The sequence below is a fragment of the Lissotriton vulgaris genome, unplaced genomic scaffold, assembly GCF_964263255.1.
Source record: "Lissotriton vulgaris unplaced genomic scaffold, aLisVul1.2 SCAFFOLD_224, whole genome shotgun sequence".
Lineage (NCBI taxonomy): Eukaryota > Metazoa > Chordata > Amphibia > Caudata > Salamandridae > Lissotriton > Lissotriton vulgaris.
This window is the reverse complement of record NW_028250362.1, coordinates 438,202-510,290: the sequence shown is the minus strand read 5'-3', so window position 1 is coordinate 510,290 and position 72,089 is coordinate 438,202.

Below are 72,089 nucleotides of genomic sequence, written 5' to 3'. Positions count from 1 at the left end.
CAGCAACACATGCAAAGGAGCTGTGACACACAACACAATGCCATGCATTTCATGCACAGTGAAACTTCAGCCCAAAACCCAGTATGCTGGCCTCCTTAATTTGTCAGCCTTAAGATCGATCAGCATACCTACCACGCAGAACAGAACAAACAATGCACAATAAGCCAAAGAAAACATAAAACACACAATATTTACATGCGTATAACATAAAATAATACACAATAATACATATACCAAACACAAAAGCCACAAAAAGGAAAACACTATAATAGTTACTCAAAGGACTATATCTTTCTCATGCATGTCATGCATCATGCGGTGTCAGTGCACATGTAATCTGTCTAACACAAAGTTGCATCAATACTCACCATAACACAGAGATAATAATATTTCCCATTGCACTGAAACGAAACAAATCAAAACACAAAAGAAAAAAACAACAACACACAAAATATTGGACAGAAAGGCAACCACTTAGTAAAAATACCTTATATAAATACTTACTTTAAAACCTATGCTTGGAGCTCATTCACACCCTAACATCGTTTCCATGTGAAGAGAACCCCAAGTTCTCTTCTAAAAAAAAAAAACCCTGTTCGCTGTTTTAGACAGGACGAGCCCCCAACCTCCAGCCAAAAGAACAAAACATGTAGCAGCATTGAAAATCACATGACTATCTTATAATAACATGTAAGGCAGCATCAAAAAGAGAAAACGATATACATTTACTTTCACAGCTTTCAATTGTCATGAACCAGGAAGTTCCATACCATGAGTAAAACTTTTATTCTTGTTATTAAAGGTACCAAATCTTTTTCTGCACAGACATCTTACCCTGTTTAAATGGGCCTTTTTTATAACCAATGCACTTTCTCATCTTTAAACAAAAAAAAGGCATCTTACTTCTGGGTAAAATCACAGCTCTAACTGTGTTATGTTAACATTTTGACATTTGCACAAACACACTCTGCACCTCTACTCAGCGGGTGGGGCACTGGGCCCACTGCAATGGTGTCCCATGGACAAACTGCATACAAAGACCTTTATACAAATCCAATATATACACGCATATATACATTCCCACCAGACCACTCTTATGAGCAACACAATCAATATTAGATACCTACCGTCGCATGATCAGTTCTCTCCACTAGGGATCCACTAGCAAAAACACTAATCAGTATGCCAATCAGAGACCCCCCAACTCAATATTTATTTAAATAGAAAACCTGTATACTATGACATGGACCAACAGTGAAACAAAATATCTAGTAAATTAATTTTTCTCAAAACAATCCTTCTTTTCTCAGACTAGACCATTTTAAATTGTAAGTCTCTATGTCCAAATGGAATAACCTGTTGAAAATTATTCATAAGTTTGTTCCTGATACTAAATCACATGTGTTCTGAACAACTATTTTATACTTTAGTCTAAACCAGCATTTTGCACTAATTATTATGCAGACTCGCTCCAAATTCACAATTCACATGGCTCCAACTGTGTATCTCTGCCTGTCCGTGCCAATAGCTGGGCCTCCTAGCCCCCCCCCATAATCTTCTGTCTGTGCTCTGCGAACCCATTGGAATGCTGTTATCACACAAGGTCACCGCTGCTCTGCTCGTCTAAATCTTCCACAATAGCCCTGCTCACATTCTCTTTTTTTCTATTTAAACCTTCCAGAACAGAATAGAATTCACACACTGTCATACTAAACCTTCCCAGCCCAGAGTCCCACAATCACTTTTATTTTATTGTGGACTGAAACACATCCACTCAACATGTCATTTTAAAACTAGCTAAACAACTCCCCCTCTCCACCCCCTTTTTTGAAGGCCTCTTTTGCCGTTCAGAAAATGCATCTCACACTTACCATCTTCCAAGAGCTAAGAATTCTGGGCTCCCTGAACCCCCCCAGCATTCATCACCGAGGCCAAATCTGCTTCGCAGTCTGTGCTCGTCGCTCAGGCGCTGACAAAGCCAAGAAGCCTTTCCTAACTTTTTCGACATGCCCTATTTTAAAAAATACATTTCTCTTTCTTTTTTTTTACTTCCTTCTAACTTTACACACTTTTTACATTCTTATTAATATACATTCTAATTACTGGTAATCAAATCCTTATTCTTTTCTTCATCTTCTACTGTTCACAAATTAAGGGGATGAAAGAAACCAAATTCTTTTCCATAGAGCACAGCCCTGCATGCACTTTTAAACTACATGAGAAACACACTGATAGCCAGGCACAACCATCTCAGGTAGCTCACAAGGACCAGACAATCTAACTCATGCAAAAAGATGCACTCACTTCATTCAAACAAACATTTACACAAACAAAAGGCAACCCACAGACTGCTCTCAAACCAAACCAATTATAACCAAATCAAACATATTACATGAAATACATACCCAATCCTCTTAATCACTGCTCACATTGCCCCCCTGAGCCATTACAAGCACATTTAAATGGGAACACCCTGCACATTCCAAATGTACACATTTTGTCTTCCTTTAAAACTAAACTGTTGATCTGTCCATATTCTGGGCTATCATAAGTCCTCTCATCTGTCTTTGCTGAGCCTCTCTCTGCCACAACCTTAGGGAATTAAACATGCTCTGACAGCTGTACATAGCAAACAGTCTCTCCTGTAAGTAATCTATCTTAACTGCATCAAAAATATTAAACAAAATCAGGATAAATCCATATTCACATACATCTCAGAATTAAAAAAAGCCTTTTACAGGAGCGGGTTGGCTCTCGGCCAATCTGACATCAGTTGAACTGCAGCAACACCTAAAACATTGCAACTTACTGAAACGCTGCATCTTGCACCCTAATCAAACACCACCAAACTCACTCAATCAGATACCGCCAAGGAACCCACACATACCCGGACACAAAAGACCAAGCAACTATCTCCACACACAACCACTTACATTCGCCCACGCACATACATCCTATGCATTAAGTCCCTGCCAAACACGTGTTACCATAATGGGACAAGGCCCGTCGACCAAGTCCTGGAGAACCTGGACCCTACCGCAGACCGAACTGTACACAAACTGTTCTGAGGATGGAGAACACATCCGCCACCCGGGTGGCACTACAGATCGCTGCGCACTTTACCACAGGGGACCCAGGACCCACTCCCGCCGAACCGCCACCCTAGGAGTTCGGGTGAGTTCCGGAGCCTACCCGCAATGAGCCACGCCTCCACCACAGTACCACCCGGTCGGATGACCACAAACAAATGTCCTCCCAACCTCCATTAAGTCTGTCAGAGCACCACTCGCACTCTGAGTTCCTTGGAGCACACTAGCCCCAGGAGCGCACCGGCTCCTTTACCACAGGAGACACACCGGTCTCTTAACCACTGGGGACACACTAGTCCCTGGAGCACCCTAGCTCCTTCAATAACCAGTCGGACCACTCACCTCCTGTTCGCGGAACCCGACATCCACTGCTCTCCACCGCCGGCTGCTGGGACCAACACGGTCAGCTCCAAAGTTCCGCCTTCTGGACCACGGCGCAGGATCATGAACCGGGACCTCTCCTGATCAGCAGGGTGGGGCAGCGCTGCGAGAACCAAGCTCGGCATCAAAGTGGGTACCCAGACCCACCGTGCCGACCAGAGTGTCCCCGGCCTTCTGCTACCCACCTACGAGTGAGAAAGATCCTTATCGCGGAGTCCCTGTTCGGGCGCCATCTGATAAGAGTGGCTCAAATCCACCTGAGCGACTTACCTCACTCATCTATCATTAAACAATATAATAAGCCAGCCTGGCAGTGGAGAAGAATTAGACACATACTAGCAGCCCGTCCCGACGTTGTCCGGGTATGAATTGCTGCCGGCCAGTAGTATATTGTTTCGTAGGATTTCATTTCGATAGCATTTCTTATCTTTGACAGGCCTGTATAATGCTCCGATTCACAGTGCACTGCTGATGCACTTAAGAGTGCGCGTTCAGAGGTGTGTGAACTCGAGTTTCCCTACTTTATTTTCTTTGTAATATTATATAGCGCGAACTCGACAACATGGCATGAGCACAATTTACATTACAGAAGAACACATTGATTTGTGGTAGGCACGGGGAGACAAAGCGATTTGCCTGGAATCACAGGATGTTGAGCTGATGCCGAGATTCTAACGTAGCTCCCCATCTCTAAAGTTCCCAATTCTAGAACTTGTGGTGGGAGGTATGTCTAAAAGTGTATGTCGGTGCTGGGCATCAATGAGAGAGACCTGTGCATTTTTCCAATTGGTGGTGAAAAAATGAGTATGTTGCTGGAGATGTGGGCCGCCGTGCCACCAATGTACTTACGGGGGAGGGTAAACACCCATTATTCCGCAAATTTCTTTCCGCATACCATCACTCTGCATACTTTCATTACGAAAGTACCATGACTCCGCAATGCCATTATAACGCATGGCATTACATTTTATATGCTTTTACCACGCATACATTTACAACGAAATTCGTTGTAAGTGCATGAATGGTAAAAGCATGTTTTTTAAAAATGTTTGGATAAGGCAAGTATGGGTGTAGGTGTATATGTTTTGGGGTACTGAGGTATATGTTTTGGGATGTTTCGGTATTTTAATGGTTCAGATATAGTTTTGGGTTATGGGGTACAGAGGTATTTTTAGCGTTCAGGGCTAGGTTTGGGTTTTGTGGTATAGGGGTATTTTTAGCGTTCAGGGGAAGGTTTGGGTTTTGGGGTACAGGGTTATTTTAAGGGTATAGGGCTAGGTTTGGGTTTTGGGGTACAGGGGTATTTTTAGGGTTCTGTGGTATGTTTGGGTTTTGAGGTACAGGGGTATTTATAGGGTTCAGGGCTAGGTTTTGGTTTTGGGGTACAGGGGTATTTTTAGGGTTTAGGGATAGGTTTGGGTTTTGGGGTGCAGGGTATATTTATAGGGTTAAGATGGGTTAGTGTTTAGGGGTGTTGGGGTATTTTATAGAGTAAGGGTGGGTTATGATTATGGGGTGCAGGTGTATTTAAAGTAGGGGTGGGCAGAATTGGCGCGAACTTGGTACAATAAATCCGCAATATTTCGTTCCGTCAGATTTCCAATTATTAAAACAGAAACCTCATATATTCAAGGTAAAATAACAAGTATTTCAACATGCTAAAATACATATAGTCATTTCACAAAAGTGAAATTAGCTTCCAGCAAGCAGTGAGAGAGGTGATGATTTTGAGTTCAAGCCCCTGCAAACCATTATGGGACGAGATTAGCAGTGGGAAATGAATATTATAGTATCCAAATAATTCTACAAGGAGCTGCAGTTTACCTCATCGTCCCCAGGTGTCCCTGATGAGGCAAATGCAATAGCATTTAAAATATTATACATCAAGCTGCAGTTCACCTCGCCATCCCTAGATTTCCCTGATGAGGCAAATGCAATAGCATTTAAAATATTATACATCAAGCTGCAGTTCACCTCATGGTCCCTAGATGTCCCTGATGAGACAAATGCAATAGCATTTAAAATATTACACATCAAGCTGCCGTTCACCTCATGTCCCTAGATGTCCCTGATGATGCAAATGCAATAGCATTTAAAATATTATATATCAAGCTGCAGTTCACCTCGACGTCCCTAGATGTCCCTGATGAGGCAAATTAAATAGCATTTAAAATATTATACATCAAGCTGCAGTTCACCTCGTCGTCCCAAGATGTCCCTGATGAGTAAAATTCAAAAACATTGAAACCCTTTCATGAATGCTAAAAATTATGCTAAGCTTATCCCATAATGCTTTGCAGGGCCTTTTAGTTGTATTTTTGCCCATACCTGTGCTTGGGGTGGTTCTAAGAGAATGGGACCTCCACTGAATTACTATTTAAAGGGAGCAGGAATGTATAGAACCTGGAAAGAAAAAACAACACTTGTGACGGAATGCCCCCAGCGATTGTCACGCCCCCAGCAGACACCCACAGCACAATGCAGACAAGCCCACAAGGGACTACTTTGCTGGCACGGTTCTTTTACATTTTAAATGTATATGCTGGGCGTCTGCATAGCCTATGTCCTTCTGCTGCAACTGCCCTTTCCAACGCTGTATTCGGTGTTGTGATTGGTGCTGTGATTCCTGAGTTTACCTGGCCAAAAGGTGCAAGTTCTCTCTTTATAATAGTAGTATAGATCAAGCTGCAGTTCACCTCGCCGTCCCTAGATGACCCTGATGAGGCAAATGCAATAGCATTTAAAATATTATACATCAAGCTGCAGTTCACCTCGTCGTCCCAAGATGTCCCTGATGAGTAAAATTCAAAACCATTGAAACCCTTTCATGAATGCTAAAAATTATGCTAAGCTTATCCCATAATGCTTTGCAGGGCCTTGTAGTTGTATTTTTGCCCATAACTGTGCTTGGGGTGGTTCTAAGAGAATGGGACCACCACTGAATTACTATTTAAGGGGAGCAGGAATGTATAGAACCTGGGAAGAAAAAACAACACTCGTGACGGAATGCCCCCAGCGATTGTCACGCCCCACACACACCCCCAGCACAATGCAAACACGCCCACAAGGGACTACTTTGCTGGCACGGTTCTTTTACATTTTAAATGTATATGGTGGGCGTCTGCATAGCCTATGTCCTTCTGCTGCAACTGCCCTTTCCAACGCTGTTTTGGGTGTTGTGATTGGTGCTGTGGTTCCCGAGTTTACCTGGCCAAAAGGTGCAAGTTCTCTCTTTATAATAGTAGTAAAGATTTATTGGCCATAATATTCATCTGCAGATGGGCCCTGTCAGGTCTACACCCCAGGGAGTGCATCGAGAGGACTGACCCCTCTCATCACAGCAATACATTATCACATAGCATGGCAGAGTAAAACCACGCCCAGACTGGAAAAGTACTGGTCTCAGCAGAGGGAGAACAATGAACTCATACATGAGGCATCTGCACCTGCGAAGGCAACACTGTTATCACCCCTCAAGGCCACAGAGCCGAAGCTCTGACGAAAGAAATGCTGAAACAGGGACTTTCTGCTCATAAGGGAGGGGGGAAAGCTGTAGCATGAGACATTGGAGCTGCAGAGCAAATGTAAGCATTAGAAATCTGTCTGTCATAGACAAGCGTCTCTCTCTTATAGGAAAGTACAAAAAAATTTCAATAACGGGAAACTAACAGATAGAAGGCAATGTACTACAGCAAGCCTTCTAACTTAGAAGGCAAAAAATAAGACAAAAGCTTAACCATTACAGAAACAATTCTATCCAAATGAAGCTTGCATATTACAAAAATAGCTCAGTGGGTTGCAGCACATGAATAATAGCCTGTAACGGCATATTGGTTTAGACACATTAGGCTAACATATTCACAACATCATTAGCAGGAAAATTACAATCTATCACCTATCTACAAAGTGTTGGCCAGTGTTGATTTTTCATGGTGGTCCGTGGACTTAAAATATGTTCTTTAAATGTATCTGGCCTGAATAATGTAAATAAAAGAAAGAGGGTAGCAACGGAAAATCGTTATATTCAACCTGATATGTTATGTCTCCAAGAGACACACTTGTCCTGGGGTAATAGGCACTTAGTAGCCGATTTAGGATACTCACTTATTTCTGCTTCACAGCAAACTTCGATGACTTGGGGGGTTATGATACTGACTAAATCACATTATTGCATAGCTGGCCGAAGTTTAAACGATAAATGGGGACAAGGGGCCATAACAGAACTAAAGCTACGTAGCTTTCAATTCACTCTCTGTTTAATTTATGGATCTAATACGGGTGAAGCAGAGGTTTTAGAGGGGTTGAATATAGAATTGGCATCCTGGACATTACCGCTGATGATATGTGGCGATATTAATATTAATTTGACACCACAAGAGATAATGGGAGGACCTGGAAATTATAAAGGACGTAAGCCTAGGGCTTTCAAAGTTCTTCATAATCTTTTAACAGATCATGGACTGGTTGATGTGTGGAGTAATCTTTATCCTGCTAGCCCGGGTTACACTTTTTAATCTTTCCCTCACAAAAAATGGCCGGCCTTGATTACTTTTTTACTCTCCCTTCTTTATTAAGCGGAGCAAATATGCAGCTATTCCCCAGAATATCATCCGATCATGCGCCAATATTAATTGAAATAGCTGATATAGGGATGGAACAAACAAGGAGAGGCTTTACCTTTGATCGAAAATTATGCTTGGATGATCAATTTAAAAGTCACATGTCAAACTGGATATTGGAATTTTTTACATTTAATTTACATTCTACCTCAGTTGATAATGTATGGGAGTCATTTAAAGCTTGCTTCAGAGGGGAAGTTCTGGGCTATGGTATTTTTCATCAGGAAAAAATAAGGGCAGAAATGCAAGATCTTTATACTGCACTAGTTAGTGCAGAAGAGAACTTAATGAAAGAAATTCCAAAAACAATCAATCAAGGGAAAATCTTGGATTTTGAGGATAAAGTGGCTCGTTGTTGGGCCAAAATATTGGGGGTCTGGAATTCTGAGATAGCCAGGAAATATTTGATATACAAGAAACAATGTCATGAATACGGGGAGGCAACAGGGAGATGTCTTGCTTTACGGCTACGGATGCAGGAAACCAAAAGACTCTAAGTAGGGTTAAAAGATAATATATCATGCACCAGAGCAGATATCAGATATCTTTCATCAATATTATACAGAAATATATACAGAACAGAAAAGGGATGTAGAAGGAGCTTTAATATCGCAGCAGGAGAATGTTACTCAATTAGGGGCCAGTGAGAAGGTATGGCTAGACAGTCCGTTTACAATGGTAGAGTTGGAAAATGCGGTAAAAAGCTTAGCGAATGGGAAGGCTACTGGGCCTGACCTTATACCGGGAAAAGTGTACAAATGATTTTTTCCTCAACTAAAAGAGGCAATGCTGGAAACTTTCAGAGCAGCACAGCTTGGGGGTGCACCCAAATCATGGGACGAAGCTGTCATAGTGGTTTTTAACACAAAGGGTAAACCGCCTGAACTGCCTGGCTCTTATCGCCCCATTTCTTTGCTCAATTGTGACAGCAAAATTTACTCCAAAATTTTAGCTAATCGAATATCAAAGGTTATCACTCCACTAGACTCAATAAACCAGCATGGATTCATACCCTATAGAGGCACGGTCACACATATTAATAAAGTCATAACTCTATTCGATATCGCTCAAACAGAATAACGCAAATTAGCACTGATATTATTAGAGGCTGAGAAAGCGTTTGACCGTGTGGAGTGGCATTATTTATGGGAGGTTATGAGGCGAGTAGGGTTCGGAGAAATTTTTTTGAAGCAATCCAGGTACTGTAAACGGTTGTATGACGAACCATCGCGCGCAATCGCATCGCGGCACTTTACATCGCGGCCACGACATCGCATCGGCCGTTACACCGGCCATTCTTTCGTCGCAAGCATTTGCCCCGCAAATGCGGCAATTCCATTGGATCGCGTGTCACATCGCCGATTTAACATCGCGCGACATGACAACGCGATGTGTTAGCCTACAGTTAAAAAAAACATTCGGCCAATGGGTTTGTGGGGGTCTGGGGGTATATATAGTATTGCCCACCGCGTCTGCAGCCATTTGTGCCTGTGACCCTGTCGACATACTTTGGAATAAGTAAGTTTTCTGGCCTCTGTTTAAATCGTTCCCCCCTTTTTTTTGCCTTTCCCTTGTTTCTAGTGCCCTCTGCCCCCCGTGTTTTTCGTGTCCTTCTGCTGTCTGTTCCCCTCGTTACAAATAAAAAACGCCGCCTACAGCTGAAGGTACTGCATCAAGTCATGGCATCTCCATACACACACCAAGCAACAAAGCCAAAGGTGGCAGGTCCGGTTTGGTGCATTGGGCTCTCATTCAGATGATATTTTTTGAATGATTGTTAAAAAAAATGTGAAACGAAAGCACCGATGTTAAAATAGACGGCTTACCGAAAGAACTGTACTACATTGGTATAAAACTAAATTAAAAAACAATTTTGCTGGAGTGAATAGCTTTAAAACACAAACCCCATGCATGTGTCAACGAAAGACGTAGAACCATAAACCCTCCGACTCCACTGGTCAAACTGCGTGACAAGGCCGATAAAGAACTTGTGTCATCATCTAGGGCTGCCAGCTTCCTTACTGAAACACTTTCAGTTCATAAGGGCTCTAAAAGGCTCAGACATCACAAACGTAGAGTGTAAGCAGGTGCTGGCACGTCAAAAACACCATCTCAGAGTCCTAATATGTGGGCGACATTAAAGAAACCAAAGCAATTCAGTCACGATTTAATGTATCTCGACTACACGACAAGGGGAAGATAGAGGACGAAATGTATGTGAAAAATAAAAAGCCTAGGGGAAGTTCATAGAGTGAGCAGGAGTACCTATAGACAGCAAATGGCACGCGCACACACACACGCATACACCAAATGTGAGCGATTTCAGCATCAACACGTGTCAAATAATCGAGAAAAGTGAGTCTTTTTATAGAGAACAAAAGTACAAGTACATAGTGAAAACAAGCAATAATATGAGTAAATAGCGTGTTAGATCAATTGAATCAAACAATGGTAATGGATAAAATAACATTGACAAGAATGTGGTAAAGTTAATGAGAAGTGTTTGTATTTAAATGAAAAATAGTACAATTATTAGCAAAAAATAATAAATAACAGAATGATAGAAGAGAAAGTAGAGAGAAGGAAGAGATAAAATGTGTTTATTAATTGTCAAAGCCAATTGTCAGTGTTTACATGCAATACATCGTTAGAAACAATGTTTATTTAAGGTGCTTATGACAGTGTTCACATGTTATTTTAAAAAACAATGTTTATTTGTTTATTTAAGCATCATTAAAAAACAATGTTTATTAATTGTCAAAGCCATGGGACCCGGAGTCACTGCTCCTGCTGCACCGTTGAAAGCCGATCCCCTAAAACCAGGCATCCTACAAACGTTACCCATCCATCCACCCACCTATGTCACCACCAACCCATGCATCCATGCATCCCATCCACCCACCCATCCATCCATCCATCCACCCACCCACCGACCCACCCATCCATCCATCCACCGACCCATCCATCCACCCACCCATGTCACCACCAACCCATGCATCAATCCATCCATCCATCCACCCATCCCACCCACCCATCCACCCATCCATCTGTCCATTCATCCATCCATCCACCCAATCCACCACCATCCATCCACCCATCCCACCCACCCATCCACCCACCCATCCACCCACCCATCCATCCATCCATCCACCCACCCATCCATCCACCCATCCCACCCACCCATCCACCCACCCAGCCATCCATCCACCCACCCATCCATCCACCCACCCATGTCACCACCAACCCATGCATCCATCCATCCATCCATCCATCCACCCATCCCACCCACCCATCACCCCCTTCCATCCATCCATCCATCCATCCACCCAATCCACCACCATCCATCCATCCACCCATCCCACCCACCCACCCATCCATCCATCCACCACCACCAACCCATGCATCCATCCATCCATCCAGGCACCCACCCATCCATCCATCGATCCACCCATCCCACCCACCCATCCATCCATCCATCCAGACACCCACCCATCCATCCACCCACCAGATATATTGATATGAGGGGATGTATCACACCTTGACCCAAACCGCAGCTTCAAAAAATGACCAGGAATGTGCGTGATAAATAAACTTCCCATCAAATTTTATTGTAAAAGATAAGTATATTAAAAAAAAAACAAGTATATAATCTTGGTGTGAGTGCAGGATTGCAGTCGCGAACCGTGTCTGTCAGCACCAAAGTCAGTCTATGTTTGGGTTAGACCACATGTTGTTGCAGTGACTGACGTTGATGTTTTGCTTACTTGCAATATGTAGTGTGTAGTGTTTTTTCAGCATGTGAATTACCGTCAATTTGCAGTTGATCATTGTCAGGGAAGTATATGCTGTGCGCCTAACATGCAGCCTATTATTCCTCTTTCCATAATCTCCGGGTGGCGGATTGTGCGTTGGAGTGCAGGTGCTTTAACAAATACAATTCACTTTTAGCTCTGCATGACGTAATGAATGTTTACTATGCAAAGAAATATAACATTCCTTGAAATAAACGTACCTAACGGGAGCATTTGTAAGGATTATTTGTGTAGCATTAGATGTAACGTTTGTAGGATGCCTGGTTTTAGGGGATCGGCTTTCAACGGTGCAGCAGGAGCAGTGACTCCGGGTCCCATGGCTTTGACAATTAATAAACATTGTTTTTTAATGATGCTTAAATAAACAAATAAACATTGTTTTTTAAAATAACATGTAAACACTGTCATAAGCACCTTAAATAAACATTGTTTCTAACGATGTATTGCATGTAAACACTGACAATTCGATGTCATCGCTAACGATGTATTAGGTAATGCGATGTACTTGCATGCGTCCTGATGACATGCGAGGTAATGACGGGCAGGATGTAATTGCCGCGTTGCAATGTCAGTGCGATGCGATGTAACCGATGTAAGGGGTGCTTCCCACTGTAAACGTCACCAAAAGCTAGAGTAGCCGCTATGGGCAGGAAATCTGATAATATAAATATTACAAGAGGCACTAGGCAGGGGTATTAATCAAAAGAGAATGGACACTTGTATCTGCAAAAACCATTAGTTTTTATCGAAAACCCTCATAGACATCCTGGAGTTGTTATAGCGGTATATCTTTTCATCCGCCCCATCAGGAGTCTTGGCATAGTCATAGGGTCAACGATTGACGTGCAGTATGCCTGCCTCACCCGAGGCTACTTCTGGTGTGTGCAGAAGTGTCCAGAAATGAAAAACAAAATATTTAAAAAATAATGACTTAGCCTAGAGGACTTGATTTTTAATCTGAAGAATGACTAGTCATTAGTGTTAAAAAGGATTTGGATATAGAGGTAGTTGGGTTACTAAACTACCATATCACTTTTGACAGCAGTCGACATGTTTCAGCTCTTCCGGCCCACAGAGGGTCAATGGAGCTTTCGTCAGGACATAAACAACAAACAACTAAACATATATAACTCATACACCCTTTGTGTGTATGGTAAGGATAACACAACGGAAATTCCGATCTGTGAAAGAAACCAATACAGTCATTGTGACAACAGTGCATTAACAGGGTTAAGGCAGACATATATAGAGAATAGCATTACTAAATGCAGAAACGGGAGTAAACCAAATTATGGCTTAGCTCTCGTGGAGAGAGTACATAGGAGAAAACTCATGGGTTGTGGAAGCTGAGGGTAGACACTTCCAGGCTTTACTTTTAGCGATCTATGGCATAGCTATATTCACAAGACTTTTGTTATGGGTGAGGGATTTGGCGCCGAATTAAAAAAGGCAGAGGTGATTTTGTGACGATTCAGGCTTAAAGGTGACGCGGCATGGTAACAGTGCATATCGCCGATTATGAGTCTATGCTTGACTAGAGAAACGTTATATAAGAAAAATGACTCGCATGTACAGTGAAACGCGGGTGTTGGGAGGCCATGGGTTTTACAAAAGGGGTTTACAACATATGTGGTTTGTGCTACCAACTTCATGCACACCCCAACGAAAACCCGTAAGGTACCGGGTGTTTTCAGAGGTTTGGTATCCAACAGGGAATCAGAGTCGCGTCTGGATTTACTCTATATTCGGGATAATGTACATTCATTCAGGTTAGTATAGGTCGTCATCTTACCTCATTTCTTCGGGAGAACTCAAAGAACGCCATTCTTACCCATGCGGCATCAGTCTGTGAGCCTTGTGCTGACTCTGCCCCTGGCTGTGGGCGGGTCATGAATTACTGGTCTTTTATATAGACCAACGACACAAAGAAAGGACCAGTTGTTATTGTTTTTGTGGCCGCTAACAAGGATTGGCCTATTGGGATTACGGGACCTGTTCACAAAAATCTATATTCATCTGAGAATTTGAGATAACGGGTATTTATAAGTCCAGATGGAGATCATTTTAGTTCAGTTGATTCCACGGAATGTGGTCATTCATTCCTATTTCATCAGTCTTTAAGCGGTCCACCCATCTTTGTTCTTTATTAAAAAGAACTTGTTCTGCGTTTTGATCCTTGATTTCAAGCATTTCTAGGACCGTCCACTTCAGCTCATCACATGTATGTCCAGCTTCTATGAAGTGGGTGCACAGTTTTGTTGTATTCTTTTTTAATCTGACATTGCTCCGGTGTTCCCCTATGCGGAGTTTGACTTTCCGGCAAGTCATGCCCACATACTGCTTTTGGCAAGGGCAGGTGATCAGATAAATCACGTGTGAGGAGTTGCAGTTGGTATGGCTTCTTTGAGTCCATTTTAGATTGTCATTTAACTGTAAGGTCTTGGTACTCGACGTGAACTTGCATACTCCACACATGCCACATGGATAATGTCCAGTAACTGGCATCATATGTACATCTCTGATCGTAGACTTTAAGGGTGTTTTCCTGGGTCTGGTGTGTACAAGGAAGTCTTTTAAGTTCTTGGTTCTTTTATTGGCAAAGCGCGGCTTTGGCCAGTTCAATGTTCCAGAGGTCAATATTTGCCAGTTTTTCTTTATTAGTTTTTGCACCTCATAGGTCGCTGGGCAAAACGTGGTCACGCAGGTGACGAGATCCTTGATAGGTTCTTTTTGTATGCTTTGTAGTAAGCAGTCTCTGGGTTGGTTAGAGGCTCTTTTTTTGCATTTTGATATTACTGATGCAGTGTAGTTCCTCTTTTTGAGTTTTTTGCTCAATTCGTCTGCTTGTTTCTTGTAATCCTCCTTTTTGCTACAATTCCGTTTATGCCTCAGGAATTGGCTATATGGGAGATTATCTCGCAGCGGACGGGGATGGTAACTATGATAGGACAACAAACAATTTTTAGCTGTTGGCTTAGTAAATGTTTTAGTCTCCAGTTTTCCGTTTTCCACAAATATGGTGAGGTCCAAGAAATCGATTGTCTCCTTGTGTGCTGTGGAGGTGAATTTGAGCCAGCGGTCTCTGCTGTTTAGCCATTCCAGAAAAGTTTGGAGGTCAATTTTAGTATCCCAGATGAGGAAAACATCATCTATATAACGTTTCCAGTATTTTATGCTGGAAACGTATGGGTTGGTATCGTGTAGGATGCTTTCTTCTTCAAGGCGGCTCACGTAGAGTCCCGCCACCGAAGGCGCAAACGCACTTCCCATGGAGGTGCCATGGCATTGAAGAAACAATTGGCCATTGTACTCGAAATAATTTTCTTGCAGTGCTAGTCTGCAGCATTCGAGTATGAAGTGACGTGGAGTTTTGTATTTCCAGTCAAGCTTGAAGAGCAAGTCCTCCAGCATTTTCAAAGTGTCTTCTTGGGGTAGGCTGGTGTAAAGGGATTCCATATCCAGCCCTACCAATAGCATGTTGTTTTGGTCAAAAGTGACCTCCCCAATCTGGTTCAGTAGGTCTCTAGTATCTTTAAGATAAGTTGGTGTCTTTTGTACCAGCGGTTTTAGGAACTCGTCTGCAAATTTCGATAGGGGCTCGAGTAACGAGACGATTCCCGAGACTATCGGGCGTCCAGGTGGAGGTGTTTTGTTCTTATGGGTTTTGGGTAACGAGTAGAAAAAAGGTATTTTGGGTGTTTTTGGTGTCAAGAATTCCGCCTCTTTTTTCGAGATCCATCTGTTCGTTTCTGCTTCGTGTACCATTATAGCGATTGTATTGGTCAGTCTCTCAGTGGGATCTATATCCAATCGTTTGTAGAAGGTTTCGTTGGACAGTAGAGTGAGGCATTGTTCATCGTATCCTTCTTTGGTAAGGATTACTACCCCGCCACCCTTATCAGCGGGTTTAATTATAATCTTCTCGTTGTCTCTTAGTTCGAGCAAAGCCTGTTTTTCTTTTTTGCTCATGTTGTGGTAGACCTTTTTGTCTTTGTCCATTTTGTCGATTCCTTTCATTATGGCTTGTTCGAAGGTTTGGACCTCGATTGGTACACTAGCCGGTGGAGGACAGAATTTAGATTTTCTTCTGAGATTGGTATCTCCCTCCATCGGGGGGTTATCAGAATTACAAAAGAAAGCCTTAAGTTTGAGTGTTCTGCAGAACTCTGCTGCTTCACACTTGAGTTTGAAACGGTCAGTTGCAGGCGTCGGTACAAATCCAAGTCCTTTATTAAGGACGTTTTCTTGGTCTTCAGTAAGGGTAACTGTTGTCAGGTTCACTATGAGCGAATCTACTTGCTCGGTCCCGGTTGTGCTGAGGCCATGCTTCTCGTTTGCACGTTGGGCTGTTGGTCTTGCCACTTGAGATTTTTCTTTTTGCCTCTCGTAGTGTTGTGGCCCCTCCCTAAAAAAGGCTGTGTTTGGTGTTGATTGGCATTGTTGGGCATATGTTGACTTTCCATTTGTTGCTGTTGGTTGGCATTGGGATGGTAAGGGTTCATCCAGCCCGCAAAAGGTGGCATGTATGGGGGATAGTAGGGCATTGGATTGCCATGGAAAAACGGTGGTCTCTGCCATCTGTTGCCTCGTCGGGGACGTGAGAACCTGAAGTTGTTCCGACCTCTTCTAGGGGTAGAACCATCAAAACTCGCTTCTGACCCATCTGAGGAAGTTCCTCCTGATGTGTCTCCGTCAGTACCGTCGTTGGTAGCGGTGAAGTCTTCCTTTGAGTACGGGTGCATTTTCTCCTGGCTGAACTTTTTGAGTTCTTTAGCCAGTTTCTGTAGTTTGTTTTGTGTAAGATATTCTTGCATATCTTCCATTTCTTTGTTAATTTCATCCAGACGTTTCTTGTATACCTGGGGATTGATGTTTTTCTTTAGTTCATTTTCGCAATCTTGTATTTCTTGTAAAAGTGCGTCCGATAATCTTTTGGCTGTTTTCACTATTAATACAAGATAATCCAGTGTGCATTTCCACGAGATGGAGGACCAATCGCGTCGGAAGACCAAATCGTGCAAAAAGATTCTCGGTGCGTTGGTGATCCATAAGCCCTTTGGTGCGGATTTATATCTCAAATATTCGGTCATTATTATTCCGTGTATTGCTGTCCGGATTTGCTCCCGTTTTTTTGTGTGTCCTTGCTCCCCACTACTTTTCACTTTATATATAAATCCTTTCATAGAAAATGTATCTAACACTCCGCAAATAAAACCATTTGTTGTGCAAAATATCTCACAATCAGTGTTTTCGTACGCAGACGACATAGCGGTTATTACTGTTGACCCAGTGATGGCTCTGGAAGAGATTGAGCGGTTAGCGTCAGAGTTTGGTCCGATTTCGGGATACAAACTAAATGTATTATAAACTCAAGTCTTATGTACGAATAACATATTAATCTCGGATTCTAGAGTAATATCAGAAGTTGTATACTTAGGTATTAAAATCAAAACAACTATGAAAGAAATAGTAGATGTCAACTGGTCGGAAACACTGCAGCATATTAAACAGTCATTGGATAGGTGGGGGCGTCTTCAACTAACGATAATAGGCAGAGGTAATATCATTAAAATGAGTATACTGTCAAAAGTATTATATTTATTTAGGTCTATTCCTCTTGAGATACCCCTTACGTACCTGCAGCAATTGCAGGCTTTATGCTCAAAATTTCTTTGGACCCCTGGGAAGCCACGACAGGCGATGAGATTGATGACACTTCCTGTTGAAAGAGGGGGACGGGCCATTGCAGATTTTACTTTATAGTTTTGTCTGCTTCTTACAAAGAATTCGTATATTGCTGACAGGGGAACCAGTACATGACAGTGCAGCAGCACCATCAATGTTTCAATCAAAAAGATTTATAGAGCGCGCTACTCACCCGGGAGGGTCTCAAGGCACTGGGGTAGGGGTCCGCTACTGCTCAAATAGCCAGGTCTTGAGTTGTTTCCTGAAGGAGAGATGGTCCTAGGTCAGACGTAGGTGGGTGGAGAGGGAGTTCCACTTCTTGGCAGCCAGGTAGGAGAAGGATCTTCCTCTGGTGGTGGTTCTGTGGATCCGCGGGACGGTGGCGAGGGCGAGGCTGGCGGAGCTTAGCTGGCGGGTGGGTGTGTAGAACTTGATGCAGGTGTTGAGGTATTCGGGGCCCATGTTGTGGAGAGCTTTGTGTGCGTGGGTCAGGAGCCTGAACTTGATCCTCTTGTTGACGGGGAGCGAGTGTAGATCTCTCAGGTGGGTGGAGATGTGGCTATGATGGGGGATGTCCAGGATGAGTCGTTCCGATGCGTTCTGTATGCGCTGAAGGCTTTTCTGTAGTTGGGCTGTGGTACCAGCATAGAGGGCGTTCCGTTAGTCCAGACGACTGGTGACTAGGGCCTGGGTGACCGCCTTCCTGGTTCTGGTGGGGATCCAGCGAAAGATCTTGCGGAGCATGCAAAGGGTGTTGAAGCAGGAAGAAGTAACGGCGTTGACTTGCTTGGTCATCATGAGGGAGGAGTCAAGGATGAATCCCAGGTTGCGTGCGTGGTCTGTGGGCTTGGGGGCGGTGCCCAGGAGTCATCCCAGGCGGAAGGGGATGGTCCGAGGATGAGGACCTCCGTCTTGTCTGAGTTCAGTTTCAGAAGGCTGAGCTTCATCCATTCCGCGACGTCCTTCATTCCTTCCTGGAGGCTGGCTTTGGCGGTGGCGGGTCGTTGGTGAGGGAGAGGATAAGCTGGGTGTCGTCTGCGTAGGAGATGATGTTGAGGCCATGTTTGCGTGCGATGGCCGCGAGGGGTCTCATGTAGACGTTAAAGAGGGTAGGGCTGAGCGAGGAGCCTTGAGGAACACCGTAGATGATCTTGGTGGCCGCGGCGCCGAAGGGCGGAAGGCGGACTCTCTGAGTTCTGTCGGAGAGGAAGGAGGTGATCCAGTCCAGGGCCTTTTCTTGGATCCCGGCGTGGTGGAGGCGGGTCGTTAGGGTGCGGTGGCAGACTGTATCGAATGCGGCCGATAGGTCGAGGAGGATGAGGGCGGCAGTTTCCCCGTTGTCAAGCATGGTCCTGATGTCATCGGTTGCTGCGATGAGGGCGGTTTTGGTGCTGTGGTTTGCTCGGAAGCCGGACTGCGATGAGTCGAGGGAGCCGTTCGTTTTGAGGAAAGTGGTCAGCTGTATGTTGACGGTCTTCTCAATGACTTTTGCGGAGAAGGGGAGGAGCGAGATGTGGCGGAAGTTCTTGAGGTCCGTGGGTTCGGCGGTGGGTTTCTTCAGGAGGGCGCTGATCTCTGCGTGCTTCCAGCTCTCCGGAAAGGTACTCATAGGGAATCAGGCCAATAGGTGTTTATTTAGAGAACTTGAATGGAGTTACTACGAAAGAACTCGATTCAAGGTCTTGGAATCAGCATTTAAAGTTTGGCGGAAGGTATTAAGATTGATGGACTTAGTTAAATTGACATATTACACACCTATGAATGCTAATAAACTACTTCCTTCTATATTTTGGGATAGGATTGCTAGGGATCAGGTCCTTAAGGGTATTGAACAAACGGGGGATTGTTTTGCAGCAGGAGGGCTTATGTTGACATTTGAAGAATTAGTTCAGAAATTTAATTTGATCAACACTCAGGGCCCGATTCACAGAATGAACTTAAGACTAAATCCGAAACTTACTACTATTTGGTATTCACAGAATTCACTTACTACTTTCGGGATTCACAGGGTGAACTTACTACTTTCGGGATTCACAGAATGAACTTACTACTTTCGGTATACACAGAATAGATTTAAGACTACTAACTTTACGTCCGCACTCGGGCTGGTAATTCCGGCCCGGAGGTGGAGCTTCTGGCTTGGGGGCGGAGCTTGTGGCCCAGAGGCGGAGCGTGTGGCTTGGAGGCGGAGCTGCCGGCTCGGAGGTGGGGATTTAACCACGGATGAAATGTCCACCTATGGGCTGGACGCTCCGCCTCCGGGCCGCAAGCGCCACCTCTGGCCCGGAAGCTCCGCCTCTGGGCCACAAGCTCCACCCCAAGCCAGAATTTCCAGCCCGAGTGCGGACGTAAAGTTAGTAGTCTTTTATTCTGTAAATACCGAAAGTAGTAAGTTCACACTGTGAATCCCGAAAGTAGTAAGTTTACTCTGTGAAATCCGAAAGTAGTAGGTGCATTCTGTGAATACCAAATAGTAGTAAGTTTAGGATTTAGTCTTAAGTTCATTCTGTGAATCGGGCCCTCAGTTTTTTAAATATCTCCAAGTACGCAAATTTTTGATTCAGCAACAGATTAATTTTGTACCTAATGTTTTAATTGAGGCAATTCGTCGGTAGGGTAAAATTGGTGATTTGTATAAAATATTGTAAGAATTCAAACCTGATGACTTGCAGAAACATAATTTATACTGGCAGACAAGGCGGGGTGAAACGGACTTGGTCATAGAGGATGCTATTTTAATTGCCAAGGAAGCCTTCCTGTCGGCCAATCGGAAGGCTCAATTTTTTAAAACTGTATTTAGTTTATATTACACTCCGGATCGTATGCTTAAATGGGGTACTCGCTACGATGGCAAATGTTTTCGCTGTGGGAGTGATAATGCAGATAGTTTACATATATTTTACAGATGTGTTAAATTGCATCTTTTTCTGCTTAACATTGAAAAGTTTCTATCTGCTACAACACGATGCACTGTTAAGATCTCCCCAGCTCTTATGCTGCTAGGTGTTGGACAAGCAGTGGCAAAAGGGATGCCCCTTTACAAATACAGATATTTTTTATTTGTAGCGCTGACTGCAGCTCACCTATGTATAGCATCTGATTGGTTGTAAATTGAACCACCAGCATTTGAATTTTGGCGGGCTAAACTGTATAATTTGTATAAACAGGCATTGTTGGTGTACAAAACGCAGATTAAGCGTGCCAAGGCCAGATTCCTTGAGGAGACGTTACTGCTTGCAGTGAACAAGTCTCAGGTCTTGTTTGGGATCGTTAAGGATCTTTCTCACCCTGCCTGTGTTATCAATGATATCCCGGCTTCTCATTCGTTATGTGACTCTTTGGCAAAGGCTTTTGAGGACAAGATTGCTTCCATCTTGAGCAATCTATGTACTCCATCCATCCCTGACTTCCAGGTCTTGTCTAATTCTGTACTGATGTCCACTCCTGGATCTTCGGAGGTGGACGATAGGCAGGCTCGGTTGAACAGCTTCCCCCTCCTGTCCTTCGAGGACTTTTGCTCAGTAGCTGATGGGGTTTCGTTAGGCTCTCCCTTTGATCCACTACCACAAAAATACTGGAAACTGTTCCATGAGGAGCTTTTTGCCCCCCTTCATGCCATCTGTTGTCAGTCCCTCAGTTCTGCTCGGGTTCCGGACTGCTGGAAGCTGTCCGTGGTATCGCCGCTCCTGAAGAAGGATACATTGGATCCTACTTGCGCAGCAAATTACAGGCCTATTTCATTGCTCCCTTTCCCAATTAAGATCCTTGAGAAGCTGGTTACTAAACATCTGACCAGCTTTATAGAGACAAACATCTGCCTGGATGTGGCTCAGTTTGGCTTTAGACCAGCCCATGGTACTGAGTCTGCGTTGGTGACCGCTTTGGATGACCTTCGTTCGTGTGTCGGCCTCGGCCGAGCAGCCTTTTTAGTGCTGCTCGACATGTCGGCCGCGTTCGACACGGTCAACCATGCCACCCTGGTCAGGAGACTAGAGGAAATTGGGGTGTCTGGCTTGGCCCTGGACTGGTTGATCTCTTATCTTGGTAACAGACACCAGGTGGTGGCCCTGCAGCCCTATCGATCTAACATCAAAAAGGTAGGGCAGGGCGAGCCCCAAGGGTTGGCCATCAGCCCCATTTTATTTAATCTATACCTCCGTCCCCTGGTCAGGTTGATTAAGTCCTTTGGCATCTCGGTCATCAACTACGCCGATGACACGCAACTTATCTTCAAAAAACAAACTGTTGGGATCGAAAAATGCCAGAGTATCCTCCTTTCGTCAAGCCAGCATGCCGAACTAAGACAAATCATGGGAGATATAAACAGAGCAATCCGCTCCCTTCGCCGAAACAACTTGATCGACGGATCAGGAAAAACAAAATCATTTGGGGGGCAAAAAAGGACAACGCAGAATCACTATGTGCAAAACTATTGTATGACGCTAAAATGAACAACAGCACGAGGTTCTGGCAAACGGTTAAGAGCATTGAGAACCCATTGGCATCTGGAATTAATTCACACATAACGGAGGATGTTTGGGCAAAACACTTACACACCTATTTCAACTCTGAACCACACAGCAAACTGCAAAAGCGAGCTGAGTACCACGCTGCCCAAGCACCCCATTTCCTCAAAGAGTATGGGTTACCACTCAGTTTCTGTCCGAAAATGATTGAGAGCAGAATCAAGCAAAGCCACCAAGAGGGAGCCCCCGGGCCCAATGGCTTGCCACCAATATTATACAAACAAGATCCAAAATATTGGTCCAGCGCATTACTGTCTCTCTTTGACAACATCGCCGACACAAGATCAATCGCAGAACCATGGAAAGGCTCAATTATCTCCCCCATCTATAAAAAAGGCTGCAAGAGCAACCCAAAAAATTACAGACTTATAGCTCTTATCGACATTGAGGCCAAATATTACGCAGGCCTCATACTGGCCGAATTACAGGAATGGGCCAGAGAAAAAACATTAATCCCAATCAATCAAACAGGGTTCCAGGAAAACATGGGAACTACCACAAATATTCTTGCCCTCTCTCTCCTAGCTGACTCCACAAAAGCAACGAGACAACCATTATTCGTTTGCTTTATTGATTACAAAGCCGCTTTTGACAGCATTGACAGAGGGAAACTATGGTCAAAGTTAGCTGGATGGGAAATCCGACCCGCTCTCCTGAATCAACTCATTCTATTACACACCGAGACATGGGTTCAAATAAAACTGGGGAGTGGCTCCATCATGTCTAGGCGAATTCCAACTACCAGACGTTTAAAGCAGGGCTGCGTCCTTGTCCCAACTTTCTTTAACCTCTTTGTGGCAGACCTCTCAATTGAGCTAGACAACTGTAATCATCATGCACAAAATCTGGGCAGACTCCCCCTTTCAAATGTATTGTACGCTGACGATCTGTTACGATCATTCAAACCCAGGTTGGCTTAAAGCATTTACTCAACACCACTAACAACTTTGCCTCAAACAATGGGTTGGAAATAAACGTAGAAAAGTCTAAAATGATGGTACTAAACCAGCGAAGCGCAAAAAAGCGACCGAAGTGACGGCTGGGTGAGAGTGAACTTGAAGTGGTCAAAGAGTACAAATACCTGGGAATAATGTTTGACAATAAGGGGACATATGACCAACAAAAAAAGACAATTCAAAGGCGAGGGACACTCCTTGCGATCACCTTAAAAAATCTTTAAAATAAAATAACTGGTCCAAACCTCCTCCCGCTGCTCAAAGTACTCCGAGCAAAACTCTTACCAACGACAACCTACGGCAGTGAGGCCATGCGAGGAAGGGATGAGACAACCCTGGACAAAACGGTCGCCAAAGCGCTAAGAATAATATTCAAGCTCCCAAAATACACTTCCTCAGAGCAACTAAGGCTTGAATTTGGATTACCAAACCAGGCAATCAACCGGAAAGGCACATTTGCTAAAAGCTGGTATAAAATAAGGAGCGCCGTTGCCGGATCATTAAACTCATTTCTATGGAAAGAAATTTCAAGGAAAAACAACTCCCCCACCATGGGTTATCTCCAATCAGGGCTCAGCGTGCTAGCTCTATGGAACATCTGGGAATCTGGCCTTCCTTTTAACAACGTTAAAGCGCTGGTCAACAAGTCGATAAAACTCGTCTCCACTGAAAAAGACCAAGCAGACTTAACTAATAGGGCACATGGCTGGTTTGTGATCCAAAGTTACTCAAAATGCTCCCCACAATTGTACCTAGGGTCCAGTTTCAACAGATTGCTAAAGGAAAGTTTCTTGGCAATGAGAATGGGGATTTTACCTGTTAAAACCCACATGCCTCCCTGGAAACGCTAATTTCCAACTACCCTGTAAAGATTCTGCGGAGAAAACAAAGAAGATGTGCTGCACTTTCTGTGTATCTGCAAGGCTCTTGACCGGGAGAGGAGAAAGCTGTTGAAGCCACATATAAATGAAATGCAGATCCGGTCCTGCAGACAGGCAGTGAAGGCGTGCTTTGATGGGGCCAATATCAGACTAGTTTGCAGCTTTGTCCGTTTTATGAAAGAACTACAAACAGAAACCTGAGCCAACCTCGCACGCCCATGTCCTCCTGCCAGGAGGCTGTACTTAATTCCTAACCTGCATAGACAATAAAACTGGTGAGCCACGACCCAGCAATCGACCATTTGGTCTATGGCCACAAGCGATGATCCAGGTCTGGGCTTCACAAACAGACTTTGCCTATACTAAGAAGTTTACTTCAACTTTATCACATGTATTTTTAACCATTTTAAACCCTTCTTTTTAGAATATAGTAACCTTGTTTTTAAGTAAATATGAAATTGTGCTGTATACGTGTTTTTTATAACTGTATGGACTGCTAAGATTTTAATTAATCAATCAATAAAGACTTACTTACTTACTTACACCCTCAGCAGGCACCCTCGTTTACCGACCCCCTGGCCCTTGACCCCCCATTCACCAATGTTATGTTATGTTATGTTATGTTAAGGCCGTACTTTTAGAGCGCACGGCTACCCCAAGGGGTGTCCCGGCGCTTTGGCAAAGAGACCTGAAACCTAGCAACGTCCTCCGCTGCACATACAAAGCGGTACGCTTCCTGATATAATTAGGACCGACAGAGTGAAGGGCTTTGAAGGCCAGCGTAAGGATTTTAATTCTGATTCTTTTGGAAATAGGTAGCCAGTGCAGCCTAGTTAGAAGCAGTTGGGCGCTGGCTCTCCTTGGCAGGCCAAATATGGCTCTGGCTGCCGAATTTTGGACAATTTGCAGTCTAGCCAGGAGGTATTTGGGCAGACCAGCAAAAAGCGCATTAGCGTAATCTAACCGGGACCCTACTAGCGCCTGAACTACCGTCTTCCGATACTGTAGGGAGAGCAAAGGAAGAAACTTCCTCAGCATCTTGAGGATGCCGAAGCATTTCCCTGATATCCCCATGATATGGGGCGGAAGGACAGTTCATCATCAAATACCACTCCAAGATTTTTCACTTGGGAAGATGATTTCTCAGGGGGGAACATGTCCTGGGGCCACCAGGACTTCCAGCCCGGATCGGGGGCACAGCCAAAGAAGAGCAACTCAGACTTATCCCAGTTGCATTTCAGGCTGTGCCGCTGAAACCACGCAAAGACTGCACTCTGACAGTCTTTGATCCTGTCGCCGTCAAAAGCCTCTCCTTTGCTGCATGTAAACAGGAGCTGAGTGTCATCAGCGTATGAGATGACCCGGGCCCCATAAGCCTCCGCTACCAACGCCAGAGGGGCCATATAGATGTTAAAGATGGTGGGGCTCAGAATGGACCCTTGAGGAACCCCAACCTCTAGCGATGGCATTTCAGCGGAGAACGGTGGAGCCCAGACCACCTGTCGGCGGTCCGATAAAAAGGATTGAAACCAATCCAACACCGTCCCCCGCAGTCCGATCTCCCTGAGTCTTAAAAGGAGACCAGCATGAGGGACGGTGTCGAAAGCCGCCGACAAATCCAGCATGACTAACATAGCCTTTCCCCCTAGATCGAGCGTCTCCCTGATGGCGTCGGTCACCTCCACGAGGGCTGTCTCCGTGCTATAATTAGCACGGAAACCGGATTGAGAGTCATGGAGAATGTTGTTATTCTCAATAAAGGTGGTAAGTGTATACTGAACATGCTTCTCAACCACCTTCGCCAGAGCAGGGAGAAGGGAGATCGGTCTATAGTTAGCCAGCAGCAAAGGATCTAACAAAGGTTTTTTGATCAGCAGCAGAATGAGTGCGTGTTTCCATTCCCGAGGCACCACTCTGGAGCTCAAAGACAGATTGAGCAGGGGGTTCAACAAGCTGTTTACTGTGATGCCACCCTGCCCAAGCACTTTGCTGGACAAGCATCCAGGGGTGAGCCAGATTGAAGCCGAGACAGTAGCTCCAGCGACGTTGCACAAGACAACTGCGGAAAGACCAATAGTGTGGGTCCAGGCTCTGCCTCTAAGGATGGTAATGGCCGATTGCTACCGAAGTCATCGGCAACCAAGGAAGGGTCCACCGGAGGAAAGGAGTCCTGAATGGTTTTAATTTTTGTGACAAAAAAGTCATCAAGCTGCCTAATCCACTCTTCCGTATGAGAGTGTGAGAGGGCACCTGCGGCAGGATCAACAAACTCTTTGACAATTCTAAAGAGTTCCCTACTCATGTTGTCCGCCCTATCTATCCTATGCTCAAGATATTCCTTTTTGGCTTCGGAAATATGTTTATGGTACTGTTTTATGGCATCACGGTACTTTATTTTCTCCACTGGGTCGTATTTACGACGCCAGAGTCTTTCTGCCTTTTTACAGTCTTGGCGCATTTTACGTAGTGTGGAGGTAAACCAAGGAGCAGAATCATGACAGGGAGCAGTTCTAGTTGACTTCACCGGGGCTAGCTCCTCAATACCATGGTAAACCTCATCGCACCCCAGGCTCTCCCATCCACGACTGCATCCTATTTGGAGACCTCAACTTCCACCTGGACAACCCTAGTGACCAGAACACCACCACCCTCCCGGAGAACATTGCCAACATCAGGCACAAGCAGCTAGTCACCACAGCAACCCACATAGCCAGACACACGCTCAACCTCCGTCTTCTCCACCAGCGGGAACATTCACCTACAGCCAGACCACAAAACTCTGCTGGACCAACCATCATTGTATACATCACGGCTTAACCACACCTACTGTAAACCACCGCCATCATTACACAATCCCATCGCAGCTGGATCAAAGCCACAGACGAACTTCTCATCAAGTTCCTCAGGACAACCACTCTACCAATGCTTACAAACACCAACACCACATAGCACAAACTCCATCGTGGATCTCCAAGTGCCCAGACAACCTGGCACCCCTCAAGGAGAAACCGGGCAAACAACACTCGAAGAAGGTCAACTGGTTCCCTACCCCCTCGACTAGTCCGGACCCACGTGCTAACGGCTCAAGAAGAGATGGAGCAACAACAGCAATCAACTCCGCAAAACAGTCACCCTTGCACCATGGCTCAAGGCTGCCTGTGTCGGTGCATGGCAGCCATTGTGCTCCATCGTAGGGAGATTATTCCTGAGTCCCTTCCGACAGTTTAACGCCGCTGGTATGTCATTTTCTTGACTTACCTGTTGCATAAATCTTGCACCACGTTGTGTCATTTTTACAAAGTTGACCATCTAGTCATATGCATGACCTTGTGAAGCACTGTTCCACATTATACCTTTCATCAGGTATGATGTATGCAGTTTGGGCGTTTCCAGTTAACAAAGCCTCACAGGTGTGGTGCAGAGAAGAATCTCAGATTTCAATGCGAAAATTCTAGGACACCACTGTGTCAAAACCTTAAGCCTGCCTCATGGCAGGTGTACGGGTGACGCAGTGCCATAGGAATAGGCTGGCCCTATGCATTGCTGGAGTTGCGTCATGCTTGCAACATTACTGCAGCAATGCGTGACTTTAGAGCTGACATATATGTCAGAATTCCAGATGTATTTGTCATTGATTGCAACATTGAGCGCCATACAATGAATACGGCGCATACATGGTGTCAGAAGGAGGGCAAAGTGAAAGGTGTAGCAACACTGTTTTGTTGCAGGGATGCAACACTTTTCATGAATGGGGCCCAGGAATATTAAGGGGCACCCTTACAGGCCCCTATCGCTAGGGGAACGTAACTTTTTCCAACGTTCCTGTGGCAAAAGGGGCTTGGTATTATTTAGAAGCCTTGTAAATAAGGCCCCCTTTCCCGCTATGCTTAGCGTGAAAGGGTTTAGCGCCAAAACTAAGACCAGGGAAAACCTGGTATTAAGATGGCGAAATAAAGAGGAAAGCTTTATTTCTCCTCGTTTTTGCTTTTTCCATGTGTGCTGCCTTGTGCAGCACAAATGGAAAAAGCAAAACGCCTTGGATTTTTTTTGTGTAGGAAGGTGTCCATTCCTGCACATAAAAAATCTTTTTTTTTAAATGACATTTTGTAACTTCCATGTGTGCTGCATTAAGCAACACACATTGAAGTGACAAAACTGCATTTAAAGATTGTTTATGTGCAGGAAGTGACACCTCCCTACACATGAACAATCTTCCCCTGCACACAGACACCTTTACACTATGGTGCAATGGGGCCTCCATTGGCACTAAGCTGCTAAACTTAGCAACAGCGCAGGGGAAAGTGCAAGGCTGCACCATATTCTTGTAAATATGGTGCAGCCTTGAGTTTCTGAAGTGACGGAGTGAGGCGTTAAGCCATGACGGCTAATGCCTCACTCCACCACTTCTTTGTACATATGATCCAAAATGTGGTCCATTTAAATTATTTAGAACCACTGTACTAGCCACACATTTATTACTGCAATTTTTTTATGTGCTGCTGAAAAACTGGAATGTTTGCCGCTATCGGGTCGAAGAGTCGAAAGGTCGAAACCATTGTGGGAGGGCGATTGTCCGGAGAGTTTTAAATCCCAACATTAACAGACACTGGTTTCTGTGCTAGATTAGGAATCTATTGACCCTCACTGTATTACCTGCACTGTACATATCTTTTATCACTCAGTCTTTCAATGTGCACGCCCTCAAGCACTTGAATACATTTGTTTATGACTAGATACTATTGAATATACATTTTTGACAAGGTGAGGCTTCTTGGCTTTGTCATTGCGTGTTCATCTCTGCACTAATAAATAAGCTGCAGAGGAGATAGAGGTTTTTTTCAACTCAACATTTAAAGTAACATTTAACTGTGGAGTTGGCAGTACAAGGGTGCAGTACCGCAGGTCGTTACTAGATGTCCCTGTAGAGCACTCAATATAGAGCTACATGACGCTGTTATCGAGTTTACTGATATTAAACGCACAGAATTAATTACTTAATGAATGACAAAATTATTTATCTAATAACCACTTACTATGATCAAAGCCTCAGAAAACATTTCTACACACTACGCCTCGAAGATCTCTATTAGTACGTAAAATAACAAGAGATATGAAGTCCATTCTGTCTGTACCGGAGGGCTGTAAAATGGTTTATTTAACTGGATGAAAAGCAAATTCAACACATTCTCTAATGCTTGACGCTGACAATGTGATACCCGATCGTGAATGACAAGGATTTAGAGAAGGCATTGCGGGTATGCAGCTGTTGCGCAATGGATTCTGGGTATAACTGAGCCTGCACAAAGGATTGTGGGATATGTTGACTTCCTGTTCAAAGCCCCGCCCCCTCTCCTCCACTGGAGAAGCTACGGGTGGGTCAAAGGTTACCACGGACGTCCCCGAATTCCTGTGAGTGAACACAAAATGAGCCTTTATGGCTATTTCTTCAAACGAAAAATAAAGCGGTGTGAATGAATATCCGCTCAAGTCTTATGAAATGCGTTTTGTGTGTTATGACTTATGATACAAACTTATTAACACCCCTCAAAAGTGCATCCTTAATCTATTGACAGCACCAGAAACAGCTAGTCTGATTCAGTGTTCAGGCAGGTCTACCCCATCTCAATGCCCTCTGACCCTTTGCATCCATCAAAGTCAGTCCATCCAGTTCAAGCCCCCACTCACATGCACCAGAACCAGTGTGGTCCTGCCACGTCCATTCTAACCCCATTAACCCCTAACACAGCCAGCCTGGTGGTGTCCAGTCCCATTCCCAAACTGAGCAAGCCAGTCCCACGCAGTGTGTTCACACACCATCAATATTCATACAACCCTTCCAGACTATACCATTCTAGGTGCATGCACATGATGGAGCAGGGTTACAATTTTGTACCCTTCCCAAATCATGAAGACCCCTTAAAGTGAGTTTTAACAAAAATGTTGGGTGATACTAACCAACACAAAGGGGAGATTTTTGCATGGCAAAGTTTAAATAAAACTACTAAAAACATGTGAGTGAAAAGCATGTGTAACTTGTGTGTGCATCAAAAGCATACTAGTCTATGTATCCACAGTCTTACATATGCACATTTGTAAGTTGTGCATATGTTACTAAAAATGCTTGGAGTTCTCTGCTTACGCTAGGTAACCACTAACAGTTATTAATAAAATGGTGGGTGGTAAACAGAGAAGTAAAAATCCCTCAATTAATACTTATTTTTATCTGTTTTGCATTACTTTGTGTTTTAGCCTAGTTAAAATGGCTGCTAGCGTGATACCTCGTGCTGTCAAAATGGAAGCCAAACAAGATGGAGCCCGCGTCTGCGCATTGTTATCATGAATTTATTTCCTAAAATGTAGATAATGATTCAAAATTCAAACTTAAATAAATGTGGGCTTATGTGCTTGCGATTATGTGCGCTGCTGCGAGAAGTCGGGGGACTAGGGCTGGGGCTTTGAAGGTGTCTGTTTACAGCGCAGGGCTCTTGATGTTCTTAATGAGGGGTCAACTTGCTCTGCTGACTTCCTCAAATGTGCATAATTATTGGTAAGGAAACCAGATTTATTCTAAGTTCCACACCGTGTGGGTTCAAGGTGGCTCCAGTAATCAGTGTTTGGGGCATCAAATGTACTTCACCCACCCAGACTGTACCTTATCTTTCATACGTCACTGCTCCAATGTTACCAGGGAAGCCATGCCTACGCTTCAACTTCGCTCGCCAGGACTTTTGCAATGCTGTCGCCCGCGCATACCGGCAGCTTGGGGAAGCTGCTGATCGAGGACAACATTTTTAACCAAATGCTCTACTACCTGCCCCAGCTCTACAAACTCAACCGGGGTGTACTTGGAGAACTTAAAGACAGGTTGGCCGATTGGTAAAAACACCTCTATGCTGATAAGTGGGCGTCTGCAAATTATGCTTAGTATTTCTCAAATTATAAGTGAAAACATCTCACCCCTCCTCCCAGTCGAGTGCTGGTTTTTGCATTTTAGTTAAAAATATAAAACAAAAATCAAGAAAAGGTATGTCGCTTCCGTTCTCAGGAATGCTTTACTCCATTACATCCTAATTTATAGGACAAGCACCATAAAGGCCTCTGGGGCATATTATCAAGCATAGGCGATTAAATTATCGCCGCTTTATCGGCAGGAAACTGCCACTAAAGCGGCGATAATGGGCTTGATGATATGTCCTTGTGAATTCCCATGGCAGCCCAGGTTCTGGTGTTAACCTGGGCTGCTAAGGGAATTCTCATGAGCATATTATCAAGCCCATTATGGCCGCTTCAGCGGTAGTTTCCTGCCGATAAAGCAGCGATAATTTTATCGCCTGTTCTTGATAATATGCCCCTCTGTATTTTCCGGTGCTTTCTCCCCCCTCCCGTTGTCCGCATTCCCTTTATTCCTACCCCCCCACCCCACTTGCGGTGACCCTCCTACCCTCCCGTTGACCCTGTTTACCAGGCTCCCGCCCCCTCCCGTTGTCCTTTTTAAACATGCTCCCGCCCCCGGTTCTGTCACGTGGACCTAAAACTTGGATTCAGCCACTTGACACACTATTGATTTATTAACCACCCGCTTTGTGTAAACAGTGCATTGCAGTGATTAAAAGAGCCTTTTGTCAAAGAAGAACAGAATTGACCCAAAACACTACTGCCCATACTTGGGGTGCTGTGGGCCTCCATATACTGCACCAGCTCCACTAATGACAGCTGAAGCCCTGAGAAGCAGGCTGTCTCCTCTTCTTTCACTCCTTCCCACCATGTCTGACCATCACACCGATCTCGAAACAAGTCTCCTTCTGAAAGAAAATGATCTTCAGCATGCTAACCGCTTTACAGCGCCAGGAGCGCCATCTGCCCTGATACTAGCGCGGAAACTGAGCCCCAGGTCTTATTTTATCGTACCACATTTCATTTCTTTTTGTGGATATAAAAATGTACATGCGCCCCACCTACTCAAAGTTCAACGATACGCGCCTTACTGCCTCGTCCTTTCAAGTACTTTGTTAGAAGTGCAGCCATCTTTCATTATATCCATTGTAGATCTTAGTCTTCACACCAAGATCTCCAAAAATTCCTTCCAATATCGATATCATCGCCACACGAAATGCAATGAATACCGACAAACGAAATCGTATTTGGAAGCCCCATGAATATCTGGAGTTAAAGTAATACACCCTTTCAACTTATTCTGAAGAAAACTTACGAAAAATACGGCGACAATGAATATCCATCACAACTAGTAGAAGAAAATGTCCGTCTGTCTCACCAAAACACGCGTGTGAAATATTTCTCAGTCTTAAGTGACTCTTTTACACATAACAATGACACAAAAGTTTTTGATTCTTTGCAGTGGCTTCTGGGTATGCAAAATCCACCAAAAGACAGCTGGTTGTTGTCAGGCAGACTGCCCTCTAGTAACAGCAGATGGTACTGCACCTGCTGCTTGGTAGATAGTTCAATTTATCCCTTCACCGCCTCCTAACTCAGGGCCTCACAGAATGAACTTAAGACTCAGTCCTAAAATTACTACTATTTTGATAGTCACAGAATGCACTTACTACTTAACTTCTTCGTTGTGGCGGCTATTCGGCCGCAGCGCTAACGGTCGCGGGCGGTCGCGCGGCTCACCTGCGCTGGTGACAGAACCGTTCCGTCACGGCTCGCGGGTGAGCTGTGCTTGTGACGGAACGGTTCCGTCACGGCCCCGCCCGCTTAATGAAACCCACCGCGCAGGCGCGAAATCAGAGCCGCGCAGGCGCGGCGGCCAGACCGTGACGGAACCGCTCCGTCACCAGCACAGCCCACCAGAGGGGCGTGACGGAACGGTTCCGTCAGTAGCGTCAAAGGAGTTAAGACAGACTTAAGACAAACTTAAGACAAAATCCTAACTTCTGTGAATACCAAAAGTAGTAAGTGCATTCTGTGATTACCAAAATAGTAGTAAGTTTAGGATTGAGTCAAGTTCATTCTGTGAATCGGGCCCATACTCTCTCGCTCTTTCTCTCTCTCTCGCTCTCTTTCTCTCTCACACACACACACACACTCTCTCTCTCAAAAAGAAACAGCTGCAAAGACCAATGGTTTGGAATTTGAAATGAAAATGATGGGGCTTATTTACAAGCTGCCTGTACGCCTCTTTTTCACATATTAAAAGTGACGCACCAGTGGCGCAAGCCCCTAAATTGATAAAGCGCTCGAATGCCTGGAGAAATCTACTTAAGTCAAAGTGGAAAATGTGGAAAGACTGGCTCAGTGAGTGAGGGGGACTGTCAGGCAACCATTGGTTAAAATACCAGGGGCCTTATTTACAACAAAACGATGCAGCGTGGGCGCAAGCCAGAATGCTGCATTGAGCGGAGTCCTTTTCAGAGCAGAGGGATGCGTCATAGTAACAACAATATTACGCATTCCTGTGCTTTCCCCTGCGCTGAAGCACAATTGGCTGCCATGCACCAGTGCAGGCACTCATGCGTGACGTTGCAAGGGTGCCTGCGCTGCGGGTGTGATTTCCCCTTCCTGCTCTACAACAATCATTGATGGCGATTTCCTCTTTCTACAAGGGCTGCAGAAGGAAGCACTCATAGGAAGAAGAAAAAACAAGGAGAAATAAAAGTGGGGCATATTTACAAGCCCCTATCGTCACCACAGTGTCACTTTTCTCGACATTATGGTGGCAAAATGGGCTTCGCCTTAATCAGAATGAGGCGTTAAGCTACTTGACGTGGCTTAACACCGCCTTGTGAATAAGACACCCTTTCATGCTATACTTAGCATTAAAGGCGCGGGCAATGGGTGTTGTGGTTTGCGTTCCAACACAACACCCATTAATTTTGGTGCTGCCCCATATTTACAAGGGAGGCGCAAATAGGAGGCAGCGCCAAAATTAAGACCAGGTAAAACCTCGTCTTACCCTGGCGCAACTAGGAGAAATGTTTAATTTCTCCTTGTTTTTGCTGTTTCCATGTGTGCTACCTTGTGCAGCGCACATAGAAACACCAAAACGTCATTGATTGTTTATGTGCAGGAGGAAGGTGTCCCTTCCTGCACATAAACAATCATTATATAAAAAAGGAGTTTTGCACATTGAAATTTGAAAACGCATTTCAGATTGTTCATGTGGACGAAGGGACACCTTCCTGCACATAAGCAATCATTCCCCTAAATGCAAGCACACGTGCACTATGGTGCAAGGGTGCCTGCATTGGCGCTAGGCAGCTAAATTAACGCCAACGCTGGGGGAAACGCAAAGCTGCACCGTATTCTTGTAAATACGGTGCAGCCCTGGGTTTCAGAAGTGGCAGTGCGTGGGATTAAGCCAAGAAGGCTAACTCCGCGCTCCGCCACATCCTTGTAAACATGCCCCAAAAGTATTTCTTCTCGCTGTGCCTCCGTACGCTTCCCCAAGGGAGACGCAGGATTCTGATGCATTCCCAGTTTTACAAAACGTTGTAAATCTGGGAATGCGTCAGGTCCACAGCAACCCATGGCACGCACTTTTCATGCAAAGTGATGCTTGAAAAGGGGACGTACACCCAAAGGCATGAAAAGCCACGCAGGGTGGCTTTGCGTGGCCTTGTAAATATGGGCCAGCACACTGTGCTGCGTAAAAATAAGTGATGCACCAGCGGAGCAAGGGGCTTGGAAAGAAGCCCCCTGGCTTTTTAGGTTTTCCTGAATTGAAGAAGATTTCTCATGTCCTTTAGTTTCAGGGGTGGGGTATTCCATAATTTGGCTGCACAGGTGACAAAGCTTCTGCCTCCCCAAGAGGATTTTGGAACTTGAGAAAAGTTACGTTCTTGGCTACCGATGAGCGCAATGGCCTATAGAGGATGTACCAGGAAAAGCTGCATTTAAGGTACTCAGGGCCTGAATAATGAAGTGCTTTAAAGGCAAGGCACAATTAGGTCGGACTCCGTGCAATGTTCGCTTCTTAAGCCAAACTGAGTGGGGTCAAGCAATTTATTTGCATTTATAGAGGAAGCCGGCTCCAGATTCATGGCTTTCTCTGCTATCAGCTCACAGCAACCTCACAGCAAATGTACTCTACTCTTTACTGTAAACAAACCCTACACACATTTGAATTCCTTAGTACCCATTAAAAGTCCACACAACCCACACCTTTACACCCTTATACAACAACTTCCTCATATTTGTACCTTCACACACGGACAAAACACCACTTTATCCTATTCCACTAACCAATTCACTTACCCATGCTTAATTTCTAAAACAATAAGTGCCAGGACCCTCGTCAGGAGGCCACTGCTGCTTGTGCCACCCATTGCCCCTGCTACCGCTGCCAATGACAGTACCAGGACAACTACTGACCATCACACTGCTATAAGTGTCAATTCCAGGCCTCCAAAGCTATAAGAATGGCGTGGGAGGCAGATATTAGTCATTTTAAACACATATTGTAATAATAACCAGCAGTAGTTGTGTTCTCTAAATTAGACAAACATCACCACCATGCGGCAGCCTCTCATAAGTGCGGTGCTGACAATTATGTGCCGGTACCCAGCACCGGAAAACATTGGCTCAAATTACCCACTGCACTTATCACAAACACGACCCAAATGCACTCCATATTTTATTGCATACCATCCAGATACACATTCCCTGGTCTAATTTATATTAACAAACCCTTTTCTGTCACCAACAAACCTATACTCAGCCTTCCATCTTTTCATCCACCAACTCCCTTCTCCTCGTTTTACCACAAAAACACAATCACACAACCCTTATACTCCACCGGACACATTATCTCTTTTACCAAATAATTCTAACACACTCTTAACTCTTGTTCATCCATTCACACACACCACATACACTCTTTTCTAAAACACATTTCCACTCCCTTTACCTTGCAACTTCCACTGGCCATCAATACATTACATATAAAATCTTCACAGAAAACAAAAAACATCATCACCTACTCTCACTACTCCTAAAAAACAAAACAGATTACACGCACCAGCACAACAAAATCTCACACACAACATGCCATAATACTTTCTGTAACAAACTACAAACATATACCACTCCCAACTTCCTGACTAAACAGATAATACACACCCTAAACCAGGGGTCTCCAAACCGGTCCTGGAGGGCTGGATCCATGCCAGATTTTTAAAATAACTACATGTATCTCAATGGGGATATGCACAAAATCTGGCATGGATCCGGCCGTCCAGGACCAATTTGGAGACCCCTGCCCTAAACCAACTCAAATGGCAATCTTTCTCTCTTTCCCCACACCTATCACCTATCACATATACAGCAGTACAGCAACTCTCTTTTAACTGCCTCTTATCCATTGGACAATTTAAAACCTTACAACATGACCCAGATGCTGCACTGCCACCCCTAACACATACACCTTCCACCCTAAATACACACAAACGAAAAAAGCAACATGCCACTCTCCACAACTTCGCATCTCCATGTCTACTGCACAACAAGCCTACTCTTCCAAAACAACATAGCTCACCAACTCACTCTCAACCACCATCTCCACCACCTACACACGCAGACCCATCAATGTGCCTTCTTGGCCTTCTGGACGAAGAACACAGTACAGAACAGCGACATTATTGCTATCCGCATTCAGCTAATACCAGCACTAACGGCAAACTTGCTACAAGCCCACAAAATACTGCTTGCTTTTCTACAAAACAGTCACACCATCACTACAGCACATTCTCAAAACTGCCTACTAATAAAGTCTCAATCACTCTAAGAAAACAAGCATCACATCTACGACCTTCTCACTGACACACAGAGGTGCACCCAAATCTATCTATACTACTATTATAAAGAGAGAACAGACACCTTTTGGCAAGGTAAACTCGGGAACTACAGTGCCAATCCACACACCCAATACAGCGTTGGAAAGGGCAGTTGCATCAGAAGGACATAGGCTATGCAGATGCCCACCATATACATTTAAAAGGTAAAAGAACCGTGCCAGCAAAGTAGTCCCTTGTGGGCGTGTCTGCATTGTGCTGTGGGTGTGTGCTGGGGGCGTGACACAGGCTGGGGGCATTCCGTCAAGAGTGTTGTTTTTTCTTCCCAGGTTCTATACATTCCTGCTCCCTTTAAATAGTAATTCAGTGGAGGTCCCATTCTCTTAGAACCACCCCAAGCACAGTTATGGGCAAAAATACAACTAAAAGGCCCTGCAAAGCATTATGGGATAAGATTAGCATAATTTTTAGCATTCATGAAAGGGTTTCTATGTTTTTGAATTTTACTCATCAGGGACATCTTGGGACGACGAGGTGAACTGCAGCTTGATGTATAATATTTTAAATGCTTATTGCATTTGCCTCATCAGGGACATCTAGGGACGACGAGGTGAACTGCAGCTTGATGTATAATATTTTAAATGCTATTGCATTTGCCTCATCAGGGTCATCTAGGGACCACGAGATGAACTGCAGCTTGATGTATAATATTTTAAATGCTATTGCATTTGCCTCATCAGGGACAACTAGGGACGACGAGGTGAACTGCAGCTCTTTGTAGAATTATTTGGATACTATAATATTCACTTCCCACTGCTAATCTAGTCCCATAATGCTTGGCAGGGGCTTGATCTCAAAATCATCACCTCTCTCACTGCTTACCTGAAGCTAATTTTACTTTTGTGAAATGACTATATGCATTTTAGCATGTAGAAATATTTGTTATTTTACCTTGAATATATGAGGTTTCTGTTTTAATAATTGGAAATCTGACGGAACGCAATATTGCGGATTTATTGTACCAAGTTTGCGCCAATTCCGCCCACCCCTACTTTAAATACCCCTGCACCCCATAATCATAACCCACCCTTACTCTATAAAATACCCCAACACCCTTAAACACTAACCCATCTTAACCCTATAAATATACCCTGTACCCCAAAACCCAAACCTATCCCTAAACCCTATCAATACCCCTGAACCTCAAAACCCAAACCTACCCCTGAACCCTAAAAATACCCCTGTACCCCAAAACCCAAACCTACCCCTGAACCCTAAAATACCACTGTACCCCAAAACCCAAACCTAGCCCATAACCCTTAAAATACCCCTGTACCCCAAAACCCAAACCTACCCCTGAACCCTAAAAATACCCCTGTACCCCAAAACCCAAACCTAGCCCAGAACCCTAAAATACCCCTGTATCCCAAAACCCAAACCTAGCCCTGAACCCTAGAAAACCCCTGTATCCCAAAACCCAAACCTAGCCCTGAACCCTTAAAATACCTCTGTACCCCAAAACCCAAACCTACCCCTGAACCCTAAAAATACCCCTATACCCCAAAACCCAAACCTAGCCCTGAACCCAAAAAATACCCCTGTACCCCAGAACCCAAAACTATATCTGAACCTTTAAAATACCCAAACACCCCAAAACATGTACCTCAGTACCCCAAAACATATACCCCTATACCCATACTTGCCTTATCCAAACATTTAAAAAAAACATGCTTTTATCATTCATGCATTTACAACGAATTTCATTGTAAATGTATGCATGGTAAAAGCATATAAAATGTAATGCCACGCGTTATAATGGCATTGCGGAGTCATGGTACTTTCGTAATGAAAGTATGCGGAGTGATGGTATGCGGAAAGAAAGATGCGGAATAATGGGTGTTTACCCTCCCCCGTAAGTACATTGGTGGCAGGGCGGTTCACATCTCCAGCAACATACTCATATTTTTTCACCACCAATTAGAAAAATGCACAGGTCTCTCTCATTGATGCCCAGCACCGAAATACACTTTTAGACACACCTCCCACCACAAGTTCTAGAATTACGAACTTTAGAGATGGGGAGCTACGTTCGAATCTCGGCATCAGCTCAACATCCTGTGATTCCAGACAAATCGCTTTGTCTTCCCGTGCCTACCACAAATGAATGTGTTCTTCTGTAATGTAAATTGTGCTCATGCCATGTTGTCGAGTTTGCGCTATATAATATTGCAAGGAAAATAAAGTAGGGAAACTCGAGTTCACACACTACTGAACGCACACTCTTAAGTGCATCAGCAGTACACTGTGAATCGGAGCGTTTCACAGGCCTGTCACAGATAAGAAATGCTATCAAAACGAAATCCTACGAAACAATATACTACTGGCGGCAGCAATTCATACCCAGACAACGTCGGGACGGGCTGCTAGTACGTAGTAAAGAGACTTCAGACTGAGCAAAATGCGGCAGCAAGGCTCCTTCTAAAGGTTCCTAGCTATGTCTCAACAAGAGAACCCCTCAAACCGATGCATTGGCTCCGGATTAAGTTTAAATCCTTCTTTATTGCTCATAGGGCCATAAATAACAAGGGCCAACTAAAGCTCAGAGAGTTGGTAACCATTTATGTTCCTACTAGACACCTGAGATCCTCGTATCTTCATTTATTCAGCACAACCAGGGTAAAAAAGATGAGATGTGGAGGAAGACCGTTTGCACACGTAGTACCGAAGTTGTGGAACGATCTTCCACTTTGTCTCAGAGCACTGGAAAATGAACTTTCCTTCAGGAAGAAACTTAAGACATGGCTGTTTCCGCGTTAATGTACCAGAGGCCCTACTCTCAGCACAGAACTCACAAGCTTGGGGAAGCCTTCGGGTAGCCATGCCCTTTACAAAACAAACATAAACAACGTGACCTACTCTTCATAACTGAATCATTATTGGGAGATGACATGGCTCCAGTGTTCCCTGAATCTGTTCCTCGAGGCTATCAAACTATTACATACAATCCACCGCTAAAGAACAGGTTACTTGAAGAATACATAACTCAAAAGGCAATCTCGTTGACATACAAAAAGCTGGTAAACAATGCCCCTAACCCGTTAGTAAAACTGTGGGAAAAATGGGGAAAAGACATTGCAGACACGCAAGAGGACTGATTGCCCAACGCCATATCATCCCCTAAAGAAGTAGCTATTAAGTCCCGATTTCGCCTCATACAACTTAAAGTGTTCCACAGAGCCTATATCTCATGTACTGCATTGGCGAAAATGGCTGGGCGATCAGATCCACTTTGCCGTAAGGGATGCGGTCAAGAAAGAACATTATTTCACATAATAAGAGAGTGTCCCAAAATCCAGGCCTCCTGGACTAACATAATCTGTTTCTTAAGTAGTTTATACGGAGTGGCGGTGCGTTGTTGGCCAAGTTATGTTTACTTAACATATGGGAGGTGACAGACCTGGGGAGGGGAGGAGAGAACTAGAGTGATTTCAACACCAACACTCATTGACTGGAAAAAAGATATGGACTGGTGCATGTTGACAGAAAAAAACAGCATACCTGAATAGGGGCTGTCCTCACAAGTGGGAAAGAATCTGGGCAAAGTGGAACGAGTATTGAGGATTTCTGTGTACTGTCCCAATGGTCCAAGCCTGACAAAGGGGGCTAGAAGACGGAAATGATGAAACGCCATTCGTGGGGGGAAATTGAAGGGAATGTTGGGAAAAAGCAATGCAGATAATTAATGTAAAATGCTGCTATGTTTTCCAAAAATGGTGATGTGTCAATATGTCGTGTGTGTGTATTCTTGCTACAATGCTGATATAAAACGAAGTTTAAAAAAACTTTCACACAAACTGGTAAAGGCAAAAGAGGAGGTGGTCTAGCTGTTGTATTCAAGCAAACATTAAATATCACTAAAGCGGACGAAGTCTCCATACAAGTTTGTGAGACCCTCTTCACCAGATGCAACCCTGCACCATCTCCTTCCTGTAACCTCCTGCTCCAATAGGCCTCCCCCTGGCAATGCAACATTCCAAGAAACACTTCTGGACAGAGTTTCAAACCGTTTAGCACTACACTCAAACCTATGCCTTCTGGGTGACTGTGAGAAGATGGCCTGGTATATGCTGTCCACTAAGTGGGCATCAAATGACTCTTATGCTGTATAAGGTCAAATATAACCTTTAGAAAGCTATCCTAGTGGTAGCTGTGGAGAGCAGCCTTCAGGCTTAATCTTGAAGGAATGTAAAGCAGCATGTTTGACCAGAATATCACCTTTAGCATTAATTAAATGAAAGGAGAACCACACAGTAGTTATAAAAATATGCATTTCTTAGTATAACACTCTCTAGTATCCTTTACACGAAGATACAAACTAGTAAGTAGCAATAATACTCAGTGGGTCCAGAGGGGACCAAACCATGTACTAAAATAGTGGTATAAGAACCACGGATCGAGTCAAGACAAAGTCTAGCGGGTGTAGAACTGCTGGGACCCCAATTTACTGCCCCTGGTGAGTACGTAGGGACCCCACCGAGGACGGGTGCAATGTGACTACACGACTGCGTGCGTTGTACAATTCAATGGGAGAGTCACGGTTGCAGTTTTAAGGTCTAAAGACCATTCCCAAAGGACTAGGTAGAAACCCCATGGAAGTTAGGAGGTTGAAGAGACACTCCACCCATGGATACCCAAGTTCCCGGTTTTCCTATCCCAGGGAAGCCGGGTGCCTAGGACTGAAGTGGCGTCAGAAACCAACGTCAATCTCAATGGGAGTTTTCAAACAATAGTCACTGCAGGGAAGAAGAAAAGTGTCCGGTGATTGTAGGAACCAGAAAGCAGAGGGTACAGAGTCTGGATCACTGGGAGTGAGCAGGGACTCGGAAGACGAGTGCCCACCGATGTTGGGTGCTTCAGGTGAGGAGATGAAGAATCGACTCTTCAGCCACGAGGACCAGGAGGCGTCGACGACAACCAGGAGCCAGGCACTAGCTGCCCGGAGAAGGATGTCAAGTGCTGAGGGGTCAGTTTTGGCTAGAACAGCAACAAGCTTTGGCAGCGGTAACCCACGAAGAAGGACACGTAAGGTCAGAGTTCAGCCCAGCTAGGACAGTGGGACTCACCAATTGCAGAGGAGTCAGGGCAAGCATGGAACAACCAGGGAAGCCCAGAAAAGCAAAGTTGACCCTAACAGGAACTCACAGGCCAGAGGCACAGGAGTTGCAAGGGTACCTCAGGCAGTATCGAAAGAACAGCAGCTTGCAGGGCACAAAGTGCAAGGAGGCCAAAGTGCATTGGTGCAAATCTGCGCATAGGTGAGGGCTATTGACAGTCCAGTGCTTGAAGTTTGGGAACGCCAACAAGCATATGCACTTGTAAATGGATGTGGGGCACAGGGGTTCGGGTTATAAAGTCCCCACAAGGAAAACTGGCCTCAAACTTGTTGAGAGGGCAGCTCAGCCTCACAGAACATTGGAACTTATCTCCTGTGTTGCTGGAGTCTTCAGAGTCCTCAGGAGCAGCAAGCCAGTCAGTTGCGGTTTCGGTGCCTCAGTTGCAGGGTGAGCGACTCCTTCAACCCAAGGGAGATCATTTGGTTGTCTTTAGTGCACCACAGGTCCTGCACAGAGCCTTTATGGAGCAAAGGTACGGACAAAGCTTTGGACGGAGAGGGAGACAAAGTCGACCCAGTCAAGGTCCAGCGAAGTCCAAAGTGTCCTGAAGGTCAAAGTTAGTGGTTTCTTCTTGATAGAATGTTGTCCATTGAAAATCTAAAGACCTACAGCCAGGTAACCCTTTTGATCCCACGGGAGAGGGTTGGACAAATTCAGGGGACCCACCCAGTGGATGTTCTGGACAATGGAGAGGATACTCCTGTGTCTTTTGTCCATTTTCATGGCAGAGCAGGATCCAATGGCTCCCAGAACTGGTTTGAGCTGGACTATGCCCAAGTGTGCCCCTGGTGCAGATTTTCAAGCGCTTGGAAGTGCCCCCATCCAGCCCCAGTACACTAAATCTTGTCTGGGAGGTGGTCACACCTCCCTATGACAGGATGCCTATTGTGCTGCCTTCCCCTGCTTGAGCTTGGCTCAGCTTTAGGAGGGCAGAAATGTGTCTAAGGCCGGCAGCATCCATTTTGTGCTGTCCGGGTTGAGAAGGCTGGCACCAGGTAGACCAGTGACCCCACAAAGCTCGCTTCAGAAGGGTGGAATCATACCTCCTGCACCAGTTACTGGTATAGAAGTGTGATTCCAAGGTGTTTCATACCAAACACAATATGTTTTGTCTCAGTAGTTTTCAAAATAGCATTTACCGTGAGGTTATAATGCACCTCTACCTATAGAGCTGGCTGAGTCACAGACAACCTGGGATAATGGTCTCCGAAGGCTGCAGAGGGGCCCTGCTCATGCATTGCCACCCTCTCATGTAAAACCCAGCTCCCTGCCTTCAGGATTGTTAAGGCCTGCTCTAGGAGTGACTTATACATTATCAGTGTAGTGACATATAGATATAGTAAACCTATATCTAAGGTAAGTGGTGCAAGCACCATCTTAGAAAGGCTTCAGTGGCAAACCTGGAGTTCCATTTTGCATGGCCTCTCATGGGTGCCATAATACAGGCTTCAGCCCATGGGAGGCCTCTGGGGTACCTATGCCCTGGGTACATGTGTACCACATACTAGGGACTTATAAGGTTACCTCAGTATCCAAACTGGAGTGTACCTAGTACACAACATAGCCAATTTAGTGAGAAAGCATATAGACTGGGGTCCTGATCAGCTGGATCCCAGTCAGACTAGTCAGAAAACAGTGCAACATCAGTAAATAGTGGAGGTAACCATTAGAAGCAGATCGTAACATTCCTACAGTGACCTAAACATTTGGTTTGACAAACTCAATATGCCCCATCCACAAACAATCATCACTTGCCTAGACGCACTGAACCTACTTCAGATCGCCCGCAAACCCACACACATCGCTGGACACATCCTAGATGTGATTTTTGCAAACACAGAACTAGTTACCTTTCAAACAATGACTCTGGTCACATGGTCAGACCACCATTTGTTTGCGTCCCAGTATAAAACAACACAAAGCAACACGCCTAAAACCACCTTACATGCGTCCACTTAGTGACCGCGGAACAAACTCAGGGGCATATGTACGAGGACGTGGCAGAGTGAGGCGTTAGCTGTCATGGCTTAACGCCTCACTCCACCACTTCAGAAACGCAAGACTGCAACATATTTACAAGGATATGGTGCAGTTTTGCGTTTCCCCCTGTGCTGGCGCTACACTTAGCAGTGTAGTGCTAACGCAGTCACCCTTGCACCACAGTGCAAGGGTGTCTGCGTGCAGGGGAGGATTGTTTATGAGTGGGAAGGTGTCCTTGCTGCACATAAACAATCCTAAAATGCCATTTTGTCACTTTTATGTGTGCTGCTTCATGCAGCACACATGAAAGTCACAAAATTGCATTTTGTTAACAGATTGTTTATGTACACGAAGGGTGACCAATCCATGGCAGTTTGCTTTTTCCATGTGTGCTGCATAAGGCAGCACACATGAAAAAACAAACATGAGGAGAAATAATGCATTTCTCCTCGTTTTGCCAAGTTAAGACCCGGTTTTTCCTGGCATTAATTGGGCACTGCCTCCTATGTACGCTGCCATTGTACATAGTGGGGGGTCATCAAAATCAATGGGTGTTGCAGTGGAACGACCCCTTTCACGCTAGCCAAGGGGGCCTTATTTACAAGGAGTGTTAAGCCTCTGTAAGTGGCTTAACGAAACGCTGCATTGTAAAAAAGGCTAAGCTATAACAACGTCGGAAAAAGTGAGGTTGTGGTGGCACTAGGGGCTTGTACACATGCCCCTAAATTTGGAACACTTAGAAACACAACTAACATCCAGTACAAATCTAGACACAATAACGTCTGTTAAAAAGATGAGTTGCTACAGGAAGGATCACAACAGAACAAAAGTAAACTGACACCTTGGAGAAATGCAGAGCTAAAGGAGATAAAACAGCAATTTAGAAACCTTTATTGTACCTGAATAACGACAACCACCAATCAAGACAAACTTTGCCTACAGAAACTTAGCAGATTTTACAAGTCAGCAATCAAAAAAGGTAAGAAAAATACTATTCAGACAGAATTCAAAAATGCAAGATGTGCAATTAAAGATTTCTATAAAATTCTCACAGAATTTTGTAAACCAAATTGCCTAGAAAGAGCTAATACCATTACCCAGGAATTCAAGAAATCAATCAATCAGTACATTTGTAGAGCGCACTACTGATCTGTGAGGGTCTCAGGGCGCTGGGGGGGAGGGAGGGGGAACGGGCAGGGGTGCTGCTACTGCTCGAACAGTCAGGTCTTGAGGAGTCTCCCGAAGGCCAGCAGGTCCTGGGTCTGTCGTAGGCGGATGGGGAAGGTGGTAAATTATTACACAACCATAGCAGGTACGTTGGACTACTATTTAAAATAAAGAAAAACTACCAGAACCGACTCTGTTCCAAAAAATACATTTCAAGGGTACACTAACTCAGCTTCTCCATTCCTTCTAATGAATATCACACAATGAATTTATAGATCTAGTCAAAGGAAGCAGGCCTGCTGGCAGCCCTTCTGAGCGGTGACCACAACAAATCTTTGATAAAATTCTTCTAACTACATCTGCTGCCACACCAAAAGAATCATCAACAATTCCTTTACTACGGGAATATTTTCAGAAGATCTAAAAAGTCATACATACGCCTATTACTAAAGAAAACAAACCTGGATCCGCTTAACCCCGACAACTACAGACTGAATAAAAAATTGACCTATCCTGGGCACACTGATAAAAGAGCAGGGGAAGCATCCTTAAAAACGAATTTTTAATAACGACGTACCTGAACAACGAATCCTGAACCACGACTTTCCATAACCACGACTTTCCTTAACCACAACTTTCGTTAACCACGAGTCTCTCCCCTCCCCTCGTTCTAACCTGACACGATTTCGCCCCCTTCATCCTGCCAGCTAGGTAATGCGCGGCACGTATCCGCCAAGACATTTCCCATGAATCATTCCATCACTGGCTTCGAGAAATAAGCTGTGCATGAATTGTAATTACAATATCTCAAGATGGCTGTAGGATGTATTGAGAAGATTTTGTGGTTTTAAAAGTGCATTTTATTTGTTTATACGAGCGAGACGCCGTTCGTATGATGCAATTAATCGGCTGGAAAGAGGAGTTTCTGTGAGTCGGTAGAGTAGATTGTTCAGGTTGGTTTGGGAGTAGTCAAAGGGAACAGGCTTTCAGGTAGGCGGTTACCATGCATTTGGAGTGATAGTTTGCAAAGGTGTTTGAGTTGGGGCACATGTAGCTGATTACATTTTGCACTTTTTAAAACATAAAACGATTAAGAGGAATCGCAAGGTCAGATCAAATTTGAGATATGCCATTAGTATTAAAAAACAGTGAAAACGTGCGTGATGAGTGGATAGTCCAGGATTTAAAAAAAGTTATTAAACAATGTGATTGATGCAGAATACGTAATTGATGCAGGATATGTTTTTATTGATGCAGGATACGTTTTACCACGTTCTTACAGGCAGACTTCACATTCTTCTCTTTTTTCTCATTCATCCATGAAGACTTGCATGTCCTTCCCGGAAGATTATCATCAGCTGCCTTCTTCTCATTAGTTCTTCTCAGTTGGTCATTGTGCTTAACACATAGAAGTATTGTTATTACAATAGTGCCATCTATTGGCCAGGCTCGAGGTGGGTTGTTTTGTGGTTTAGGAACTCTTTGTAAAAAATGTAGTTGTTTGCAATTGATAGTTGTTTAGCCCTCGTGGTTAAGAGATTAGTGGTTTAGGCAGTAGTTGTTTAATCATGTATTCAAAGAGCAGCATTCTCCCAGATGTCACAATTCATTGAAAATAATGCCATACTTTCAGACTTCCACACTGGACTCTATCCAGAAAGATTCACACAATCTGCCCTCAGTACCATCTGGGATGACCTTAAGAAGATCGTTGATTGGAATGGGGTTGCTGCACTACTTCTCTTGGACCTCTCAGCTGCCTTTGACACGGTTGACCATGACTCTCTAAAACAAGGACTCCATGAAGCCGGCATAGCGGGGCCAGCTCTTGACTAGATCACATCCTACTTTTAAAACAAAACTACTGTCATCCATACCCTCCCTTTCTTGTCCAAACTATACTTCACAAAAACAGGCGTCCCTCAAGGCTCTATCATCTCATCCATGCTTTTTAAAATTTACATGAAGTCATTACCAGCACTGCTCAATCAATCAGCCATTTTTAGGTTGAGAGCATCGATGAAGGGTTTAAGCTTCCTTGGGTAGCTCAGGTGAAACCTGGCTGATTTAGCCATCGAGTTGATGTGGTCCTGCATATTCAGGCTGCAGTTGCGGACTATTCCCAGAGATTTGGCCGAGTCCACGAAAGTCGGTGGGCAGTTTAAGGCTGTGATGGCCTTGATCCACATCTGAATCTCAGGGTTGGCTTTTGTAGGGGAGATTAGGAGAAATTCGGTTTTCTTTGCATTGAGTTTGAGTTGGTTCGAGGCGAGGCATTGGATGGTCAGTTTCAGCGCCTCGATCAGGGAGAGAATCTCCTTGAGAGATGACATTTTGATGTATATTTGGGAGTCATCAGCGTACATATGGCAGGAGATGTTAGCGGTGAGAAGTACTTCGATAAGCGGCTCTAAGTAAAGATTGAAGAGGGTGGGGGACAGGGTTGATCCTTGAGGGACTCCAACCGCAACAGGGGAGGGAGCAGATAGGTTGCCATTAATTAGGAATCTCTGGGATCGGTTGTGGATGAAGGACTTAAAACAGAGCCATTCAAAACAGAGCCATCCAAACCCATCCTGAGTTTGAGGCATTCGAGTAGTTTTTCATAGTTGACCATGTCGAAGGCCGAGGATAGATCTAGGAGGATTAGAAGGCAGGTTTTGCCTTGGTCAAGGGCTTGGAGGGCATCGTCCACAATGTGGAGCGTGGTGTTTTCAGTGCTATGCTCAGGTCTGAATCTCGATTGGAAGTCATCAAGTAGGTGAAAGTTATTGTGGTGTTGACTTAGTTGCTGTAGTACACACTTCTCTAACACTTTGGCTAGCAGAGGGATGTTGGAGATAGGTCTGAAGTTGTCGGAGAGGCTGGATCCAGCGATGTTTTTTTTAAAAATGGGGAGAACTTGGCCGGCTTTCAGAGAATCAGGAATCGATCCCTGCTGGAGAGAGGTTGGGTTTAAGGTAGAGAGGATTTTAGAGACGGAGTCTTCCTCACAGTACTTGAAGTCAGTTCAGCGTGCTTGATTTTTAGGTGAAGCCAGTGGGGGCAGCGCGGAAAGAGGGGGCGGGTCAGGAAGGGGTTGAGAATATATAGTGGCACTGAGTTCATTTCATAAGGCTATGATTTTAGCAGCAAAGAAAGAGTAAAATTCCTCAGATGATATTAGAGACTTGGGAGTTTCTTTCGGTGTTTTAGCCAGTTTATTGGATTGGTGTTTGACCAGTTCAAAGAGCTTGCAGGGTCTATTCTTGGCATTCCCAGGTTCCGTTCTGAAGAATTCTTTTTTTGAATTGAGGATGTTCTTGTTGTAGGCATTTCTTGCCTGGCGGAGAAGTTTTACATGCGCAGCAGAGGGAGTTGTCTCGATATTCTTTCAGATTGCCGGAGGGATCTCCTCTCCATGTTGAGGGAGCCAGTGAACCAGGGGTTTTCTGTCTTTGATTTGTGTTCTCTTTAGTTTTAGTGGGGCTAGGTCATCCAGAATGTTTGATATAGTGGCTGAGTAGTGATCATTGAGGTCACTGACCATTGTTAAATGCGAGGGGGGAGGTCAGATTTACAGCGAGCCTCCAGTTTCCTGTGGTCAAGGTTCTTGGTGTCTCTGACCCAGCGTTTACGACTCACCAGTGTCAGTGCCTTTGTCTTGTGGGTCTCGTGTAAAAGGAAGGCATTGGCATGGTGGTCAGACCAGCCACATTGGTCTATGGTGATAAGCTTGACTGATGATCCCTTAGAGATGAGCCATACCTCTTTAACTATTCAGATCTCCAAAACAAGCCTTTCTAAACCCTATCCTCTGACTCGTCCCCCCTCTAACTCCCCTTCACTCATGCCAAACCTCCTCCTACTGCTATGAGCTAAAAAAAACTCTTCCTATACCTTCTCTCTTCTATCCCTCAACTATCTTTTTCAATACAAGTAACAGACTAACATGTCCACCACTAGAATTAATTTAATATTTTACTATACTAATTCCCCACTAATCCTATTTGGGTTCCGGAGTAGCATGCTACCTGCCAAAAAGCACTTCAACACCTCATCAGGGGAAGCAAGCGCAACATAAATGCAAACCCTTCCCTCTTCTATCCCTCTGCTTTCCTTTTCAATCCAAATTACAAACTCATATGTCCACTGCTCAAATTATTTTCATATCTCTCCATACTAATTCACCAAGAATCGTTTTTGGGTACCGGAGTAGTGTGCTGCTCACCAATAAAGAACGTTGATGCCTCCTCAGGGGTAGTTAGCGCTATAAAAATGCAATTGCAATCTTAGCTGGTAAAGGCTGACAAGATATAGGCAGATAGTTGCTATGCTCTGCAGAAGAGAGACTGACCTTCTTTACTGAGAGTGGGATTGAGGCTTTTTTCCAACCCTTAGGAGAATAGCCTGAGTTGAGCATTCCATCAAAGGTGTCAACTAGGTGGTCAGATATTGTTTCTGGGACCGGCTGAAGGGTTTTTGGAGGACTTGGGTCATGGGTCATTCTAGATGTCATGGGGGAATATTAGCAAGAGCATGCGATAAATATCGCAAATCTCACTTAGCGCATATTTTTTCATCGCCGTCTATCGCTGGATCCTATCGCGGAGATATCGCGTTATTACCAACGTCTATCTCCAATGTGATAAAAGATCCAGCGATGGCGGCAAAATCCACCACAAAAACAAGTAAAACAGCTATAAAAACTTTTATCGCTAGTGTAAAGCTTGCTAATACGCAAGGGAAGATTCAGCCTTAGAATCCACCTCCCATTGAGGATAATGGCAGTGAGCCCAATTCACAGAACTAACTTAAGACAAAATCCTAAACTTACTACTTTTGGTATTCACAGAAGTTAGGATTTTGTCTTCAGTTTATCTTAAGACAGACTTAAGACAGACTTAAGACAAAATCCTAACTTAAGTCTGTCTTAAGACAAACTTCTGCCTCCCTAAAGTACCCCGGTCCCTCAGACCCTGCAGGAGTCACCGGAAGTCAGAGGTCAGAAGATGGGCCTGATACTGCCACTGCTACCGCTCTACGCCTGCATGGTGTGTTAAGCAACTCCTTGCCAAATGATTTCCGCAAGATAGATACATGGTTAAGACCTGGTTCTTTAGGGCAGAATTATTTGGGCCGGGAGCGTGGCTGTCCGGTATGCCATCTACGCACTACTGATCGCTTTAGAAGCCGGAACACCTCTCTTTGAGGTAGTTGTCGCCCTCTATAAGTGTCTGCATTATTATTATTATTAAGCAAGCGGGCGGTGGTATCCAAGAGGAGAAGCAGAAGGAACTGGCTGGGGCAAGGTGAGCGGTATGGAAAGGCGCAGCTCTCGTCGGCTACTTGTGGGACTTGGCGGTGCAGTTTCTAGCTGTGCTTGACTCAAAGGGGGGTCCACACCTGGGGAGGACATGGTGCAGCGGAGGCGACTGAGCTAGGCCTTGGTGCAGATTGTGGCCCGTGCCTCCCTGGAACTGTCTCCTTCTCTACCCTCAGCAAAACCCTGAAAGCCCTGTACTGCCTCACACCAGTTTCACACCAGCATCTAGCAGGTTGCCCCATTTGCTTCTAGCCATTACTCACCACTACCATCACCAGCATTCAGCGAGGCCAAGGTTGCCATCACCCGTAGCACCCTTGTTTGGTCATAGAAGGTGGGCCCACAGGACATATTATGGCGAGGCTGTGGGGTGGGTGGATTACTCGTCTTAATTTTCCTCATGCAATTTCAGCACCCAACATCCTCCACGTTCAGCTTTTTCAGTCAGTGGGCAGCCCAGTGTACAACTTACCTCTGTCATCAGTCTTAGCCCTCATCAGAGGGGGAGCTCCCACTCTCCAGCATCCGGACTAAGGGATAAGGGCTGCCTGGCACTCACCAAGCCATAAGGCAACAAGACAATAAGGAGACACAGCTGTTGGCAGAGCAATTGGCAACCAGCTGGTCAAAGCAATTACCTCTGTCATCACTTAATCCCAAGGAGCAAAGTGGCAGAAGTTGCAAGGATGAGGTCAGGAAGGAACAGGGCTCTTCTTACAGACATCAAAAGTCAATAGATTCAAAGTGACTCTGACTTGGAATCAATACCGGACACTAATTGATCTACCTCATCGGGCAGTATAACGGTATGTCCCCGACAGAATCTGTGAAATCTTGGTTTTCCTATAAACGGAGGCAAATCTACTTTAATTCCTTTGAAACATATGAGGTTTTTGTGTTTCCTTATTCACTCAGAGTCTTTGAGTTTTCTTATTGATCAGGGAGAAAAAAATTCTGATTATGAAATAGATTAATCACATTTTAATGATGCCCACTCTGGCTCTTGCTCCACCCTCTTTGGGAGGGACAATCTCTCGGCTGTATGGTATAGCAACCATTTCGGGGAACACAGTTGATACCCACCGAATAGGTAGCCAAAAACCTTTTGGAGTTTTCTCTTCAAAGAAAATATTCCTCTGTGTGTCATGATAGTACAAGTTTTACAACAGGTACATCACCAAGAAGCTACTTTACGGTTGACATCTCTCCTGTGGCAGAGCCAAACATGGTTCTCTACTGCCTGGAGTGTCAGAAAATTTCTGATTGTGTCTCTATCCAGTTTGCTTCTAAAGTCTCACGGTCATCATCACACAATGATTCCTAATCACTTCTTGGTATTGGTGGCATGAATAGTTTCATGTCAGTCTGCTGAAACTAAGAAATTTCAACAGAGGCTTCTCAGTTCAGTCATCAATCTTATAGCCCAGGAACCACCAAACTTTAAACATCCGCTTGGATGGTCTGGCACTGCAGATGCTGGGACAGGGGTACATATCTATTTTCAGCCCATGTGACTCTGGTCATAAATTTCTTAGCATCCTTAACTTCTCAAGGGAAAGCATATATGACTATAAATACATAAATTCTGGCAGAACATGTAGGAGTGGATGATAGACATATCGAAGAACATCCTCTGATCTGCCCTTTGGATCGACTTTTGAAGGAAGTAAAATTTAATAAACCTCCATTACTTAAGTACAACCAAATGTGGGATGTGAATTTGATTTTTAATTTGTACTTGAATTGGTCTGACAATGCTTTTTTATCTCTTAACATTTTGTCTGAAAAATGTATTGCCCTACTGTGGAAATATAAAACGATAACATGAACATTGCCAGCGCCATCTTGCTTAACGTAGGCCCCTGCGAGCGCGTAAGCGGCAACCATTTTAGATACCGCGGCCATTTCGTACGTTGCTGGTCACCTGCGTGTCACCCTGACCTCGCTATCATCCCCCCGCGTGCTGCCTAAACCCGAGCACACATGCCAGGGTTGTAAAACCTCCTCAGTGCGACCATGCCCCGGAGTCGGAGCCGGAGTCACTTCCCGTACCAAACCCACTTGCCCATTCATCCTCCGCGCACGAACAGGCCCCTTTGATAACCTCCTCTACTGCACCTGGCTACTCAATCCGGTCCCAGGCACTAACCGACCCCTGCGGACATAGTTTATTACCCTTGTACAGTAGAACTCGCTTCACCAACAAAGGGGCCGAAATTAATCAGTGTCACGACCCCTTAGATCTGACTGATCCCACATATTTCAGATCCTGCCGGAATGCCCAGCTGCGAGATAACGATCATCTGCTAAATCTGGGCCGAGGTGCGATTCCTTTTGGGTTTGTGTGGGAACTAGCTTGAGGAGGGGATTCCAAGGATGTTTGATCATGCAATAAACTGATGTCAGGAATGTTTGATCATGCAATAAACTTACGAAATTGTGTATAAAAGGCCAAGCCACGGACATGCAGTTAGAGCACCTCCTGAAGACATTCTGTGTGTCCGAAATTGACGTGTTCTCCTCTGGAGCAATACACCTGTTCCTTGCCATCCAGTTCCCAGCGCCCCCCTCTTTATTTGATAAGGTAACAGCGAAGTGAATTAGAGGCGACTTGCGCTGGGCAGCTATGGTATTTACAAGAGAATTGCTGCTTTTTCACAACTGGCGTCCCAACGTGGGCCCATCAGCGACACGTGGGTTCGGTGGAGAGGTTCCAACGACGGAGTGAACATCTAAACGATTGGAGTATACCTGCCTTGAGAAGACCCTTGTCTGGCTGCCGATCAAAACTGAACTTCACCAGTTCCGAACGGACCTCTCTCGAGTGACCTGCGGTCCTGACTGGGACCCCACAGGAGTGCCGGAAAAAGTCGGAGTAAGAGGACGATCGGGTGCTGGAAGGGGAAGACGAAGAACTGTCCATACGGTCCGGGTAAGGTCGTGTAAAATGACTGTCATTGATTGATTGTTTGATTGACTTAGAATTGTTTGAATTGACTACTAGTATTCCGCTTTTTGGTTATTGTGAGACATTCCCTGCTTGCAAACAATGAAGAATAGGAATATTCTCTCTCTTTGCAGAGAGCGAAAGATAGGTAGTGCAGACTTTTGTCTATACTAGATTAGAGATATTTATTTTGACCGTTAGATACGTCATACCTAGCTTCTCTAGATTGTTTGGTAATTGGTTCGGCCTGGACTGTTTATTGGAGGTCAGTCATCTGGCACCGCTGGAGGGCACCCCTAATAAGAACATGTATGTGAAATACGGATTGATCGCTGTAGCTTATAGTGAACGATGGCATAAATGCACTAGGAAGGATCAAGAGAATCAGTGGCCGCTGACGGGATCTTTCGACCCCGCTAAAATGGAAGCGCTAGAAATAGCCCTTCACAAAAAGAAAACTACACCGACTATGCTTGATAGCTTCGGTTTGTGGCAGAAAGAAGCAGCCCAACGTAGAAAAAGAGAGAAAGCTACATTAGATAAAGAACTGCGAAAATCAGCTCACCTAGCGTGCAAAAAGTTAGAAGAAGAAATAAAGGAAAGAGAAACGGCTAGGAAGGAACAAGAATCGAAGATTTCGGGACAGTGCCCCGTTAGAACATCTTCAACACTCTAATCCGAATTACCAACAAAACAAAGAGTAGACGATGATCTGGTATTAGGTCCACCGATCATCTACATGCCACCCCCTTATGCCCCTAATCATCCTGTAGTGCAAGGACAGGAATCCCAAAACATAGCCGGAAGTAGCGCCATTGCCTCGGCCACCACGGCCTCTGCGCTGACCGAGCCTCTTGCGCCAAGTGCTTCACCAAAGGAAACACCTACAGGAATCGAAGCCAAAGAGAAAGGGCTGTCGAGGGTCCTGCGATAGAGTAAGACCGAACGAGCAGGGATAGAAAAGATAGTTAAAACCCTCAAAGACAGGATGTACCATGTTACAACGCATACCATTACAACTACCTACTGTTACAACGCGACCATTACAACGCATACCATTACAACGCATAGCGCTTAGAGGTGCTGGATAGTGGTAAGTATAATTTACTATTCCAACTCCAGTCCCCGTGGACACTAGGGAAGGTGTTGGATAGTAAATTATACTTATTCCCTATCCTAGAGAGCCCCCCAGCGCAATGCGTTGTAATGGTATGCGTTGTAAAAGTTGCGTTGTAACAGTAGGTAGTTGTAAAAGTTGCGTTGTAACAGGTGTATACCCATAGACAGAAAGGAGACAGAAGAATACATAACCGACATATGCAACTCCTATGTCGAGAACCATAAGCGACACTTTGTGGTGCGCCTCTGTTACCACACGCTCACTACGTACGAAGAATTGTACAGAGATGTAGGGCTCATGGATCTTTATAGGAAAGTTGATACAGGAGACGAGAACGACTGTGATGTGACGGAACTCTTCTCGTATACACTAGAGGTATTCCGCCACCTTTTAGAGCAAACACGGGTAGTCAAGGACACAGCCTCTACAAAGACAGGGCCCGATGGAAAAACCAGACAACATGATGCCGATAAAGGAAGCTGCTGCTTATTGGGTCCCCCCTAGAGGGCAAGGGAATAACGACGATATAAACCACCAGGACGCTAAAGGTAGGGTGGTCTACAACTGGGTATACCAATTCTGGGACAGACAGGACATTCTGACGTTCCGTAAATCTTTACCGGACTTACGAAAAAATCCCACCGCATTTTACACCGAGTTAGGCACTGCTTTGAGATCGACCATCATGACGCTTGCGGACATCGACTTGTTCTTTGGGCTTATTAGTTAATGCTTTAGGGTTGTGTGTATAATATGCTCATCTCCTTGATCTTGTACTGGGGGCAGCATAATTGGGCACATGCCAACCTTTTATTTATACTCCAAACTGGGGGCTCTGAAACATATGGTACCTTTTTAACCCAAGCATGGTATACTTTCATGTCCTTGGAGCTGGAGGCTTTTTTGACAAACAGGATCCTGCTTACTTTTCATTAACAGGCCTGCTGGGATACAGTGCCCACACCCTCCTCCATAGGACTCACAGGACCTCCAGTCCAACATCATTTACACATCTAACTCAGGTAAACTATGTTGGATAGTTATTTTCTCCTTTTTAATTACTCTTGGCCATCAACGAATGAATGACTACATATCTATAGGAAGTGCCGTTGCACAGGGTACAAGCCCCATTCTTGCCTTGTTTATATCTTTCAGCATATGGACTGAGACAGTATTTACAGTAAGGTGGCACATTCCATCAAACCTCCGAAGAACTCTTAAGAAACCTGCATTGCTGTCGCCCGCTAGCATTTATATAGTAAGTAGACTGATCATAGGAATAACTTTGAGTTAGGTAGTCAGAGGTGCCCCGTACAGGAGTTAACATGTTTCACCATACTGTGCCATTCCCTGCTGTGCTAAAAAACAAGATTAAAAGTTGATATGCTCACAGGGATCTCTTTCTCTCTTCATATCCCAGATATAATAATAGCGTCGGGAAGAACCTAAATAATAGGATATATTGTAGCTGGCAAGGTGATCCCGGGACCACGCTTCTATTTCTTCTCCCAGGCACGCGACGTCCGACTAACTTAAAGGTAATAGAGTTTGATGACCTTATGTGCCACTAGTGATAGAAACAGACTCTTTAGGATCCTTATATCCCCGTTTTCTTCTTTTTCTCTTTTCTCTGGGCAATACAGCCAGACTCACACCATGCTTTCATATATTTACATACAGGGTGCCTTCTCCCAATGCTTTCTGTTTGCGTCAGGGTCAAACACATGGGCCTAATGCCAAATGTTTAATTTTGTCTCCAATATCTTGACACATGGGCCTAATGCCAAATGTTTAATTCTGTCTCCAATATCTTGACACATGGGCCTAATGCCAAATGTTTAATTTTGTCTCCAATATCTTGAAAATGTAAGATATATGTGTATTTTCCAATCTTGTACATCTGAAATGTAGAGATATAGATTTGACATGTAAATATTGTATATACACCTGTACATAGCTCAAGGCCATCGAATACTACCCTGCTGTCAGATGGACAGCAAACATATGCATAGGCTCCGCGTCTATGGTAGTAAAGCGTCTTTTAAAATTGGTTTTGCTAAATGTTTTTAAATTTTGTAAATTGTATATGTATTTCAGTAAATACTATACTGATCTTATGTATATATGTTTTTTACCGACAGCCCTGAAGAAGTCCCAGTTTGGGACGAAACGCGTCGGCTGTTTATGTTTGACTAAATGTTTTGAAAATAAAGGATTTGAAGAAGAACTCCAACATCTTCAAGATTGATCATTATTATTACAACTGTTACAATTTCTGTGGTGCACCTTTGCTGTTGTTTGTTCTTTGGGCTATGCCTGCCAGCAGATGTGTGAAAACAAATAAGGACAATTGACCACACAGAGCTGCTCGGACATTCCTGGGAACAACTCGGTGTACTAGACAAACAACGAAACCCCGGCCAGAAACCAGTAAAAGCCATATTAGACCTCCCCGACAAAATTGTACAAAAAGTAAAGACTATGATCCCGGAGAAAAGGATCGACTGGTCTATAGTAACTGCGTGTCGCCAGAAACCGCAAGAGGATGTCTCTGAGTATTTCTCCCGATTCGAAACAGTGTTCTCCGATTACAGCGGACAGGACATGTCCACCGCAACCGGACACCACTTGTTCCTACAGAATTACGTTAAAGGACTGATACCAGAGGTATCGCAGAAACTGCAAACCAGCGAAAGCCAGCGGCCATCCTTCAGATGGCCCAGTACTACGAACACCAGAAAAACGAAAACGATAGGGCCACTGAGAAGAAAAAGAAAGACCTAAAAGAAAGAGTGATGATCGCACAGCTTCAAGGAGTAAATACAGGGAGGGAGCAATACAAGGGGGATATCAGCAGAATGCCCCTAGAATACAACCACCCAGAAATACTTCATCAATGCCATACCCAGGACGCCAAGACTTAGGGCAGGACCAGTGCGCGTTTTGTAAAGAGTATGGACACTGGAAGTCCCAATGTCCAGTTGTGTTACGAATGGGGAGGGGAAGAGGTGTAAGGGAAATAGTCAATAGATAGAGAGGCAGGGGACGCGGACGAGGACACATGAACGACGCTAATGAGAAAAGGCCAGGAAGAACGAACGTATTCGACCACCCCAGACAGAACCAGTACCAACAGTCCGATTATGACAACACATACAACTTTGCATAGGACAGCCAATGGCAAGGGAGGGACCCAGTCGAGTTTTATGTTGACCAGCAAGACCCTTATGTTACCGCAAAGGTCCTGGGCATGAAGTCGCCATTTCTGGTAGACACGGGAGCAACACGTAGTGCATTATCCAAACGACTGATTCCAAGGGCACCCTTGTCTGGCTCACATGTGACCTCAATAGGATTTGATGGTACGCCCTCCACCAACCCTTTGTCCAAACCGTTCCCTTTCAATCTTGAAAATAATATTATCGACACAACATTCCTCCTCTCCTCCAACACCCCGGAAGCCATTATGGGTCTCGATGGGGCTGATTTACAGATCTAACTTAAGACAAAATCCTAAACTTACTACTTTTGGTATTCACAGAAGTTAGGATTTTGTCTTAAGACTGACTTAAGACAGACTTAAGACAGACTTAAGACAGAATCCTAACTTAAGTCTGTCTTAAGTCTGTCTTAAGACAAAATCCTAACTTCTGTGAATACCAAAAGTAGTAAGTTTAGGATTTTGTCTTAAGTTAGTTCTGTGAATCGGGCCCGATCTGTTGAAGCATTTCTGTGTGACTATCAGATATTCGTATGACAGAGTACGAGTCATCCTATATGACAACCACCAACACCTGAGAAATCCTCCTTCCCAACACATGTATCCGATTCTGAAGCAGACTCGTCCCTACTAGACACTTTACCATCACACTTGTGGGCCAGGGCTGATTCAGACGTAGGACGAATGAAGATTGACCCAGTGCACGTGACAATACGACAAGACGCAACCTTACCAAAAGTGCCCCAGTAAAAGATATCGCCAGAGGGCGAGAAAGCATTGACCGAAATCATACAGTCACTGGTAGAGGCAGGAGTGATAGAAGAGGTAGTGAGCAATGTCTGTAACAGCCCGATTCTACCGATCATAAAGAGACAGGGAGAGGGAGATGGGAAAGCCTACCACTTCATCATCGACCTATGAGAGATCAACAAGATAATAGTACCACAGTACCCAGTAGTTTCTGACATCACCACCATCCTGACCCTAATCCCGTCCACTGCCACCACATTCACCGTAATTGATCTCAAGAATGCCTTCTTCTCCATACCCATTCACCAAGACAGCCGCTACCTTTTCGGATTTACCCTAAGATCCCGCTCATATAGATTCTGTCGAGCACCCCAGGGGTACACCGAGAGCCTGAGCATCTATAGCCAGGCGCTCAAAAGACAGTTAGATGCCGTACAGTTGCCAGATGGGGTGGTGTTAATACAGTATGTAGATGATATCCTTCTAGCAGCAGACACCACTCCGCTAGTCGTCACAGCCACCATCCAACTCCTACACTTCCTTGCCGAGAATGGTCACAAAGTTTAGCGAAAGAAGTTGCAGTTCTGCAAGCCACAAGTAACCTACCTAGGTCACCTTTTATCGAAGGAAGAACACTCACACCCGACAGAATCCAGATGATTCTAGACACTCCCGTTCCCAAGAATCAGAAACAAGTACGCTCTTTGATAGGCCTCACCTCATTTTGCCGACAGTGGTTGCCGAACTTTAGCCTCATTGTCAAAGCCCTTCTCTCCCTCCTGGCCAAAGACATCTCATTACCACTCCCTTAGACACCCGAATGCCAGTCAGCCTTTAAAGAATTGCGAGACGCCCTTTGTTCGGCACCCGTTCTAGGAACCCCAGACTACTCCAAGCCATTCTCCCTCTACACACACGAAAGAGAGGGATGCGCATTATCTGTCTTGACACAGTCAATTGGCCCCAAGCAGCGTCACTGTGCATATTTCTCAGCCACCCTCGACCCAGTAGCTAGAGCGCTGCCAGCATGCTAGCGCGCTGTAGCAGCTGCAGCAGTATCGATACGCCAGAGTGAGGGAATTGTACTCTCCAACCCCCCAGAGTGTTAGTACCCCATGCAGTCAACACGCTTTTGAACCAAACCAAAACCCAACACCTGACTAGTGCACGACTGACAGGATACGAGTTGACCCTGCTAGCACCACACATTACTCTGAAGCGATGCACCACTCTCAATCCAGCCACATTGTTACCTCTACCCGAAAATGACCCTGGTGTAACTCTCCTGCACGACTGTGTGACCCTCAATGACGAACAGACAAAGAGTAGAGTAGACCTCCAAGACACTTCCTTCCCAGAGCCAGACGGAGAGTTATTGGTAGACGGCTCGTGCATCAAACTTCCTGATGGCACCACCTCAGCCGCATATGCCGTCACAGCAGCCCGAACCATCCTAGAAACAGTCCGCATTGCCCAACGATCCGCATAAGCAGCAGAGCTCATTGCCCTCACACGGGCATGTATTTTAGCAGCTGGTACGACAGTAAACATATACACCGACAGCCAGTACGCCTTCGGGGTAGTTCATCATTTCGGGTTCCTATGGAGGGAAAGGGGGATCCTGACCTCACACGGCACACCCATCCTACCTACACGGAGATCTAGTCTCCGCCTTGACAGAAGCAGTCCTCCTCCCCAAGCAGCTAGCAGTGATTAAGTGCCAAGCACATAAGAAAGTGACAGATCTCATTGGACAGGGAAATGCACTAGCTGACGTTACTGCCCGAGCCACAGCCGAAGATAGAACCACAACGCAAATATACGTGACCAGGTCACAAGCTGAGCAATGGACTGATGCTGGAACCACTATAAGGGACATTCAAATGACGGGCACACAAAACGAACTGACTGAGTGGGCTCGGTGGGACTAAAAGACTAGGAAGGCTGCTGGAGGACGATGGAGGGGACAAATTGCTACTACCCAATGCCTATCTGATCCCCATATTGACCATGGCACATTTACCCGCACACATAGGATCTGCCCCCATGACCGAACTGATCACCAGAGTATGGCATAACAGCAAGATAGCCGAATCAGCATAACGCTTAGTACAGCACTGTATAGTCTGTTTGCAACACAACCCAGGGAAGGGGACAGTAGTACCACGGGGAGGGTTTGGGGTCCCCGACCATCCCTTCAAAATCCTCCAAATGGATTACATCCAACTAGACAGGTGCCATGGTCTGAAGTATATCCTTGTAATTGTGTGCGCCTTTAGCAAATGGGTGGAGGCATACTCCACCCACGACACACCGCCTTAGCTACTGCAAAGGTATTACTAAAAGAGTACTTCCCCCGATATATCCTTTGTAGAATTTTATGCAGCGACAATGGCCCCCACTTCATAGCCAAGGTCATACAGAACGTGCTGAAGGGGTTGGGGGTTAAACAAAAGTTCCATGCCGTCTTCCACCCACAGTCAGCAGGTCTAGTGGAAAGGCACAATGCCACGCTAAAACTGAAACTGGCAAAAATAGTCGCCACAACTGGGTTGAAATGGCCCGATACCCTCCGACTGGCATTGCTATCAATGTGCTCCACCCCAACCAAACACCAATTGACTCCTTATGAGATTGTCTTCGGTAGACCAATGAACATTTGTGCGGCACCAAAACCGACAACGAATAATGATGTCCCGGACATACTAATGTCCGACTATTTGTACAAATTGATGAGCGAACTAACTCTGATCCACCAACAGGTGCGGCAAGCCATACCAGACGTATCCAGGGGCCCAGGACACGATATCAAACCAGGAGACTTTGTCCTGACACGGAACTTCTTGAGGTTGAAGAGTCTGGAACCCAGGTGGACGGGCCCCTGGCAAGTCTTGATCACCACCCGAACTGCTCTTCGAGTGGAAGGAAAGAAAAACTGGCTTCATGCCCACCACTGCACGAAGAGGTGGACATGCAAGAAGAACTGCTGACCAAAGAACGACCAGCCCTGAGTTGTTACCCAGAAACAGAGACACTTGAACACAGTTTCCCGACCCCACTGTACCGTCCAAGAAAGGGTACAACTTATGACGAAAGGAGAGTGCTCCGACGAAGCAGGCCTCTAACTGAGTCAAAAGTCTCAGAGCGGTAGCTAACACTACAAAGGCTACCAGGAGAAACACTAGACAAAAGTATGTGGTCCTGCCAGTCATCGAGCCTCTTGAAGGTGATGGAAGATCCCGGGCGTCCGAACAACTGCCGCGAAGACTCCAAAATTGCCAAGCTACTCAGCACAAAGACAATCATACTTTTTGCTGCATCTCTCATCTGCCTCTTGCTAATGGTCACAGTTTGGATCGTTGAAGAGAGTGCTCTCGCTTACAGGACAATGTCACCCACCATGCAGTGTAGTGTAGTTCCTATTTTCCCTATAGGCCCTGCACATTGGAATAACATAAACAGCAGTTTAGACGTAGGAGTGCGGTCTTCTAGGTCTCTACTGACTATGTTAGACTTAATTGGGTTTGTACCAGCTAGCTCAGAGGTCACTGGAAACTTTCTTGACTGAATGGGAAGTGATCAGCTTCTTTGGCTCAGACAAGAAGGGATTCAGTTTTCCAATAACCGCATTAACATGACAACTTTGCTCCTCAGAATAAGAGTCAATCTCTAGAGTCGTGTGAAACAATAGACAGCTATTTCACTCAGTCAGTTGTGCAGAATTACTTTCACCATTATGCAGAGAATGGAGAGACGGGCGTTTTCAATAACAAGCACTGGTGTTGCCAATAGGTTTCGCATTTGGAAAGTTGGAGCTATTGGTTTTGTAAATGACATTTTATATTTATATATAGAACTAGCAGCCCGTCCCGACGTTGTCCTGGTATGAATTGCTGCCGGCCAGTAGTATATTGTTTCGTAGGATTTCATTTTGATAGCATTTCTTATCTGTGACAGGCCTGTGAAACGCTCCGATTCACAGTGCACTGCTGATGCACTTAAGAGTGCGCATTCAGTAGTGTGTGAACTCGAGTTTCCCTACTTTATTTTCCTTGCAATATTATATAGCGCGAACTCGACAACATGGCATGAGCACAATTTACATTACAGAAGAACACATTCATTTGTGGTAGGCACGGGGAGACAAAGCGATTTGCCTGGAATCACAGGATGTTGAGCTGATGCCGAGATTCGAATGTAGCTCCCCATCTCTAAAGCTCGCAATTCTAGAACTTGTGGTGGGAGGTGTGTCTAAAAGTGTATGTCGGTGCTGGGCATCAATGAGAGAGACCTGTGCATTTTTCCAATTGGTGGTGAAAAAATATGAGTATGTTGCTGGAGATGTGGGCCGCCGTGCCACCAATGTACTTACGGGGGAGGGTAAACACCCATTATTCCGCAAATTTCTTTCCGCATACCATCACTCTGCATACTTTCATTACGAAAGTACCATGACTCCGCAATGCCATTATAACGCATGGCATTACATTTTATATGCTTTTACCACGCATACATTTACAACGAAATTCGTTGTAAATGCATGAATGGTAAAAGCATGTTTTTTAAAAATGTTTGGATAAGGCAAGTATGGGTATTGGGGTATATGTTTTGGGGTACTGAGGTATATGTTTTGGGGTGTTTGGGTATTTTAATGGTTCAGATATAGTTTTGGGTTATGGGGTACACTGGTATTTTTAGGGTTCAGGGCTAGGTTTGGGTTTTGGGGTATAGGGGTATTTTTAGGGTTCAGGGGTAGGTTTGGGTTTTGGGGTACAGGGGTATTTTAAGGGTTCAGGGCTAGGTTTGGGTTTTGGGATACAGGGCTATTTTAGGGTTCGGGGCTAGGTTTGGGTTTTGGGGTACAGGGGTATTTTTAGGGTTCAGGGGTAAGCATGAGCGAATTTTGCGGATCTCGCGTTCGCGAATTTTGCGGATTTGCGGATTCGCAATCCGCAAAATCCGCGAATTCCCGCGAATTTGCGGATTTTTTTTTTTTTTGTGTTCGCCCGTGTTTCTGCCAGTTCGCGAGGGTTTTGTACACTTTCGCAAATTGCGAACTTACCTGTCGGGTCGCAAGTTTCGCGAACTTGTTGTTTCTACGTGTCCAGCCTGTTTGGGACACTCTTCTTCATCACTGCCACTCTCTGTCACCACTGCCACTCTCTGACTACTCATGCCACCCTCTGGCCCACCCATGCCACCCTCTGTTTCATCACCACACCCTCTGGTTGTCCAGTGTACATTATTTTCGGCAAAGCAAAGCACACCTTCCCTGCCTCAAGTGACCTGAATTAATTTGGGGCTGATTCATGTGTCACAGAATATTTTTTTAGCTGGCACCTGCTTCCTTAGTGCGCCCTGATTAGTGATCTTTTGCACTTGCTAAGTGCTTTCATTGTTGCAAAATTAGTTACAACACCTGCCCTGCCCCAACTGACAATAATGAATTAGGGGCTGATTAATGGATTTTAACTTCCAGCCTGGCTCCTGCTTGTCTCCCTTAGCTGTAATTCAGGACCTTTGTGGCATATGTGTAACTATTCTGAGGTTCAGAGCAGGGTCACATACTAGTTTCAACTGGCAACTGAACTCTGGAGGGGCCCCTCAGGAAGCACTCCAGGAAATGGCTACTAATGATGAGCCTGAACTTTTGAACCTGGTAAGTAGTTACTTTCAGTTTTGCTAAGATCGTATTTCTGCAATTTTGCACTTATTCGCGGGGCGCGAACTCACGCGAACAGTGCGAGCAGTGCGAGCAAAATCCGCTGCTCGCGGATTTGCGGATTTTGCGGGAAATTCGCAAATCTCGCGGATTGCGGATTTCCCGAAAATCCGCAAAATCCGCGAGCGGAACGGATTTTCCGCCCACGCCTATTCAGGGGTAGGTTTAGGTTTTGTGGTACAGGGGTATTTTAAGAGTTATGGGCTAGGTTTGGATTTTGGGGTACAGGGGTATTTTAGGGTTCAGGGGTAGGTTTGGGTTTTGGGGTACAGGGGTATTTTTAGGGTTCAGGGGTAGGTTTGGGTTTTGAGGTACAGGGGTATTTATAGGGTTCAGGGCTAGGTTTTGGTTTTGGGGTACAGGGGTATTTTTAGGGTTTAGGGATAGGTTTGGGTTTTGGGGTACAGGGTATATTTATAGGGTTAAGATGGGTTAGTGTTTAATGTTAATGTTAACTGGTATTTATTGAGCGCTCGTACGCCCGGAGGCTTCATAGCGCTGTAGGAAGGAACAGGGCGCGTCAGTCATTTGATAAAAGGAGGCAGCTCAATGGTGTGCCTGAGAAAAGAGCCAGGTCTTCAGAAGATGTCTAAAACTGAGGAGATTGTCGGTTAGTTTTAGATGAGGGGGGAGGGAGTTCCAGAAGGCAGCTGGGGTATTTTATAGAGTAAGGGTGGGTTATGATTATGGGGTGCAGGGGTATTTAAAGTAGGGGTGGGCGGAATTGGTGCAAACTTGGTACAATAAATCCGCAATATTTCGTTCCATCAGATTTCCAATTATTGAAACAGAAACCTCATATATTCAAGGTAAAATAACAAGTATTTCTACATGCTAAAATGCATATAGTCATTTTACAAAAGTGAAATTAGCTTCCAGCAAGCAGTGAGAGAGGTGATGATTTTGAGATCAAGCCCCTGCAAACCATTATGGGACAAGATTAGCAGTGGGAAGTGAACCTTGTTCTCCCCAGTTGTCCCCAAGAGGCAAATGCAATAGCATTTAAAATATTATACATCAAGCTGCAGTTCACCTCATGGTCCCTAGATGTCCCTGGTGAGGCAAATGCAATAGCATTTAAAATATTACACATCAAGCTGCAGTTCACCTCGTCGTCTCAAGATGTCCCTGATGAGTAAAATTCCAAAACATTGAAACCCTTTCATGAATGCTAAAAATTATGCTAAGCTTATCCCATAATGCTTTGCAGGGCCCTTTAGTTGTATGTTTGCCCATAACTGTGCTTGGGGTGGTTCTAAGAGAATGGGACCTCCACTGAATTACTATTTAACCCCTTGTATGCTGGTGACGAACCCCAGCCGTCACGCTCTGCGGTGCTCGTGTGCTGATGACGGCTGGGGTTCGTCACGGCCCCGCCCTGTTCATTTGTTTACCGCACAGCGGCGGAAACGGGCCAGCAGCGAAGGGGTTAAAGGGAGCAGGAATGTATAGAACCTGGGAAGAAAAAACAACACTCGTGACGGAATGCCCCCAGCTATTGTCACGCCCCCAGCACACACCCAGAGCACAATGCAGACACGCCCACAAGGGACTACTTTGCTGGCACGGTTCTTTTACATTTTAAATGTATATGGTGGGCGTCTGCATAGCCTATGTCCTTCTACTGCAACTGCCCTTTCCAACGCTGTATTGGGTGTTGTGATTGGTGCTGTGGTTCCCGAGTTTACCTGGCCAAAATTTGCAAGTTCTCTCTTTATAATAGTAGTATAGGTGTGGCATTAAAACCAGCTCTTTAGTTAATTTATAATTAAAAACAACCTGGAGTTGTCTTGATACGGAATTTAAAACTTACAAAAACATCTCTAAAGTACTGAAGCGCATCAAATAATGTGTTCTTTTTAAATAAAAAAATAACTCCTTGGCACTGCACAAAAGGTGTATCTTTGTGAATCTGTTGTGTACTGTGTTCTTGTGGACTGGGTATTGTTGTCGAAGAGTGGTTTTGAGTTATTTTTTCCCAAAAAATCTCTTTAAATTAAGTATTTTAAAAGTTTTGAAGCTACATCTTTATAGAGTGTTTTACTCTGCGCCCTTTATTGCCCCAATGACTTTGTTTGCCCCTATGAACAATGAAAATATTCGCTGTGAAATATTGATTTCGCACTTACAGTTTTTGTACTTTAAACGTAAGGAAACCTCTATAACATGTGTCTTGTGCGGGTGGGTCGTAATGCCTTTCCCCTCCCTCAACAATTGTAATAAACAGCATTTATCATTTAGGCCTCGATTTTGAATCCGGCGCTGAAGTCAAACCAGAGAGCAGGGGCTGAATCCGAGGGTTGAGATAAAGGGCTACATGTAGGTAAAATAGATTTACCGATTTTTAATTACCGAATTTTACCGATTCGGTAATTAAAAATCGGTAAATCTAAGCTGTGGACATGTAGGTATTCCAGATGTGCTGGAATACCGAATCGGAAGTATTCGGTATTTACCGATTCGGTAAATACCGAATCGGTAATGCCCATTCATTCCTATGGGCTTTGAAGCCCATAGGAATGAATGGGCATTACCGAATCGGTATTTACCGAATCGGTAAATACTGATTTTCACAAGGGTGCAGGGGGTGTCACTTTGACACCCTCTGGCACCCCCAAAACAGGCTCGGGTGCCATGTGGCAGGCATACATGCCCTAAGGGCAGGTCTGCCTGTCACATGGCATAGGTGTGCATGCACACCGGAATCGGTATTTTACCATCAAATTGGATTTGATGGTAAAATACCGATTCTGTAAGGCCTCTGGGACTCAGAAGAGTCCCACCTACATCTGGGAGCCTCAGATTCGGTAAATTTACCGAATTTTTATTTTACCGATTCGGTAAAATTACCGAATCGGTAATTTTACCGAATCGGTTAAAAAATGCCCCCTACATACCTGTCACCCATTTACCGATCGGTAAATGGAATGAAACGGCCACCTACATCTGGCCCAAAGTGCCGTAAGGTGTGTCTTTCTGCAGAGATGTATGAGAGGAATGTGTGAGAGGGCAGGCGCGGTCTCTTAACTCGGCTCTACTCCAGTAATAACAGGCACTTTGACCTTTGAACTGTAATAATAAATGTGCGGACGCTGGCTTATTTCGACACTTTCTCCAAATAACCAGTTTTATTGGGCGACAAGTACTGTCCAAACTCTCACCACTGCCTTTTCTTTTCACAAGGCCCCTGTGGGCTTCCCGTTCATTGGTGAAGGGGGTGTGATATTATAGCACCCACTGGTGTGTGCAGAGCTTGCCTTTGTGTCGGCCTGCTCCAATTAAAGGGAGAAGGTGTTGGCTTCCCCCAGTCACACCCAAGGGCACTTTTGGTGGCCCTGCGATAAAAGTGACAGCACTTTGAAGGAGCACTTTAGCAGGCTGGTGGGACTTCTTCCTAATTCATTTGCCCCAACCCCTCCCCCCTTAATTGCTGATCACCCTCTAAGCTTCGGCGCTTCCTTACCGGGGGAGGCTGGTAATGCTGATCTCAGGGGTCCCAGCTGGGAATCCTAGCCTTGTTTGTGGAAGGAAGTGCCGCCTGCCCTTATCTGATGCTTCGAGGCCCTGCGTCTGTCGAGGCGGCCGATAGCGTTCTCCGAGGCCCCTTCGGAGGTGTTGCTGGCAACATTGGAGTTTAAGAAGCAAAGAAAGACACGCAATCCTTCCCTAAACACCGGCCCCTCCCCATGCCCCCACCGACCCCTCCCCCGTCATTTCACTATTGGTCATGTTTTTATTTATTTATTTATTAATGTATGCATTTTTATATAGCGCGGACTTTACCCGAAGGTGTCAGAGCGCTTCACAAAAGGAACAGAAATGAAACATAATGAGAAACATTACAAAAGAACAGATTACAAAAGCATATGTTACGTTACATAAGGTAATAGTGACAATTGTGAGCAAACAAAATACATGAGGTAGTAAAAATTGTGAGCAACCAAAAATACATGAGGTAGTAAAGGTAATAGTGACAATTGTGAGCAGTGCTTTAAATGGGCCGGTACTCACCGGTACGGAGTACCAGCACTTTTTCCTTTTCTCACCTTGAGTACCGGCACTTTTCTTAGAATGAAGAGGGTACCGGTACTCATGGGACCTGACTTCAGCCCAGGCAGCGCTTCCTTTATCACATACACTACCTCTGCAGATCCTTTAACAAGCACTGCAGGGAATTGATCACGGGAGTGCTTGTCACCTTTGGAAGTTTGGAAGTCTTCAGAGCAGGGAGGGAGGGGGTCTGCAGAGTGCTTATCGGATCCATTGTTCTTTCACAGTAGGGCCGAGAGGGGCTGTAAAAGCTAATGGGTGGCGGCGGGACGCACTGAACAGAACAGATTTAAAAGTGGGTTTATGGCTGTGAGAGTGATGTCCACTGAGTGTTAACTAACGGCGGCCCATTAAGCGAACCTGGGGACAGGCGCCAGCTGGCCTGCCCCTGTTGACCTCGGACCCCTTCCGACTACAGGCCTCACTGGCCTGCCCTGGGTGTATTGAGGGGGGGCACCGTTCTTCAGCACTTATTAAGCACTTTGGCTGCCAATACAACTTGGTCTATATTTCGTAAAACTCTATCTTGTTTTGAAACGTCTTTCTTTATAATGGACTAGCAGCCCGTCCCGACTTTGTCCGGGTATGAATTGCTGCCGGCCAGTAGTATATTGTTTCGTAGGATTTCATTTTGATAGCATTTCTTATCTGTGACAGGCCTGTGAAAAGCTCCGATTCACAGTGCACTGCTGATGCACTGAAGAGTGCGCGTTCAGTAGTGTGTGAACTCGAGTTTCCTTACTTTATTTTTCCCTGCAATAATATATAGCGCGAACTCGACAACATGGCATGAGCACAATTTACATTACAGAAGAACACATTGATTTGTGGTAGGCACGGGGAGACAAAGCAATTTGCCTCGAATCACAGGATGTTGAGCTGATGCCGAGATTCTAACGTAGCTCCCCATCTCTAAAGTTCGCAATTCTAGAACTTGTGGTGGGAGGTGTGTCTAAAAGTGTATTACGGTGCTGGGCATCAATGAGAGAGACCTGTGCATTTTTCCAATTGGTGGTGAAAAAACATGAGTATGTTGCTGGAGATGTGGGCCGCCGTGCCACCAATGTACTTACGGGGGAGGGTAAACACCCATTATTCCGCAAATTTCTTTCCGCATACCATCACTCTGCATACTTTCATTACGAAAGTACCATGACTCCGCAACGCCATTATAACGCATGGCATTACATTTTATATGCTTTTACCACACATACATTTACACCGAAATTCGTTGTAAATGCATGAATGGTAAAAGAATGTTTTTTACATTTTTTTGGATAAGGCAAGTATGGGTATAGGGGTATATGTTTTGGGGTACTGAGGTATATGTTTTGGGGTGTTTGGGTAATTTAATGGTTCAGATATAGTTTTGGGTTATGGGGTACAGGGGTATTTTTAGGGTTCAGGGCTAGATTTGGGTTTTGGGGTATAGGGGTATTTTTAGGGTTCAGGGGTAGGTTTGGGTTTTGGGGTACAGGGGTATTTTAAGGGTTCAGGGCTAGGTTTGGGTTTTGGGATACAGGCGTATTTTAGGGTTCTGGGCTAGGTTTGGGTTTTGGGGTACAGGGGTATTTTTAGGGTTCAGGGGTAGGTTTGGGTTTTGGGGTACAGGGGTATTTTAAGGGTTATGGGATAGGTTTGGGTTTTGGGGTACAGGGGTATTTTAGGGTTCAGGGGTAGGTTTGGGTTTTGGGGTACAGGGGTATTTTTAGGGTTCAGGAGTATGTTTGGGTTTTGAGGTACAGGGGTATTTATAGAGTTCAGGGCTAGGTTTTGGTTTTGGGGTACAGGGGTATTTTTAGGGTTTAGAGATAGGTTTGGGTTTTGGGGTACAGGGTAGATTTATAGGGTTAAGATGGGTTAGTGTTGAAGGGTGTTGGGGTATTTAATAGAGTAAGGGTGGGTTATGATTATGGGGTGCAGGGGTATTTAAAGTAGTGGTGGGCGGAATTGGCGCGAACTTGGTACAATAAATCCGCAATATTTCGTTCCGTCAGATTTCCAATTATTAAAACAGAAACCTCATATATTCAAGGTAAAATAACAAGTATTTCTACATGCTAAAATGCATATAGTCATTTCACAAAAGTGAAATTAGCTTCCAGCAAGCAGTTAGAGAGGTGATGATTTTGAGATCAAGCCCCTGCAAACCATTATGGGACGAGATTAGCAGTGGGAAGTGAATATTATAGTATCCAAATAATTCTACAAAGAGCTGCAGTTCACCTCTTCTCCCCAGTTGTCCCCAAGAGGCAAATGCAATAGCATTTAAAATATTATACATCAAGCTGCAGTTCACCTCATGGTCCCTAGATGTCCCTGATGAGGCAAATGCAATAGCATTTAAAATATTATATATCAAGCTGCAGTTCATCTCGCCGTCCCTAGATGTCCCTGATGAGGCAAATGCAATAGCATTTAAAATATTATACATCAAGCTGCAGTTCACCTCGTCGTCCCAAGATGTCCCTGATGAGTAAAATTCAAAAACATTGAAACCCTTTCATGAATGCTAAAAATTATGCTAAGCTTATCCCATAATGCTTTGCAGGGCCGTTTAGTTGTATTTTTGCCCATAACTGTGCTTGGGGTGGTTCTAAGAGAATGGGACCTCCACTGAATTACTATTTAAAGGGAGCAGGAATTTATAGAACCTGGGAAGAAAAAAACAACACTCGTGACGGAATGCCCCCAGCGATTGTCACTCCCCCAGCACACGCCCACAGCACGGTTCTTTTACATTTTAAATGTATATGGTGGGCGTCTGCATAGCCTATATTCTTCTGCTGCAACTGCCCTTTCCAACGCTGTATTGGGTGTTGTGATTGGTGCTGTGGTTCCCGAGTTTACCTGGCCAAAAGGTGCAAGTTCTCTCTTTATAATAGTAGTATAGATAAGGGCCAAGTGTTTGTGTACTTGGTTGAAAAAACAAGCTGGAAGAAGGCACTGAACTCTGGCTGCTGTTTCAGAATGAGTCACAGGAATGAACGCAGCTCATTCGGAAGAACACACTTTTCGATACCCTTCAATTTTACTAACGTTTTTTTTTTTTAAACAAATGTTCATGAAATGCTCGATTTCACTGTTGCCCAAATAAAACACACACTCCACAAATAGACAAGCACCGTAGGCAAACGCACACAGCACATTGACTGATACATGCACACAAACCATAATGCACAGACACGGATGAGTACATACTGCACAGATGTACATGCACCAAAGATTTATGCCCAAGCAAGCACATGCAAACACTTGCAAAACCACAAGCAAGGACACACAGCACACAAATTCCAACGGTAGACACACACATACAACATGCCCACATACAATTAAAAAAAAAAAAAAAACTCATCCGAACTCACAAAAGAATCTATGGAGCTTCTACTGGTCACCTTACAGTATCTTGCTGTGCCTTTCTTCACAGCATACATCGCATTTCCTTCATGGTTATCTTGACAAATAACTACCACCAATGGTGTGTGCTGTACAAACTGAGCAAAATACACACAATTGATGGACGGAATGCAGAACAAATCAAAACATTACACTTTTTGTTGCACAGAGCCTTGTGTTACCTGCAGGTTAAAAGTTAAGATCCTGGTAAAATAGCTTAGTGAGTTAAGACCCTGCAGCAAGGACCTGCATGCAAACAAGAAGGCATATATTTAGAACCCCACTGTTATTTCCTCAATCTTTTCCTATTTTAAGGATGCCAAAAAAGCCTACTTTGGGTAGTAATAAACACTTATAAGTAAGTGCCATATATATAATTATTAGTAAGATAACTAATGGACAGATGGATCCGACATTCTAACAATGCATGCAGATTTTGTGCATACAACCTTCGCAAAGTCAAAAAGCTAGCTCCGCCCCTTGTCCCACCTTAGCACCGCCCCTAACTCCACCCACTGCTCCTTTTGGTGAGTACCTGCACTTATTTTTTCCATTTA